The following is a 60,948-nucleotide window of genomic DNA, read 5'->3' on the forward strand; positions in this document are numbered from 1 at the left end:
AAGGTGTGATCTACATGTTATTGTAGACACCCCATTTTTGACCGACCTTGAGACTCAGACGTCACCAGTTGAGCACTTGGTGATATTGCATAATGTGCTCGTTCAGAAGTTTCAGAGTCGCGGCTGCGAGCCCCGCCTCCGGACTTCCGGACCTTCTTCGGTGCCTTGCCTCGGTTTGCGAACCAGACTCGGTTTTCTCTGTTTCTTTTCCTGAGGGGAAGGAGAGGTCCCGTAGACCATCTCTCAGTGGCCGTGGGCTACATTTTGTGGCCGCAGGCCATTTTGCCCATTTCGGAGCCCGGTTCCTGGTTTTCGGAGCCGTCAGGCCGTGTGCCTCGGTTCGGGACCGCCTAACCATCTCCGTTTGCTCTGATTTTTGGCATACATCTTATTTAATCCCTTTTGAGGGACACTGGGGTCTGAGAAACCCACTTCGCGGCCGAACGCCACTTTCGGTGTTTAACAGCCCATTTTCGGGATCCCGAACTGCGTGTTTTGGCTCCCGAACATTCGTTTTGCATCGGTTTTCGTTCATTTTTGGCAGGTACCTCTGTTTTATCACTGGAGAGGTCACTGAAGGGTGGAAGGCCAGCAATTGTTGCAGCAGCCAGTTATACATCCTCCGGAGCCTCCCGGTGCCCGTTTTTCCAACTTCCCGGCTAATGTTGAACACCCTAGGGTTAGTGTTGCCAACTTTCAACCACATATCTGTGATCTACACACCTGGGAGGCCCCTAAAAGTTGGTGGCCGGCCATTAAGGTTACTTGACCCTTTTGACCCCTTTCTTCCGGGCTAATGTTGAACCCCTTGGACCCTTTTTTCTTGAACTTTGAACCACATATCTGTGATGTACACACATGAGAGGCCACTAAAAGTTCATGGCCGGCCAGTAATTCAAATTGACCCTTTTGAACCCCTCTTTCCGAGCTAATGTTGAACCCCTTAGACCCACTTTCTTGGAATTTTAACCACATGGTTGTGTTGTACACACATAGGAGTACCTCCTCAGTAGCTGGCCGGCCAGAAAATCTCATTGACCCTTTTGACCCCTAGCCGGCCGGCTAGGGGGTGTGGCCGGCCGGCCACCTCCAACAAAAGTGATAGGCCGGCCGTGTTCCTCGCACTGTGCACTTTACAGCTGTGGGGCAATATCCCCCAGATATTATCTGTATCCGGGGGATATTTTGTGGGGGAGTTTTGCTCTCCTTTTCCCCCACCTTTACACCCCCTTTTGGACCTTTATAACCAGCTAGTGGCCTCCTTTTTTGGGGTTAGAAAAACTCTCCTTCAAGCTTCCATAGCCAACTCCATCTTCATCCTTCTCAATTCTTCAAAAAACCCTAACTCCCTAACCATCATTCCTTCTACACCACCAAGCTCTACCACCACCATCTCATTTCCAGCAGCAAGGAAGGTTTGCCAAAGGCCAAAGAAGCTGCAAATCCATCCAAGAAGCAACAAAAGTTTGAGTCTTCAAGGGTAAGTAACACTTTTACCCTTTTGACCCTTTTTCTTGATCTATTTCTAAGCCCCACTTTCTTTTTGTTTCAAGCTCCGGCCCTAACTGAAAAGGGCCATATTTTGAGCTCATCTTCACTTTTCATTAAGGGCTCAACCCTGTTTGAGCCCTCCATAATATACTTGCTTCATTGATCCTCTTGTATGTCATAGTTTTGCATGCTATTTTTGACCCATGAGCAATCTGTTTTTGAGCATATTGTAAACTGATATAAGGCTTATTTTGAGCCCCTCTTAAACATTGGAGAAGGGCTCAACATTGTTTGGTGTCTCCATGTGTCACTTGTAGTTATATCCCTTATTTGGCCCCATTTTTGCATAAATTGGCAGCCCCCTTTGTTTCTGTTTTTGGACCTTGGTCCGAACTGAAAGTGGCCTTATTTTGGCCTATACTTCATGTTTCATTAACACTTTTTTTCTGTTTGGTGATTATTCTATATACTTCATGTTATAGCACCTTTTGAGCTTCATTTTGCATCACATTTTTAGCATATTTGTATACTGATTTTGAGGCTGCCATATACTGTAAATATTCATATTTTTGGTCCCTCTTCAGTTTTGTAGAAGGAAATTTTTCATTTTGGGTTTTTCTTATACCACTTGCTTCATTACCCCTCTTTTGGCCCCTATTCTTGCATGCTATTTTTCCCCTACCTATGCTTGCTGTTTGGCCATGTTTATAACTGTGAAAGTGCATCTTTTGGGACTGTCTAGCTTCTGTCTTTGCATTGCATGTCCATATTGTGCATGTTTGGCATAGCTATAGGCCATTTCGGGTGCCTAATGTTGCATTTCGGGTCATTTCCATGCATTTCATGTCATTTCGCTTCATTTCGGGAATGTTTTCCCCCATATTTTAGTGCTGGAATTCCATTAGTATGCTTGCATATCATTTCCATGTCATTTCATCACATTTCTGCCATTGCCTCGGTTTGCGTGCCCGTGTGCACGCATTTCGAGGCACTCCATTTTTTATCCGCCGGCATCCTATGTGAGTGTGGCTGAGGCTCACTCATGTTGGTATAAGCCCATTTGTCATTTCCATGTCATTTCATCACGTTTCGTCATTGCCTCGGTTTGCGTGCCCGTGTGCACGCATTTCGAGGCACTCCATTTTTTATCCGCCGGCATCCTATGTGAGTGTGGCTGAGGCTCACTCATGTTGGTATAAGCCCATTTGTCATTTCCATGTCATTTCATCACGTTTCGTCATTGCCTCGGTTTGCGTGCCCGTGTGCACGCATTTCGAGGCGCTCCATTTTTATCCGCCGGCATCCTATGTGAGTGTGGCTGAGGTTCACTCATGTTGGAATAAGTCCATGTTGCATTTTCCATGTCATTTGCATCACATATCATCGCCTCGGTTTACGTGCCCGCGTGCACGTACTTCGAGACACATATCATCGACTCGGTTTGCGTGCCCGCGTGCACGTACTTCGAGACATATATCATCGCCTCGGTTTGCGTGCCCGCGTGCACGTACTTCGAGACACATATCATCGCCTCGTTTGCGTGCCCGCGTACACGTACTTCGAGACACATATCATCGCCTCGGTTTGCGTGCCCGCGTGCACGTACGTATTTCGAGACACATATCCTCGCCTCGGTTTGCGTGCCCACGTGTACGTATTTTGAGACACATATCATCGCCTCGATTTGTGTGCCTGCGTGCACATATTTCGAGACACCTCATTTTCATAGCATTCTGTCATTTTCTCGGTTTGCGTGCCTGCGTGCACGTATTTCGAGGCATTTCATTCCATAGCATTGAGTATGTTAGGATTATATCTTAGTTGCATTTCATGCATATCACGCATATTACATCGTGTTCGGAATAGGAGTTAGCCCGGGCACGGGAAACGAGGTACATTTCGTACTCCGAGTGACGGAATGTGTCTCAATTTCCCAGTCACCGACACTCCGGATCATCCATGATGGAGTTAGGTTCTTGTTGTGTTTTCATGTGCATTCATCCTACATTGAATTGTGCATTTCGACTCCTCGGCCATCATGCCTCGGTATGCGTGATTGGTGGCACGAGGATCGAGACATGCATATATCTGTGCAAATACATTGCAATGCCCCTTTCCTGCTCTCTGTTGCAGCAAAAGCAGAATCCGTAACTTTTGGGGCTTGGCACGCATTTCAAGAACAGGTGTAAACAGAGGCTAATTGGGGCATTCCGGTGGATTTCCGCGCAAGACAATCCGGACATGCATCATCCATCAGAAGCAAGGCAGTCCCTGGCTTGCATGCCAGTTTTATTTGCTTTATTAGTTAATTCATTAATTAATTAGGATTTTGTAATATTTTGGACTGTAATATTCTTTTATTCGGGACTGTAATATTTGGACTGTATATTTATTCAGACCCTCTGCGCGAGGGCACAACTGTAATAAGTGTGCGTGAGTGTGATGTATGTCTTCCAACCCCACGTCTTTCTTCCCTTTTATTTATCCGCTTTTGATGGTTAGATTAGGGCATATTTCAATTAGCATACAGTATGATAGCATGTTTGCATCATTCATCTGTTTTTGCATGCACCGGGCTCGGCGCATCATACTAACTGCATTGTACTTTCAATTCTAAATTGAATACATGATAGTTGTAGCATTTCATATACCATCTTAGAATAGCCGAGCCTGCTATAGTTGCATTTTGCATGTGTTGCATTAGGCATTTCTGTATATTTAGGATCATGCATGATTTCTAATAAATTCCTATTTTGGCTTAGAGTACTCGGTAAGTTTTATGCTTTAGCATCCTTGCATGTGTGTGAGTGTTGCCATGAATAGCATGCTTACCATGAGGCTATGTGCTTATCTGATATAACTGCCTGAATGCCTGTGGGTGAAGGTTGGGTTACTTAAATTGGAATAAATCATCAAATGTTTTAAAGTCTACCTGCGGGTAGCAAAACCTCTTTCAAAAAAGGCAAACATGAAATGTTTTGTTCCAATTCAGGCGACCAGGTCTATACTTGTATGCTGTGAGCATCACATAGTAACCTAGGCTAATAACCAGAATAAGAACTCACAATGTTTTCAAAAATTGATATCATGGTTAGTAGAGGCCGGTCTATGACCGGGCGAGCGGGGGTGCTCACGAAGTGACCTTCCCCAATCGTACCCGAGTTCCCGAGCCGAGGCAGCTTTGGTGATGACGGACACGTGGCCTTTTGGCACCGAGTCAGGGTTTCCTAAATTTCCCAAAATAAAATATTTAGGTGGCGACTCTGTATCTGGCAAAGCAGTCCATGTTTGGCACTACTTTTTCAAAATCTGTTTTCTCAAAACGATTTGCCAGATTTGGACTCTTTGGTTCAGACTTAGAACCGTGACTACAAAGTCGAGTCCGAGCTGTAGCGAGGTCCCCCCGCGGGCTTGTCTACAGTTATTAATCACACTTAAAAGGTGTGATCTAAATGTTATTAATCACACTTAAAAGGTGTGATGGAATCATTTTTTAATGACACTTAAAAGGTGTGATTAAAAATGACAATTTTTAATCACACTCCCAAAGATCACACTTTAATAAAATTTAAAAAGTGTGATTAAATAACATCCATCACACAAAAAATGTGTGATCTATTCATGGTTTTGTAGTAGCGCGTCTTGATCTGGTAATCAATATCTTGCTCTTTATTTCATTCTTGATTTTCCACATGTTTGGTTGCTGAGAAATAATCATTCGGAGTCTCTCTCGGATCTTCAATCAATGGCGTCTTTATTTCTTTCTATATCATGTTTGATTTGTCACGATTTGAGATAATCTGAGTGTGCACTTATGAGTTTTTATCATCGCTTTGAATCGGAGGGATGCTAAGGAAATTTGAAATCGATCTCTCATTCCCCAAATTCACCCATGACTTTAAAGGAGAGAACTTGTGGGTTTTGTGTTTCAGTTTATCATATATATGATAATTGTTTTTAGGATATAGAACTTGATTGAATTTTATAGTTTGTGCATTCAATTTACAAAGATATCTAGATAGATTTTATACTGTTCCATTACTGACATTGTTTGGTCATTTTTAGGTCTGTGGATAATTTTTTAGTCAGAATTTAATAGGATTTACAGACTACAGGTCTTCATACTTTTTATGTTTTGGGAAATTTAAAAAATTTTAGAAGTAGGTTGTTTGACAGTTTAGAAAGGTGTTGTTGGATTCTTTGGTTGTCATTATTTTGTGTGAACAATGTCTGGTGGAACACTAGTTGGGGGTGTCATATATTTTCATTCATGCATTTGAGTTGAGATTTTTTATTTTAAAGGAGAGAACAATTGGGTTATCAACGAATTAAAAACTTGGAGTCCTATTGGTTTAAGTCATATTTGGTGAATCTGCATTTATAAGTATGAGACCTGATGTTTTGTTGATAAGCAGGTAGATCATCTATATAGCAATTAGCAATTAGTCTATATAGCAATTGTTGATAAGCAGGCATATGCCTCGGGAAAGGTAGCCAGGGTAATAAGGCTCCCATAACTCTGTTCACCTTGCTTACTCAAATGTAAGTAAAAAAAGCTTTGGATTTCTAAGATCACCCAGTTCCATAAAGAAAAGAACATGAGAAAAAGAGCACTTCACACATCAAATGTCATACAGTTGCTCAATAATTGTTCTAGTTTCATTAATAAATGCATTCTAATGTAGAAGCAACAAGTTGTTGATTCGTGTGGAATGACTTATCATCGTGATAAAATCTAAATTTATTTGCTTGGTAATTATATTTGATTTCATTAATTGTTTGGCCATGATGCGTTACGCTTGGGTGGTACAGGTGCTTCAGTGTCTAGAAGGAAATTTTACTGACATTTATGTTAGGCATTTTGACAGGGGAATGATATGCATAGGACAGAAGCGTTTCCGCAAAGCATTGGAGCTTCTGCACAATGTGGGTCAATGTTTTGTAGTTCAGCCATATTATATATATATATATATATATATATATATATTTTGTAAAGTTTGTAACAATTGACTTTTTATATCATCCTTATGGCTTATTGCTATCAGGTTGTAACTGCACCAATGTCTACTATAAATGCTATTGCTGTTGAAGCATATAAGAAATACATACTTGTCTCTCTTATTCACCTTGGGCAGGTTGGCTTTATTTTTCTTCTTAATCATTCTATTTGATATTTATGTCTTGTAGAATAAGGAGAAGGTTTACAAAGAAGTGGCTGAATGAGTTGGGAAGATGTTGTTGTTATAAGTGAATCTTGTCCAGTGTAGTGCTTTTGTTTCCAAGAAGAAAAAATCATCCAATTGTTAATTAAGTTGCTAATTCTCTTGGACTTATTAACATGTTACTTCATTGAGTGGTTATCCCACATAATTTTGTTCCACTTTGTCATTGTTTCAGAATATTTTATATTTTTTGTGAAGATTATGCCAACATAAATTAATAGGTGAAGATTATGCCAACATAAATAAATATGTGAACATCAATTAAATCTGGTGAAGGAAGATGATAAACCAGGGAAGATATTCAGTTTAGACTTCAATAATGCCAGATTCATGTTTGTTAAAAATATACAACAACTATATTCAATGCCAAACATAATCTTTGACTAGTTTGCTTTGAAGATCAAGAACATCATCAATCTCTTCATTGCTCAATCCTTTTTCACTCACCTTTCCTTGAACCAGCACTGAGTCTTGAAGAGATTGAAAGGAGAATAGGTTCTCTTATAAATGCTGATAGTGTTTCACAATTGAAGAGTGAAAGAGCATCAAAGTTTATGGAAAGAACGGCTGGAAGGTTATTCTCTCTACATGTCCAATGTTTATACTTAGTTTTTCTGATTTCTCTTGAACATGTACCATGAGTATTGGTGATCATGAATGAAAGAATGAAAGAGCGTCAAAGTTTATAACGTTGGGTTTACCACTGTATGGAACGTCACTTGTGCCATTCCTCGAATTTATGTGCTATGTTATTGCCTATTGGGAAATTGGAAAGTAAGAAAATATTTATTGTGCTAAAGGGCCCACTTTAGGTGAATTGCAAATTTTAGGTCATTTAAAGGGAATGGAGCTTTGATAGTTAACTATGCCTGAATAAGTTCCTGTTAGGTCTTCAATAACTCATGCTACCTAGAGAAGTAATTAGTGTCTGATATAACTGCTCAACCTCTAATTAGCAATCATTGAATTGTATTTGTGTTGGAGTAGGATTTGACAATGACACATGTATTTAACTTTTTTGCTTATCTTACTGGCAGGGTTGTTATGGCTGTTACCTTATTAATCATTGTATACTGAAATTTGCAAGTACAGTAACAGGTACAGTTTTATTATGCCAGTTAGTTGTCTCAATACGATGTACATGTTTATAGGATTTAATTGATTTTTGCAAAGATACGGGTTTGCAATCTAGTGTTGCTGCCACTATCATGCTTCTCTGATAAATTTTCCAATTCTATTTCTTTATTAGGTGCCTTACATCACTACTGCTTTGATGGATGCGAAGCTTGGCACGGAAGGGCGCAAGGATCTTTTTGATTGGCTATCAAGGCAACTTAGTGGATTAAGCAATTTTCCTAATGCTGTAAATCTGCTAAAACCAACTGCTTCTGCTATGACGGTATTTACTGCTGCAAAATTTGAAATTTTCAAAAAAATAATTTAAGGGCAAATAACTCATCATTTTTTTTATCACTTTATTTAATTGCTTGGTTTTGCATTTATATATAGGATAAATTAGCAGATGTTCGTAAAGCAGCTGAAGTATGCATTGGTGAAATTTTCAGAGTCTGTGGTCCTGATGCAGTATGTAGACAAAAAATTTTGGTGCCTCCTTTGGTTTTTGTCAAAAATTTAGCAGAACTCCTGAGTTTATTGTCTTGTTACATGACTAGGTGACCAAGAATTTGAAAGATATTCAAGGACCTGCCTTAGCTATTGTTTTTGAACGACTGAAGCACTCTGGGGCTTTTCAAGGTATGTTGTAGTGAAGTTTGTTGAGGTTTTATTATCTTTGTTCGGTAGTGCTGTTTCATAGTGATATGATTTTTCTTTGTTCCCAGAAACATTTGAAGTGGCTAAAACAATATCGATGGGGCCATCATTGAAAAGCGGATCAAAAGTTAGGAAAAGTGGATCAAAAGTTCACGAACCAGACGAGCACCCTCCCCAATATATTTCTTAACAAGTTCACGAAGCTAAATTGTACAAGACTACTTGGCAGTATATATGAGCATTTTTGGGAGGATTAAATATTTTTGGATGGATGTGTATGGATAACAAATATTAGTAGTTTTATTTGTTGATAGCTGCGCATGGATAACAAATAGTTATGTTTCAAGTTGTTATGCTAGATGGATGTGACTTGTGAATGAAAACTTAGAATAGTTGTATTGTGTCGAATGTTAATGATTCAATTAATTTGAATGATGCTTTAAAATTATAGGTTTATTATGGATTAAATGAATTATTAGGAATTACAAATGTATTGTTTTCCTGCTTTGGCGACCAATTTATTAGTTGCGACATCCAAAATAATTTTTTTTCGGAAAAAATGACAATTGCTGACTAAGAGTTTTAGTCGCAAAAAATACATCTATTGCCGACCAAAACAGCTCTTGGTCGTGGAAACTCACTTTTGCCGACTAAAAGTTTTGGTCGCGAAAAGTAACAAATGGCGACCAAATTTTTTGGTCATGGAATGTCACAATTGGCGACCAAATTTTTTGGTCGTTGAATGTGATACTTGGCGACCAAACTTTTTGGTCGCGAAATGTGTCAATTGGCGACTAAGATATTTGGTCGGGAAAATATCACTTTTCGCAACCAAAGTGTTTTAGCGACAAAATGAATTAGTCGTGGTAATTAAATATTTAGCGACCAAAAATTTAGTCTGCAAATCTAACTTTTGCCGACCAACTAAAATTTTGGTCGCGAATTACTTTTGCCGACCCTCAATTAGCGACCAAAATAGCGACTAAAAAAATTAATCGCGGATAATTTTTGCCAACTAAAAATAGACTTTTAACGATTAATTTTTTTGTTGCCAAAAATATTAATTCTTGTAGTGCGTTACGCTGTCGGTTCAAAAAATATTGAATGAAACGTTGATCTGTGTCAGCCACGTGCTAGAGAAAAAAAAATTATTTCCATGTTTTATAAAGTAAGTGTTGTATAGTTAGTCAAAACATTAATAACCTTTAGGGTTTCTAATTTTATGATTTTTCATGGCAATTTTGCCTTTTGTATTTGATTTTCAGAATAAAGAGTTTTAGCATCCAATATGTCCAAAAAAAAAAAAAAGTTTCTTGTGGTTTGTCATATCATAGAATTTCTTGTTTCTAATAAGAGAAAGTGCCATACAAAACTAACAAAATCAATACATCAATTTTACTTGTTTGACTCTGCCGGACAATTATTTAAAAGATGGCAGTGGTTTTGGTCCAGTCTAATATCGGATTGGATCGTGTTGTTGAGCTTGTGAAGGCCTATCACGGGTCTCGTTTTGATAATTCGAACCGTTGAATGTATAGAACTCGTCGAGTACTATATGCTTGTAAAAAATCACGTTGATCGGATATCGATAGCTATGTGAACAAAACAGTTTTTTATCAACCGTTAATTGTTTCACCGTCCATTTTTTTTATACAAAAATGATTTGATCACATAGCTATTGATATCCGATCAACGTGATTTTTTACAGACATGTAGTACTCGACGAGTTCTACACATTAAGCGGTTCAAATTATCAAAACGGATCCAAAATGGGGCCCATGGACCGAACTGGACGGGTCCAATTTTGATCTCAACTTAAGACAAGCTGGACTCAAGTAATTTAAGTGTCAAGGTGAATATAATTTCAATCTCGAGTATATGAAGAGATATTGACCTGTGTTGTAATCTGATTATTAATCTACGAACCGCTATCTTCTGAAAAAGAAAAAAAAAATACTAGTTTGTGCATCTAAATTATATATTGCTCGAAAAATAAATAAAATTTATGACATTATTTGCCGCCATGTAAAGTTGAGTTTCAAGTTGTTGCGACTGGTTGAACATATTGAACCAAAACAATAGTAATAAATGAAATGATAAGTAATTTTTGGTATGCAAATATAGTTATTATAAATTATTATTAAAATAGACTTAGGCCTGATTATACCACCCAAAAAAATAAATAAATAAATAAAATGGTAGAATGAAATGGCAATACTTGCATGCCGAAGGTGTAAGCAACTGGTGGAGGACCGGCCCATAGGCATCAGGCTTGGTCCATATAAAGCTTACAAAAAATGGAAGCCCAGTTCTAAACCATTCCCAGCCCACGAATCTTTCTGCCATTTTAGGGGGTGTTTGGGAGTAATTAAAATAGTTAAAAAGTCAAAAAATACTATAAAAAGTCAATTTATTCTCACTACTTTTTTATGCGTATTTTCAGAAAATTTTTTTAAAAAATCATTAAAAAATCAATTTATTTATTTATTTTTTTTTTTTTTTTCGTATGGATTTTCTTACCCATAGGAGAATTTTGCAGTTGGTGAGAAATTCAGATCACCAATTCATTCTCGCGTGCGTGTGTTTTTGTTTTTTTGCGTCTATTTTTTGTGAGTTTTGTTAATTTATGAAATCAATTAGTAGAAACTTGAACTTAAAGTGGTATACTCCTCAGTTTTCACATTAGAATTTGAACCTATATCAAAATCCATTAATAGTAATATCACTAACTAATCCACAAACATCATACCTTTAACTGAAAAAATAAAATAAAAATCATGAATGAAATAAAATAAAAATCATGAACGAAATAAAATTTTAAGACGAGTGATCTTTGTCGGTGAGGCACAAATAAAGCATCACTGGTCCACAACAAAAATTTATTTATGATTGGTGCAATACCACTGCAAATGAACATAGCTAAGAAGGGTAACATGGATTAATTTATGAGAAGGACTTGACCATGATACGCCATACTATATGTCTACCTATATTTGGATTGGATTAAATGAGGGGTGTCAACTTTACTGATGATGTTATAAGTACAAAAAAAAATTTAAAAAAAAATCACTGATGAGATTTAATTATGGAGAAATTATAAATCAGGTTTGCTTTTCAAAAATAATTTCATATTTATAAAAAAATTCATAACTTTCATAATTAAATTTTATCATGAATTTGAAGAAAAAAAAATTCAACCATCCACTAATGGGTTATTTCCCCTTTAATTGTAGGAGTTGGTTCTCCTTGGTGATTTTTGGATTCATTGAATAACTTGTGGGCTTATTACTGACAAGTCTTTCATTTTATAGGACCAGTTCAAAAAACAATTCACATAAAAAATTAAGTTGACATCGTTACTTTTATAATGGAATCATATTTGTTTTATATAAATTAAATGATAAATATGATTTTAAAAATAAGTTATTCATTTATTTTAAAGATAAATATAATTTGATCATTTGACTATCAATATTCGATCAACTCGATGAATCTTACAAAATGAACAATTTCAATCATTCAAAATGGACCACAAAGTGAATCCATCAAGCTCAACAATACGAATTCAGTTAATCCAATGACAGAAAAGCTGAAATATTAACTAACCAACAATGTTAGGGATACAAAGAAAAATATCAAAAATTTTACCAAATATCATGCAGGACATTTGGCTTTCTCTTGATAAAAATATTCAATGAGTTTGGTTTCAATTTTTTGGGTTCAATTTTTTGGAAATTGTGTTTTTTATATTTCATATATATATATATATATATATATATATTTTTTTTTAGTAAATATTTTTAAAATTTTAAGCAATTTTTTACTTTTTTAGATGCACCTTACTTAAATGTATTTAAAAAATAAAATATTTATAAAAAAATATTTTAAAAAATCAATAAATACACAAGAATAAGAAAATGTACTAAATTCTCTTTTTTATTTATTTATATTTTTGGTATTTAATAAATTTTCTAAAGATTTTTTTCATAAATATTATACGTTTTAAGTGTATTTATATTAGGTGTATCTTAAAATTTTAAAAAATGCTTAGAACATTAAAAAATTCAAAAAAAACAAAAAAAAATATGTGAAAAATAAAAAAAAAATTATTTTCTAAAAAGTGAATTCTAAAAATCTAAACCAAATAATCTGATTGGATTCTAATATTTTGCTTAACCACATGTGATATAATGAATACTACACGAGTACTCAATACTCATCTATTGTAGTTCAATAAACTCTCAAATCCGTGTCATGTTTGTCTTTGCCTCACTCGTCTTAATCATTCGACCTTATATATGCACTTGAGGCCAATGCAATACAATTTCATCGCATTTCACATATTTAGGTCCAGTTTGGTAACTTAAAAATAATTTATCTTTTCATTTTTTTATTTTTTTTATTATATTACTTCTTTACTTTTCTGTACATCTTTTTATAAAAAAATAAAAAATATATTTATTTAAATCATGTAAAACAATTTCTTAGTTACAGAAGAAAGTGATAGCATGAACAAGAAAAATGCTTGGGAGCACTAATTAGTGCTCCCACTAATTAGGTGGCAGTGGGTCCCGCCATGAATGATGTGATGTTTTGGTCTTGGAGTTGTAATTTTTTTTTATTTTTTTTATTTTTTTTATTTTTTTAATGCATTAGTGCTATTAGTGGTGATATTTTTAGTGGGATGAATCATTGTTGCATAAACAATTCGTGATATTTGTAGAATCCTCACAAAGATTTTTTTTTTATTATTTTATTTTAAAATTCATAGAATACCCATAACGATTTTATAGAAAAAGTTTTCGAGTCATGGGCCTGAGACCGAATTAATGCAATGCATATGGGACCTATAATTAGGGTTCAACTTCTGTTCAGTTTGAGATCGGATTGAACAGTATTGTTAAATTTATGGAGATTCATTATGAGTCTCGTTTTAATAATCTGAATTGTTTAATGTGTAAAACTTATTAAATACTATATGTTTGAAAAAAATCACATTGATCGGACATTGATAGTTATGTGATGAAATTAATTTTGTATAAAAAAAAATGGACGGTGAATAAATTAACAATTGACAAAAAACTATTTAGATCACATAGCTATCTATATTTGATCAACGTAATTTTTTTACAGACATATAGTACTTGACGAATTTTACATATTAACAGTTCAAATTATCAAAATAAAACCTGTAATGGACTCTTATAAACCCAATAACACTTCCAATCCAATCTCGGACTGCACACAAGCTGAAGCCCATAATTAATAGTGAAACAGAAACCTAATGTAGTAAACCTGACACCCAGACCATGCCCAATTTAATGGTGCAAATTATTTTTTTATTCATAGTACATAATGGGTTTGTTTAGTTTGTATTTGTAGAGTAGTTTATAAAATAAAAAGTATAAAAATTTGTTTGATTTATCTTTTTTTAAGAAATGATTTTAGAAAATTATTTTGGGAAAAGAATTTTAAAAAAAGTAATTGATTTGATATGTAGAAGAAAGAGAGTGATTTTGAAAAGTAGATAACCAAACAAAATTTTGAAATTTTTTTTGAAAAAATATATTTGGTTTGATTACTCTTAAAAATTTGTTTGTAGAGAATTTTTTTCAAAATTTTTTCTGAAAAACAAACCAAACAAGCCCAATATGTTTCTCTTTGAAAATTTTGAATACTCATCAAGATTCAGTCCATTGATTCCACATTAAGGCCTCGTTTGAAAAACATCTTATTTTAGTAATTTTTTGACTTTTTTACTAAAATATGAGGTAAAAAAAACTAGTATGTTTTGGGTGACTTTTTGACTTTTTACCAAAAGATATGCAAAAAGTAGAGAGAAAATGAAATCTTTGATTTTTTTGGTATAAATTATAGGCTTTTTGACTTTTTTAGTGGTTTTTTGACTTTTTTAGTAATTTTTTGACTTTTTGACTAAAATATTAACTTGTCAAACGATGCCTAAATAAAGTATACAAAATAAAAGACAAATATTTATGTAAGATAAGTAGCATGGAACCAATAAAAGTATTTTTGATATTAACATCTTTTAATCATATTTATTTAACATCTTTTAATCATATTTATTTCAATATCTTCTATTTTCTGACAGTACCAGCCCTGAGTATTATGGGCAAATTATTTTATAGAAGTATTTAACTTGCCAAAGATTAATGTGCTTTCTCTTGTTTACAATAATTTTGTTTCAATTTGGGACAGTTTATTTTATTCCAATATACAATTATACTTACAAAATTTGCTGCTTGTCAAAAGATTTATCCTTAACTCACTGGTTGCTATAGATATTACACAATATGTCCCTAATTAATATTATTAAAGTATTCCAGGTTTTGGACTAGTCCAATTCCTAAACGCTATTACTAAAATAGTTCATGTTCTAAACCAGTCCAGTTCAAGGTTTGTAGACTTGTCATAAGTTATATTTTGATGGCCTAAATAATTGATCTTTTAAAAATTAGTGTGTAGATCATTAATTGAAAAAAACAATAGACCATTTATAAACTTATTTTGCATATTTGATGTTGCTTTTTTATCATGTTAATTTATGGGAGTAGTTTGTCTCTAGTCTTTAATCGGATTGGATAGTGTTGTTCGGCTCGTGAGGGTCTATCACGAGTCTTGTTTTGGTAATTCGAATTGTTCAATGTATAAAATTTGTCAAGTACTATATGGTTATAAAAAAATCACGTTGATCAGATATCGATAGTTATTTGATCAAATCAATTTTATATTAAAAAAATAGACGGTAAACAAATTAACGATTGATAAAAAACTAATAAAATGAGATAATTATCGATATTCAATTAATATAATTTTTTATAATTATATAATACTGGATGAATTCTAGATATTAAACGATTCAAATTATTAAAACGAAACTCATAATACACCCCCACAAGCCAAACAATATTATTCAATTTAATTAAAGACCGAAACAAGCTGCTCCTTTAACTTTTTCGATCACATTTTAATAAAGTTTTAAGAAAAATAAATTGAAATTTTAAGTGAACGTGAGGGACACTTTGATTGGCCCGTGGGACCGGCAACTTTATATATCATTTCACAATCAGTTGTCAGAATAGTCATGGATAAGGAGAACAGCTATTACTTACCGCCTTAATAAAATAAATAAATAAATAAATAAAGTGATATACAATTTAAGAAAATTAAGGCATAGTTTTGGTTGTTGGTTTTGGTAGGTCAGGGATTAAAATAATCACAAAAAATAAAATAAGTTATTTTAGTCATAAAAAGTAAAATATCAAATCCAATCTATAATCATTACACTTATCTCTTACAAAAAAAGTCAAAAAAGTTAAAAAGTCAAAAAATCATTTCCAAACCAAGCTTTTTAGCCCCAAGTAAAAAAGCCAAAAAATTAAAAAACCAACTCACTTCCCAAACGGAGGCTAAAAAAAAACTTTGGATTTTAAGTGTTTTTTAAATTAAATCTCATAGTTTTAATTTTGACAAATTAAACTCTGAAATTTTTTTCGTGTTTCAATGTGAACTCTCCGTCTATATCCATTTGATTGAACTAACGGAATTTGAACAAATTCTCAGATTCAAACACACATATTCAAATACTTGTATCTCCCTCGTCGTAACTCTGTTTCGTCTCATTTTTACATCGTTGGATTCACCTCATTGCCTAGTTTTCATTTCATCCCTCATACGCCTTATTCCACTTCTTTTTGTGTGTCGTTAGAACTTTGAAAGTTGGAAAAAAATAAGATTTTTCTCTCTTAAAAAATTTTCAGATTTAAATACTGTTGGCTTTTTGGCTTTCGAAGGGTATTTTTGTAATTGCTAGCGTACCAGCAAGGATCAATCAGTCTTTACAGAAAATTAATTAACAACCAATTATCAGACGATTGTGTTTTAGTTCTTTCAGCCTCAATGAAGAGGACTTTTACTGGTGGCTTGATTTAGGAGAATTAAAGAAAATAACAATTAAATGAAAAACAACTAAAATATTTCATTAAAATGAAAAACTTACAATGATTCAAACTTAGCCTCGTAGAGATTTACAGCGACAATCTACTTGAAATTACTCCTATGAACGAAGTGCAATGCAGGAATTTAAAGTACAGGAAATGTAAGACTGGAAATGTAAAGCTAGAAAGGAAAAATAAGTATAATAAGACTGCTTTTTTGGATCTGAGTCTGGGAGGCTTTTCTGGGGCCTTCTCTGTTATTTATACTGCTCAAGGATAACCATCGAACTGCATTTCTAGTTGTGGAACTGCTCCTCCATGATCGCTGATCATGTTGTCTCAGGATTAGCTCAATTACGCCATTACTTGCAGTTAGGCTTCCCTCCTAAATTTGAATTTGAAATGTGAGTAACCGTTGAAGCCACATCACCTTGCATCTCCTTGTTGATCCACTGCTACTCAGATCTCGTAATAACCAATACTAACTGCCACGTGTACGATCAGGATCGAAGACTTGAATAGTCTTCCTATATTATCCTTATTTTGCCACGCGTCGAATTGTAAATGGCTTATACAAAATATGTAGCCAACATTATCTCCCGCACTAATATACCCAATACTTGGTGATATTAGTGGATCAAGGTCTTTTTCCTGCGTCTTAGAACGTGCATGGGTTTTGCATTCTCCCAGAAATGCAACTGTCATTCATCATATGCATTAAACTCTCCTTCAATCTTTTGAACACCCACACCACCTTAGTATTCGAACAGACTGATACATTTTTATGGCCGAATCAATTTTCCCTTCCATTGATCGAGCATACAAAGAGTCATATGATGATGTTGTTCTTCTTCAAAAGAACCTCCATGCATTAATTAGCCACCTTTACCCACTTTTCTATATTCAGGTCATGGATGCCTTTGCAAATTATCAACCCTTGGATTTCGAACATATTGCCCTTAATCCCTCGATTCAGAAACTCACAAATATGGACATGGGAAGTTCTTCTTTTGACTCACCCTTGGACTACGAACAAACTGCTCTCAATCCTTTGATTCAAAAAGTTGCAAATATGGGCATGGGAAGTTCTTTTTCACAACCCTCTGCATGGGATAAGGCTGTAATTTCTTCCTCTTCTGGGGCTTCTGACTGGACAAGCTGGTCAAAACCTGAGGCCTATGATTTGAGGGAACAAATCAACCATCACTTTGTCGAATTCACTGACCCTTTAGAGTTCCCTTCTTATGCGCGAAGCTCGGTGGTCTATCCCTACGTGCCCATTGACCATCGACGCAGTTTAGAGGAGAATCTGCTTGTGGCATAGTATACATCCTCCATACCTACAAAGATAGTGCACGCCGCCTGACGTCTAGAAGAGGCACAAAGGTACAATCCATCATTCTTAGCCCAGAAGGCGAAGATTTGTTCTTCTGACTAGCTCGATTATATTAATGCCCTTGTTCCTTTTGCCCTTGCTCCATCTCCTAAAATAGAAGCATCCACACCTTCCCTTCCGCCAAATCCTTGCTAGACAGAGAGATTGAGGCTTGCCCTCTCCGCAAATAAGATCTTTCCACCTTACAAGCCTCCACTTTCCCCTAATCCAGCTGAGCGGAAACAAGCTCAACTTTTGCTCGCGACTTTCTCTCACTTGCCCTTCAATGTTCTTGAGGACGAAGTCCCTCTCAAGAACCTTCGATGGGCTTGTGATATTCTGACTCGGGGCCATGTCCTCAATCCCCTCGCCCAAGCAGAGCTTCACATGTTTTTGGACTAACTTCCATTGCTTCTCTACTGGCATCGGACCTCCATGGCCACTACACAATCTTTAGACCAACTCTCGTCTCTTCAAGTTCATGTCCAATACGAAGCAGAGAACTTCATTGAAGAATTTAATGATTTCAAGAATAAAGATTCTGCGTACTGGGATGACTTGGATATAGACGAATTGGAACAAGGATTGAGAGAAACAGCATTCGAAATAAAGGCTGAAGAGCTCTTTTACGAAGTGAAAGCACATCAACTCATGCAGCCAATTTTAGAAGAACTAGAGGATAGAATAAAGAAAGAACAGAAATTCATTGATCATAGTTGGACTAAATTTCATGATCTTGTTATTTATTCCATTCCCTATTTTTAGGAGCTTGAGTTTATACCCAAATAGGGTCATTCGATGTAATTGCTTTTGCTTTAATACCACCAAGACTTTTTTTTTGTTTGGTATGGTTTGATCTTGTCCCTATTTGTCTTTAACGCAAATTCTAGGCTTCGAACTATCCTTCGAATTTGGACTCGATCGTTTTAAATGAAACACTAAAAGAACCAACAATGAATCTTTCCAATTTATGGAATATAGTTAACAATTTTTGCTGATTTTCATTTAGAATTAGTGCTTCGAATTTAACAATCTTACCCCTTAAAGCTTATTTTAATTATAACCAACATATGGTTATAGTTAGTATGATCAACCATTTTAAATTTACCATTTTTGCTTCGAAGAACAGTCCATGCTGTTTTTAGTTCAAAAGACAATCTCTGTCTGTCTGTATGTATACAAACCAACTATTGGTTTTGATATTTCGAATACCAATTCCCATCCTTAAGGGGTCTTCAAGTTTTACTTCGAAAGACATTACTTTTATTGAGAAACCTAAAACATGTCTTCAATCCTTTTGAAGCAAACAAATACTTGAATATTCTAACATCTTTAGGTATGGAATGTGCTTCGAAGCCGGCTTGGTAATTTCGAAGCCGTTGTTATTTGACTTTTGGCGCCCAAAATCTGGTTTCGAAGTCAAATATTTTACTTCGAAACTAGCATCAACATCTAGGCTATGTTTTTCCTTCCAAAAGTATCAATATTGAAGGAGACTCTTCGTATTCATACTTTTAGTACTTAACGAATTTATGCGATATATTTTCCAGATACAAAGGCTTTTAAAATCCTTTTATTTGGTGCTCTGAAATTACTTGCTTGCTCAACACACAAACCCTTTATCTCTACCGATCTTCCACTTCTCTCTACCTTCTTTCCTAGCTTCGTCTTTTGAGAAAGCGTTCGATCAATGGCTTCTTTTTCATTGAAAGTACCAGTCGTAGAACGTGCGAGCCCGTCTGTAGTCCTAAAAATGATCATTGATGCAGAATGTGAAAAGTACAAGGCTAGGGAGAAAAGCGCCATCGACAGACGTATCTTCATCCCTCGTCGTCATGAGCAACAAGACTATGTGCTTGGGCCTATATTCAAGGAGATTCTTGCTGAGCTTCCAGCTCTATATCCTCGTCTAAAAGACCATTGTCTCCTTTACGAAGGTGGCCTTAACTGGAGGAACTGGAGGACGAATCACCCCCACCGATATTGGCCCACAATGAGACCGGAGTAGCAAGAATGGTATGATCGGGTTGTCCCTGATAGGACTCTGGACCTTCAAGAACTCTGCCTTCTCGATGCCCTCCGATTATCCAGGTCAACTATCTCAGAGGACCCCTTCTTAATTCCTGCTACCCTGTGCTTTTGGAATCTTGTTTTTAATTTTTTCCAATTTAGATGTGGGATGATGGCCCCTACTGTTCTTGACATTTTCCATCTATTAGGATTATCTCCCATTGGAACTCCCATTGGACCAGATTATCCTGACCTAGCAGTCCCTTTTTCCCCCCCTCTCTTAACTCATCCTATAGTGACTTTGTCAATGCTGAGAATAGAAGGGAGGGTCCTGTGACCGATAAGGAATTCTTTTCTTTCTTATTATATTGGCTTTGCAAATTCTTTTTCTGCACCTCCTCTCAAAGAATCATGCCTGAATTTGCCCCTCTTGCCAAAGCCCTTGTTTTACAGAAGAGGGTGGCTTTAGACCCATACGTTCTGGGTCACGTATATAGAGTTTGTTCTCTTTTCTGAGAGAAACCCTTAGATGCCAATCAAGGGGGGCCATTTTGGATTCTTCAGCTTTGGCTTTTTACTTATTTCACTGAGTTACAATCCAAATGCCTTAAATTTTTTGAGTCAAACCCTCCTACTCATGGCATGAGGCTAGCCAATGCTTCACTTTATCCTTCTACTTTTGCTTTTTACTTCTCTTTCTTTCACCAACTTCCAGTTTCTCCTCCTTCCTACTGCTTTCGTCCCTTCGAACCCATGACCGTTGGCCCATCTTGGTTGAAGAATTTCCTGAGTGACAGGCTCTGTGCTTCACCTGCTCACAAAGACGTATGGGCCTCTATTTTAATGCCTAGAGAATTATTCATTGGGACCATGAACCCCAGAGCTTACAAATGCATTGCTGAGCCCTGCTGTCCTGCTCAATTTGCTAGATAATTTGGCTTCTCACAAGGGGTCCCAATACCTCTCTATAGTAACAGCAATCTAAGTCTTACCACCAGGGATTTGAAAGTTCGACGGTTCAGACTAGAAAAGGCAACTTCTAAGTTTATACAGGACTTGATCGATTTTGAGTATACCCATTTTCTTCTTCAAGGTAACATGTTGAAGAGGTACCACAACTGGTGGGTGTCCAGTATGGAAGTATACCTAGCCATTTCTCCTCAAGACTTACTGATGGTGTTGGATATGCCCAAGCCCAAAGGAGGTGGAGTTGTTACTTCTTCTACTGTCCTTATCACTTCAGTTCCTGTGCCTGCTACCACACAGTCTGCTCCTGCTGCCTCGACTCCTCTTAGAGTTACTCGAGCCGCCTTGAAGAAAGGTATATACCCTTGTCTCTTCTCCTTTTGCCTTCTTTATAATGCTTTTAGCCTTATCTTTAGTTCTTCTTTTGTGAAGGAGGTGCGGGTGCCTCACAGGGAGATTCTCCTCAGAAGACCCAAGCTCTAAATCTTCTCAAAAGCAAACAGCAACAAAAGAAAATGAGACTTTTACTTGAGCCTGAAAAGGAAGTACCTGAGGTTCAAGCAAAAGAAGAAGAAGAGGTAACTCAAGAGCAAGAGTCACCCTTGAAAAAAAGGAAAAGAGTGACCGTCCCTTCTTCTGGCTTGGTTCAAGATCCCACTCATGAGACAACTGTCAGGGTAGTGGAAGAGGAACTCACTTCTGAAGAATCCGAATCCCAAATTGGAGAGAAAGAAATTGAGAAGGAATAGGAAATACCAGTACAAAGAAAAAAGAAAAGGAAGACGACTGTCTTTCATTCTGATTTGGTTGAAGACCCTATTCATGAAGCAGCTGCTAAGGCAGTTGAACAAGAGCATTCTAAGGCCATAATTGTCTTTGAGAGAGCTGAGAAAAGACGGCAGCAGCAATTCTTAAGAGATGAAGCAGCTGCTGCTGATGCAATCCAAAAGGAAACTGCAAGAAGGCAACATATTGCTGAGCATTATTCCCTTCGAAGCTCTCCTATTGCTGCTATCACTTCTGAAACAAGTAATTTCTTTCATGCTTCTACTGTTTCTCCATTATCAAATTTTTGGTATTGAAACTTGACACTACTTTACATCTCTTCGTTTACAGCAACAACTACTGAGCCTATTCTTCCAATAAGGACTCCCTCAGTTTCAGTTGAAGTTGATCAGATGCAAAATGTGAGGACTATTCAGATAATACTCCCACTTCCTAGGCCTACATTCAATATACCCTCATTTAGACCAAGCATTCCTACATCTCTTTCCTTTGGATTAAATCCGTATCTTCCTTACTTATCTTTGGATCTACCTCAATTTAGCAGTTCTCTTTCGAGCCTTGCTCTTTCCCTTCCTCCTAAAGAAATTCCAACTGCTGCTGCTCCATCTCTGATGGTAGCTGATTCCCCTACAAAGGGTGCTGGCAGCTCTTCAAACCATGGTTTATTACCTTTACCTACTTCCAGCCCTTCTTCCCTTGACCTATTGGTGGCTAGGACCATAGAGACTACTGAAGATGCTCCACCCATTTCTCCTATCCCTATGCAGTCTTCTATGTCTTCCACCACTGCTCTTTCTGCACCCCTTATGTCTTCGGATGAGGTAGATATCTTCGAAGCAAGACTAGCCAGTCTCTTCGGCATGCCCTCTACCTCTCCAATAGCTAATGTTGAGGCTGAGCCATTAGTTCTAACTGATTCCTTGTTAGCAATTCTTGAGAGCTCCTCTTTCTCCAGTAGTAAGCCTTCTGCACCCCTGATGGACTTAGACAGCTGTCTGGAGTTATTGACATCCTTTTCAAGGATTCCTTTCGAGGCTTTACAAAGGCCTATAATAAGAAATGGCTTCCTTCAGTGCTGCAAAGTTGTTGAGCAATCCAGTATAACTGTCTCAAGTCATCTATCTCAGGTAGCAACTGCTATTGACTTTTACATCAACATTTGTCATGCTGCCAAGGCTGCTGAGGAGAAATTAGTGAAAGACCAGACCTTTGTTTCCACAGTACATGCTGAAGTCTCCGGGCTAAAGGAACAACATTCCTCTGTCTCTCATTTTTGAACTCAACTACTGGAAAGGAAGACTCAACTTGAGGAGGAGCTATCTGCAGTGAACCAAGCCTTAATTCGAACCGACACTAAACTGCAGATCACCAACCAAGGACTGGCCGATCGAAAGCAAGAAATGACCATAGCCATCCAGTTGTTTTCTTCATTTAGGAATAGGAAGTCTGTTGTAAAAGAACAATTAAGGCATTGTAATAATTTCTTGGCCAATTTATGGCAAAATGTATTTAACTCTTTATGAAAAAATAAATTCTGATTTATCATTTGAGTACTCTTGTGTTCTTTTGCGTGACATTTATTCTATTCCTTGTGTTTCCCAAATAGTTAGAAAATAAGGCTTCAAATATCTACCATTAATCTTTTTGGGATGTATGTACCCATTCAAATTTCTCAAATGATATGCTCCAAAAGGCAGGACTCTATGAATTTGATATAGTCATTCCCAGTTAGGTGACCATTTACCAAACTTATGGCTTTTAATTCCTATTGGGAGTATTGTCTTCCATACCAAATCACCTTCATCGAAGCCAATGCATTTGACTTTCTTATTGTAATTTTTGGCTGTTTTCTTCTTTTGAAAGAGAATGCTATTTAATGCCAGAATTCTTACTTCATTTATGCCTTCTAATTCCAAGCACATACTCTGATGGTATTGCTCAGGATCTAGCTGGTCTTGGCATCTTACCCTCAAAGACTTAACATTAATTTTCACAGGCAACACTGCATCATGCCCATACACCAAGGCATAAGGAGTAACTCCTGTACTTGACCTTGGGGAAGTTCTATAAGCCCACAATACATCCAACAATAAGTTATGCCAATCCCTAGGATTGTCTTCCACAACTTTTTGTATTCCTTTTTTCAAGGACTTGTTGGATGATTCAGCTTGACCATTGGCTTGTGCATAATAGGGGGTGGAATTCACAAGGCTAATTCCAAACTCTGTCACAAAAGACTTTACCATTTTTCTATCAAACACAGTCCCATTATCAACAGTTATAGCCTGTGGGATACCAAATCTGTGGATTAAATCTTTAATAAATCCAATAACCTCAGTTTGGTCTACAACCTTGTATGGCTTAGCTTTCGACCCATTTAGTGAAGTAATCAGTAGCCACTAAAATGAAACAATGATGCTTCGAAGAGGGTGGGTGTATTTTCCCCATCATATCCATGGCTCATCCTCTGAATGGCCAAGGCTTTACTACTACATGCAGGTCAGTTATGGGCACATGCCTTATTGTGCCATGCTTGTGGCATGCCTGGCAACCCTTTACATATTCTATGCAGTCTTTAAGGACAGTTGGCCAATAGTAGGAATGCCTTCGAAGCAACCATCTCATTTTCACACCAGGCTGATGAGCACCACAGATGCCTTCATGAACTTCAACCATAGCTATTAATGCTTGTTTTAGGCCTAAACATTCCAGCAATAAACCATCTACCCCCCTTTTGTAGAGAGCATTTCTATATATGATGTATTGCATAGATTGTAATTTAATTTTTCGGCTGGCCTTCGAGGATGGGCCAATCAAGTACTGCATTATTGGATGCCTCCAATCGTGTTCCTATAAGTCATTATGATTGACTTCCAGGACCACATTCCTTTTATTTAAGGGTGGTATAGATTTTTGGTATGTTGTTTGGCTTATGTCCCTTTGAGTATTATCCCTTCGCTTGAAATTCGAAGCTTTCTGAGCCACATCATTAGCTCTATTATTCAAGAATCTTGGGACATGAGTTGCATTTGCTATTTGAAATTGAGAAAGCAGATGTAATGCAACAACATAGTATGGCAACATGCTTATACTTTGACATTTGAAAATCCCTTTCACTTGGTTAACCACCAATTGAGAATCTCCAAATATGTCAACTGTATGAACTTGTAGTCCAATGAGAATTTTCAATCCCACTATTAAGGCTTCATATTCAGCTTGATTATTAGAGCAAGTAATTTCATCCACTCTGAAACCATGTGTGGTTTCTATTCCTTGTGGTGACTTAATTACTAAACCAATTCCAGTTAGGTCATTGGCTTTCAATCCATCGAATCACATTTGCCATAACTCAACACTAGGGATACCAAGTTCCATTATCTCTTGGCTTTCTATTTGAGATGGATGGTCTGCCAAAAAATTGGCTAAAACTTGTCCTTTTACTGCCTTTTGGGGAACATATTCTAAATGAAATTCTGATAAGGCTAAAATCCATTTGCCAATTCTTTCCCTCAACATAGGTCTAGATAACATATACTTAACCAAATCTGTGGTTGCAATTACCAAGACAGTTGTAGGCAAAAGATAGTATCTTAATTTCATTGCAGCAAAATACAATGCAAGGCACAATTTTTCTATAGCTGTGTATTTACATTCACAAGAATTTAAAAACCTACTAAGGTAATAAACAGCTTGCTCCTTGCCTTCTTCATTGTCTTGGGCTAAGAAAGTTCCCAATGAATCCTCTGCTGCAGCTATGTACAACTTCAAGGACTTATCACCCTTTGGTGGCATCAGCACTGGAGGGTTGGCCAAGTAGGCTTTGATTCCTTCGAAAGAAATTTAATGCTCTGCTGTCCACACAAATTCCTCTTCATCTCTTAACCTTAACAAGGAAGAAAATACTTTAGTTTTCCCTGCAGTGTTAGAAATGAATGTTCGAAGGAAATTAACCTGTCCAAGGAACTTTTATAACCTTCTTACTTGATGGAGGTCTAGCTTCAATGATAGCTTTGGCTTTATTCTGGTCAATCTGTATTCCTTTCTTGTGTACTACATAGCCCAAGAAATTTCCAGATGATACGCTAAAAGCACACTTAAGAGGATTGAGTTTCAACTTGAATTTTCTCATTCTTTCGAAAGCTATTTCTAAGTGAAACAGATGCTCCTCCATGGATTAGGATTTAACTACAATATCATCAATATAACACTCTAAATACCCTCCAATGAGGTCGTAAAAGATAGTGTTCATAGCTCTCTGATATGTAGCCCAAGCATTCTTCAGACCAAATGGCATTTTAACCCATTCGAAGGTGCCAATATTCGCAGGACATCTGAATGCTATTTTGTGAACATCCTCCTCTGCAATGCAGATTTGGTTATAACCAGAGTGCCCATCCATCATTGATAAAATTTGATGCCCTGCTGAACTGTCTACCAACAAGTCTACTATAGGCATATGATACTCATCTTTTGGAGTTGCTAGATTTAAGTTTCTAAAATTAATGCATACTCTCATTTTACCATTCTTCTTAACTACAGGCACAATATTAGATAGCCATTCAACATACCAGGCTGTCCTAATAAAGCCAGCCTTGAGTAGTTTAAGAATTTCCTCCTTAACTTTCTTAATCACTTCTGGACTCATTCTTCTTGGTTTTTGCTTGTATGGCTTGAAATTAGGCTTCATAGGGAGCCTATGTTCCACTAATGACCTATCAAATATTGGTAATTCATTATAAGACCATGCAAAACAATCATTATATCTCTTCAGAAGAGCCAACAACTGGTTGCTGTCAAGAGCATTCAACCAAGCACTTATATAAATGGGCTGTTGTACAAAACCTTCCCCTAAATTTATTTCTTCCAAGGGGTCTTGTATTTGAGAACTTACTGAAGCTCCTTCTTTGATTCCTTCTGGCTTCGAAGCAATCCCCTTGTTGTGTTCTGCTCCCAGGTTTTTTGATTCAACATCTTTACCCTCCTCCTCATAGACAAAGTCTGTCCACAAGGCTTCTTCTTCCTGTATTTCCTGGACTTTTGTTTTAATGTCCAATGCACAGTTTTTATCAAGGGCCAAAACTCTGGCCTGTTGCTGCTTCTGCTTGCAGCTAATTATCATGGCCTCTCTCTCTTGCTCTTGCATTTTCTGGGCTATTGATTTTACATCCAATATTGAGAACTTAATTAGAGCCAAAGACTTGGCTCCTTGTGCTTCACCTCTTTGCCTACAACAAGCATCATTGTCATCTTTAACGACAACCTCTTCATCAGCACTCTTCTGGACTAAGTGCTTCAGGTGTGTCACTTCCTCATCAATCGTCACTTCAGCTGAGCCATTAGATTTCCTCAGTATACTGAGTGGTGTCACTCCCTCAATATACAACTTGGCCTCTGCGAAGTTTGCGCAGGCTATGAAAGGTTGAAGATCTGCATCAATTTCCTCTGTCTCTCTATTGCCTAAGGCCATAATTATTTTCTAATGCAAAGAGGAAGGCACACATTTGTTAGTGTGGATCCAATCTCTACCAAGTAAAGCATTGTATTTAGCATTACTGTCGATTACGAAGAATGCTGTCATGCAGTCCCTAGTTCCCACACTTAGGTTGATGGGCAGAATTCCCTGAGCCATCTGTTTGTCTCCAGCGAAACCAGCAATGGTTGTACTGGTTGGGATTAACCTAGGATTCCTTTTCCCTAGTGTCTTCAAAGAAGATTTCGGCAGTAAGTTCACCGCTGCCCTATTATCCACCAAGACTCGATTCAATTGTATCCCATCAAAAAAGGCCTTGATATACAAAGGCTTGACATGCTGTGTCGTAGAATCCGAGGGATACTCAAAAGGGTATGAGAGGTTAATGCTTACCTCTTCTTCACTCTCATATTCAGTTTCCATTGGGGTAGCCATTACGGATTCATCCTGCACCATATTTACTTGTGAGTCTTCACTAAAGATTGGAATTGGATCAATTTCTTGCCCCTCTTGGTTCTCATCTCCAGCTTGGAATTCATGCGGTAGTATGTGTACCATATTCACTGACACTGAGCCAAATTGGATAGCTGGCTGTATCTGTTTCTCCTTTTGGCCACCTTGTTCAGTTACTCCAGAAGCATCCTCCATGCTGCATTCTGGCACTTCATCCTTCGAATGGTCTGTCACGACTGGCTTTTCAACCACAAATGTTTGTTTAGCCATGAAGGCTTCGAACATTTCTTCCTCAACCATTTCTTTCTTTTGGCCTGAGCCAACTTCTTTCTCTGTCTCGCTGTCACTCTCCATCAATGCCTTCTCCAATCCTGCTAAACTGGATTTCTCTCTAGTTTTTAGTTCAGAGTGAACTTCGGCCAACTGTTCTCTGCTGCAAACCGTTTTTCCTTGTAGAGTTGGTTTTGGAGTATGGTCTGACTTTGGATTCTTCTTTCTTTCTGTCTGAACCAATGAAGAACTCTCTCCACTTTCTTTCAAGTCCTTCTGGTACTGAGTGTACTTTCGCTGAATCTTCCTCCTTTGTGATCTAGAAATCACGGGGACCATATCTGGTTCCTTTGTTTTTGGGTGTTTAAGCAATACCCAATTGTTTGGAGCCACCAAAGGAGGTTTGACCATCCTACCTTGGTTTCCAACAACCTCTCTCTGGGTAAACACTTCCCTAGGTTTGTTCTGCATCACAAACCAGTCTGGAACTCCAAGTACCCACGAACCTACTGACCCAGCTGTTGAATTGCTTCTTTCCTCCTCCGAAGCCATCTTTGAAGCTGGCTACGAAGGCCACTACTTGGCCCTGACTTCATGTTTTGGGCCTAACTCAGGCCTTTGATGAAGGTAGACACTTTTTGTCCTACGCGATACTGGCCTAGGGGGCCAATCTATGGCTCTAATCCCACAAACTGAGCCCTTTTCTGACCTCCTTTCAGAATGACTGTTCTCCACTCTATAATAGTTAGGTGGCCTGGACTCATATAAAGGCTTCTTGCCCTTAGAATGCACTCTATCAACTGTTGGCTCAACCATCAACGACTGTTGCCTAGTACTAGTTGGGTATGGCCTTTTGTTGTGAGCACTGGTTGGTTTAGGACGTCTCTACACATCCTTGTAGTACTACTTTCCATAAATTGGAAGCCCTTTCAACCATTTGTAACTCAGTCTGCACCTGGGATACATCCTTTGCATTACAACTGCCTCTAAAGAATCGTCATCTAGTGCTTCTTCATCAGAGTCTTCTTTCTGGTGTGAGAAACCTTGTCCAATAGCTGTTAGATTTCCAGTGTCCTACTTGATAGTTGTCTGGTTGGCAACATGCATCTGCACATTGACTTCTCCCAATTCTTTTAAGGATAAGCTTCGAAAGTCTGGCATTATGACATTGGCTGCCACCTCTCCAATTTCTGAAAATGGATTACTGTCGATCCCCATGGCCTTTTCTGCTTTGGCTGGAAATTTCAAACTTCCTTTTCGAATTTGTTCTTGGATCCTATCTCGAAAATAAATACAGTTTTTAGTCGAGTGAGATCAAGAATTATGCCATTTACAATATAATTTTCCTTTAAGTTCATCAAGAGATGGAATTTTAACTCATTTTGATAACTTAAGGAAGTTGGCCGCAAGCAAATGGTCAAAAATGTCATCTGCCTTAGTTAAATCGAAAGAGTATTTCCTGTGAAGGTCTTTCTTTTTAAATTGCTGGTCAATTGTTGTATCCTTATGAATCAATGCTTCACAGATCACAGGTTCTTTCCCCACAATCTCTGCTGCATCGATCTTATAATTAGGATCTCTATAATATGTCTTGTACGATGCATTATTTCGATCTTGTTCCTCCTCTAGTAATGTTTCGTATCTAGACACCTTATAAGTGAGTTCTACTAAGTCTCTGAACTCAGTTGAGTCAAACTTCTTTCAAAGCCTAAACTCTAAGCCATTTTGAGCCAATCTCACGAATTCTAGCTCTGGCAGGATGACTCTACATTTATTCCGAGCCCTTATAAATCTGGCAATAAACTGAGTAGCTTTCTTGTCAGGCCTTTGACTCAATCTTGCCAAGTCTGCCATGGAAACCTCTAGCTCCGATTGAAAAAATTGGGCATGAAATGCCTCTTCCATTTGCTGCCATGTTTGGATAGAGCCAGGTGTAAGGTTAATATACCATACAAATGCTCCCCCAGTCAAGGAATTTGAAAATAACCTTAACTTCATATAGTCATTATTAGTAAATTCTCCCCATTGAGCAACAAACTTAGCAATATGCTCCACTGTTGATTGGTTCCCATTTCCATAAAAAAAGGGCAAAATCTGGTATCCTGAAACCTCTTGGGTATTCATGTACCCTATCTACCCATTCTGGGTATGGTTTCCTATATACAGGAGTCTGGACCCCCCGAGCCATCGGTCCACACATCTCTGTAACAATGTCAGCAATTTGGTCCCTAGGGACCATATTTTGTGCCTGCTGAACCACTATTGGGGGAACAAACACAGGATTTGGTGGACAACCTTGTGTTTGTGGTCCTCTTGGTTCATAAGGTGGTATATTTGGGACTGGTTGTCCCTGTGGTACAGGTTGCTGTTGGGGGTGTGCGTAACCCCTTTGAGTCTGTCCTGCGAAAGGACCTGCGAAAGGTGTGGGACAGGTGTTGTGTCTCTTCCATTTGTAAGAAAACCTTCCAACCCCCCGGGTACAAATTCGAATAAGGGATTAGTGAACCCCCTTGTGCCAAGTATGGCTTTGAACATGGGATTTGGAATCATTCTTATACCATTTTCTTGTACTAGGCCAGATCCACCACTGTTAAGTACTGAGGCATTTTGACTTGTCATAGGCCTCGAAATAGGTTCGTACCAAGACTGAGGTGATGGTCTTTCACAGTTTTGATTATTAGTTTGACCATTAGAATGTCCATTAACTTACATAAGCTGTTTATCTCTAGCCAACCTTTGCTGATGGACATTTAAAACTTCTTCCATGTGTCTTACGTTTGTTAGTTGGTGGTTATTCATTCGATCCAAAAAGGATGTTGCCCACCTTTCCATTGTGTTTATTAATTGCTATCCCACAGCATCTACTAAGCCACCCCATGGATTTATTGGCTGAGTAGATGGAATAGTGGATGGTCCAATTCCGTGGTCTCGTCCAATATTATGAACATGTGGTACTTGTGCTGAAGTGCTGGTCTGTTCGACCAAAGGTTCTGATAAAATGGGAGTTTCCACAGGATGTGCTATCACATTATCCTTCGAATTAGGTATCTCTACCTCTCCTTCCACGCCTTCTTCCAAGCGTTCATTTTCTCTTTGTCTCCTATGTCTAGCCATTTCAATTAGTCCCACTGGGCATGCTAAAAATATATCTTGGCTTTTTGGCTTTCGAAGGTTATTTTTGTAATTGCGAGCGTGCCAGCAAGGATCAATCAGTCCTTACAGAAAATTAATTGCCAAACAATTATCAAACGATTGTGTTTTAGTTCTTTCAGCCTCAATGAAGAGGACTTTTACTAGTGGCTTGATTTAGGAGAATTAAAGAAAATAACAATTAAATGAAGAACAACTGAAGTATTTCATTAAAATGAAAAACTTATAATGATTCAAACCTAGCCTTGTAGAGGTTTACAGCGACAATCTACTTAAAACTACTCCTATAAACGAAGTGCAATGCAGGAATTTAAAGTACAGGAAATGTAAGACTGGAAATGTAAAGATGGAAAGGAAAAATAAGTATGATAAGATTGATTTTTTTTATCTGAGTCTGGGGGGCTTTTCTGGGACCTTCTCTGTTATTTATACTGCTCAAGGATGACCATCGAACTGCATTTCTAACTGTCGAACTGCTCCTCCATGATCGCTGATCATGTTGCCTCAGGATTAGCTCCATTACGACATTACTTGTAGTTAGGCTTCCCTCCTAAATTTGAATTTGAAATGTGAGTAACCGTTGAAGCCACATCACCTTGCATCTCTTTGTTGATCTACTGCTACTCAGATCTCATAATAACCAATACTAACTGCCACGTGTACGATCAGGATCGAAGACTTGAATAGTGGCTTATACAAAATATGTAGCCAACAAATACACATGTTCAAACACTTGTATCTCCTTCGTCGTAACTTTGTTTTGCCTCATTTTTGCATCTTTGGATTCACCTCATGGCTTAGTTTTCGTTCCACCTCTCATAAGCCTCGTTCCACTCCTTTTTGCATACTATTGGAGCTCCGAAAGTTGGCCAAAAATTTTAAAAAAAAATTCTTTGGGCAAAATTTTCATATTCAAACCCACATATTCAAGCACTTGTATCTCCCTCATCGTAACTCCGTTTTGTCTTATTTTTGCTTTGTAGATTCACCTCATGGCCTAGTTTTCATTTCACCCCTCATGCGCCTTATTCCACCTCTTTTTGTATGTCGTCAAAGCTCCAAAAGTTGGCAAAAAATAAAAATTTTCTTCTTTTTTTTTCTTCCTCTATTTTCTATCTCCATGCTTCTTCCTTCATACTTTCTTTCCACAATTATTCTCTTTTTTCCTTTTCCTTCATGGCCCTTCCACCGAGCTCGTGGTGGCCACCGAACCTCCAACGGTGGCGATGTTGTCAAGTATGAATGTATATGACTTACAAGAATGGAAAGAAACATAAGAGTAGGGGAATGGCCATGAAGGAAGAAGAAAAGAGAGAATAATTGTGGAAATGAAGACGTATGGAGATATAAAATAGACGAAGAAAGAAAGAAAAAAAAAATCTTATTTTTGGCGAACTTTTGGAGCTCCGACAGTATGCAAAAAGAGATGGAACAAGGTTTATGAGGGGTGGAATGAAAATTAGGTCATGAGATGAATCCAAAGACGCAAAAATGAGGCAAAACAGAGTTACGACGAAGGAGATACAAGTGCTTGAACATGTGTGTTTAAATCTGAAAATTTTTCTAAGAGAGAAAAATCTTATTTTTTTTCAACTTTCAGAATTCCAACGGCACACAAAAAGATTTGGAACAAGACGTATGAGGAATGGAATGGAATGAAAACAAGGCAATAAGGTGAATCCAACGACGCAAAAATGAAGCGAAACGGAGTTACGACGAAGAAGATACAAGTGTTTGAATATGTGTGCTTGAATCTGAGAATTTTGCTTAGATTCCGTTAATTCAATCAAACGGATATAGACAGAGGGTTCACATTGAAACACAAAAGAAACTCCAGGGTTTAATTTGTCAAAATTGAAACTATGAGGTTTACTTTAAAAAACACGCAAATTCCTGGAGTTTTTTTGTAATTTCCCCTACAAGTTATAATAATTTTTTAATTTATAATTAATATATTTAATCTTCAAATTAGATTTAAATAATTTGAGAGATGGTTAAAAATAAAATGCATAGTTCAAAATTAATCTGAAATAGCTTATAGTCAAAATAATTTAAGCTCATATATTTTATTTTTGTTCATTATCAAATTATTATTTTCTAATTTTTTGGTGTGTAGTATAGCCTCCGTCTGCCAAGTTGCTTTTGAGGTTTTTTGGGTTAAAATAGTCACAAAAAATAAAATAAATTTTTTTATTTAATAAAACAAAATATCACATCAAACTCATAATTATTACATTATTTATCTCACAAAAAATTTAAAAAGTTAAAAGCCTTTTCCAAACTAAATTTTTTAGCCCAACCTAAAATAATTAAAAAATTTAAGGCTCCGTTTGGTAAGCCTCTCAAATTATAGTTACACCCATTGATTTGAGTGTGTTGTTTGTTTTCAACTTTCAAATTATAATTGTACACCCATTTCTCAAAACTCAATTTAAATCAATATTTTAATATTTTAAATATTTAAATATTTTAAAAATATTTTAATTTTGTTAAGATTTTAAATATTTTAATTTCAAAATATTACGATTTTAATTTTTTAAATTTTAAAATATTTTATGAAAATAAATTTAAACTCTATTTTAGAAAAATATTTTTAAATATTTTAATTTTTTCATTATGTATTTGGTTATGATTTAAGTGTAGAGTTGTGAAAGTAGTATGGAGTTTCGAGTTATGTGTTTGGTTATGAGTTTTAAAAATAATTTCTTAATTGAGTTTTGTTTTATGCGTTTGGTTACGATTTGAGTGTAAAGTTGTTTTTAAATTTAAAATATTAATATTTAAAATTATTTAAAATTTTTGAATATTTAAATTATTTAAATTTTTACGATTTAAATTTTTTGACTATTTATTTTAATTTTTTACTTATTAAATTTTTTAGATTATTTAAATTATTTAAATATTTATGATTTAAATTTTTTGAATATTTATTTTGAAAAAAATTATTCCTTTGTAGTATTTTCAATTAAAAAATTGATTAATATTATTTTCTGTTAATAATAATTTTTTTAATTGAATTTTAAAAAGAGTTTGGTTATGAGTGTTGATCAAAATTTTCAATAGTGTAAAAGTAGTGTGCTTTGTTATGAGTTATAACAATTTGAATTAAGTTTTGAAAACTCTTTCCAAAACTCATAACCACACAAATTTTCTTACTTTACATGTTAAATTAAACTTTTAAAACTCAATTTCACACTCAATTCAAAACTCAATTCAACACTCTATTCAAAAATCATAACCAAATAAATTTTCTACACTGAAATCATAATTTCACAACTCACACTCTCAAATCATATTTACAAAACTCTATCAAACACAACTTAAAAAATTAAAAAGTCAACTTACTTTCCAAACTGGTTCATAGGATAGATAGACTACTCTAAATTCTTTAAATTTAAAAAAATATATATTGAATCCTATGATGTGTAATGATTACCATATTGACCATGTTTGGTAGAGTTTGGCCCCGTTTGGTGTAGCTGTTAAAACAATTTATACATTTTAGCTTAACAGATTATAGATTATGACTTTAATCAGAAGTTGTTAATCTGTTTGGTGTAGCTGTTAGATTATAGATTTAAGTTGCTGAGTAGTGTTTGTTAAATAAGCTGTGAAATAGCTTTTTCAATTAATTTTTATTTTTTGTTTGTCTACATTTCTCATAAAAAAAATAATAATAATCTATAGTCTATTTGAGTCTTTTTCTATTTTTAAAAAAATAAAAAATAAAAAAATTTAAGAGTATAATCATAAATTAACATGTCCACAGCAGAAGTTGATAATCAGAAGCAAGGGGTGAGCAGCTTCTCAGAATCAGCTTTTTTGAATTAAAATAAGCTGTTAGAATCAGAAGCTGTTTGAAATAAGTTTAACCAAACAGTCCAAAATAACTTTTTCAAAGCTAAAAGCCATAAGTTGGCTCTGAAAAGCTGAAACAAACACCCCATTTATTTTCAGCTTATTTCAGCTTTTAACTTAATATAAGCTATTTTGATGTGTTTGGTTTAGCTTAACAATACAGCTTATAACTTTTTGTAAGTCAAAAATCAACTTATTCTTTGAGTGGGGGAGGAGAAGCTTAATTTATAAGTCTAAAATCCGCTTATGTTCACAGTTATAAGATATAATCTGTTAGGCTATAAGTTATAATCACTTTCCCACAGGTCTACCAAATAGGCCCATTGAATCCCACGGACCTCGGGTGTTGGTGTACCTAGCCTATTGTGCCTCTTTGTAGAAGTTCGTTTAGAGTTTTTTTTTTTTTTTTTAACTGTTTATATTGTACGATTCATTAAGATTTTTTGTTTATATAAAAAATTAAATTAATTGAATATTTGTAATCTTATGATTATGTTCTAATTGTTTTTAAAATATTATGAAAGTTATGTTAGTCGTTTGTTTTTATAAAAGTAAATGTGCTTTTATTATAAGCTTGCAGATATCCAATTAATATGATTTTTTTGCATGAATGATCTACTTGACGATCCATACAATATGAACGGTTCAAATTATTAAAAGAGGTTTGGAATGACACTCCACTAAAAAGCACAACCTACTATGCCTCCGAATCCTCAAATCCTGAATCCCACAAGTTTGATATAATGATATGATGTGGCGTTTTGAGAAGTTGATAAAAAGTTAATTTTTTGACTTTTTTAGTCTATTTTATCTTTTTATAAGTAAAAAATGTCAGAAGTGATGTGACCCAAAATAGATAAAAAGTTAAAAACTGACTTTTTTTTTTACTTCTCAGAAGACCCTAGTAATTATATTAGTAAAAATAATATTAATCACCTTGCTTGTTTCCACTTTTCAAAAAATACTTTTCAGAAAATTCTAGGTAGTGTTTGGTAGAGTTTTGTAAATGTGATTTGAGAGTATGAGTTGTATTTTGAGTTTGTGTGTTGTGGAATTATGATTTGAGTGTAGAAAATTTGTTTGGTAAAGAGTTTTGAAAATAGTTTTGGAAAAGAGGTTTGATTTGAGTGGGAAATTATTGATGTGACATTTGATATGTGATACAAAAATTTACAACTCATAACTAAACATACAATTCAAAATTATTTTAAAGCACATAAAAAATTTAAAAATTTTCAGAAAATATTTGTCCCGATTATGTAAATCAATTGCCAAAAAAAAAAAAAAAAAAAAAAAAAAAAAAAAATCTGGAAATTAACCGGACATCCGGGTGGACATCCGGGTGGTCGACCGGGGGGTCATCCAGGTGGTCTACCGGGTGGTCTTCCTTTGGACAGAAAACACGCCTGTGCGCACAAAGTTCTCTGCAGAGAGTGTAGAAAATTGATTTGAAAACGGAACCAAACATCATGCGCCAAAACACACGTAGAAAATTGATTTGAGAATACAAACAAACAGAGCCCTACTTTCTTATTTTCCGTATTTTTTTGTTTTTACTGAATTTTTTTAATATTTTAAGCAATTTTTTTACTTTTTAGACACACCTAACATAAATACACCTAAAAAGTAAAAAAAATCTTTTAAAAATTCACTAAACATCAAAAGTATAAAAAAATACAAGAATTCAGTACATTTTTTGTATTTTTATGTATTTATCAATTTTTTAAAATATTTTTTCATAAATTTTTTACTTTTTAGATACATCTAACTAAAATGCATCTAAAAAAGTAAAAAAAATGTTAAAATTTAAAAAATATTCACTAAAAACAAAAAAAAATGTGAAAACTAAAAAAATCAATTTTAAAAAAATTTAATACAGAAAATTGAAACAAAACACACTGAATATAATTATATCAAATTTATAAAGTTATCATTTAAAAAAAAAATTGAAGTGGTAAGTGTAATTTAACGCCTCTCCCCTCTCCCCTTTATATTTTTTATTTTTACAACCAACCTAAATGGTCATGGTCTATATACTAATCTAAATGGGTCCAAAATCTTCTAAAATGAATTTTTTTTTTTTTGGAGTATTCGAATCTCTAAAGTGATGTTTTTCAAAGTGATTTTTTTTTTTAAATTTATTCTAGAGTGATTTTAAAATAATTTTTTTATATGACTGTAGTTCTCTTTTTAATTATTGTGATTATAGTTTTTATAAAATTAAAGTTTTAACTATCCAAAAAAATCATTACTGATCTAAATGATGGGACAAGAAAATTAATGCATATACGTGTAGTACGGACCATGCATTATGCATAATAACAGCGACATCACCACCACCATTCACCACAACTCTTTCAAGCAGATGAAGCCAAGGCACACCTAACAGCCATCTTGCCGACAGCTTCCTTTGTACGTTGCTTCCATTCCCTCTTTCCTTTGAATCAATCCAATGTTGTGTATCGTAAAAACAACAAATTCAATCCAATCCATTACTACATTCTGATCAACCCTTCTTTTCCTGCATTTCTCATCCGTGCTGTCATGACAGTTCATTATATATATAGCAATAACATCTATCATTTTCGCAAATTGAAATAAGTATTTTATAAGTGTGATATTGCAGTGATCACTGGTAATTATAACCGAATACTGTGTGATATTATTTGTTCTTAATGGCATTAGGAAAAAAAAAAAAAAATTATAGATAAAATAATATTGACCCTTATTGTTAGCTCGTTAGAAGATGAGAAATAATTCATTTAATATGTGTTATGATTTTTCTTTGAATGAAACATCCCATAATAAGTAATAGCCATTTGATTTTATACAAAAATATCCAATGATCAAATTATCTCGGATTGTGTTTGGATCATAATTTTTTTTTTCTTTTGTTTTTTTAAAAAAATTGTGGAAGAAAAGAAAAATGATAGAAAAAAGTGAAAAATCACCTTTTCCCTTCTAGGTTTTTATTTTTAGAGTTTTTATTTTCTGTGATCAAATCTTTTAAAGTAATGAATGTAGTCACTACCGAAATTGAAAAATCTCTAATCAAACCGATAAGACCAAATCATTTAAAAATAATGAATATAATTACCACCGAAATTGAACCAGTATTATAATGTGTACATTCATATATCATATTTTATTTATTTATCATTCCATTAATTAAATAGATTTCATGGCTTACCTCTTCTATCAATACAATTATTCAACAATAACATATCACATAATACAACAATATAATCATAACATTATTGAAACTCAACCAATTATATTCAACACCAACCAACAATAGATTAGAATGCTTAAATCACCATTGTCAAATTATTACAAAAACAAAAACAAAAAACAGCAATGATTCATCCCATTAAAAATATCACCACTAATAGCACTAATGCATTAAAAAAGTTAAAAAAAAAAAAAATACAATTCCAAGACCAAAACATCACATCATTAATGACGAGACCCACTGCCACCTAATTAGTGGAAGCCCTAATTAGTATTGCTGCAACAAAAAAAAACATAGTAAAGAGAATCCAAATTCACCTATCATCAACAGTTAACACACACTATCTATTTCAAGAGTGTAATTTGGGCGGGTTCAATCTGAGCAACTTGAACTCAGTTCGAATTTTTTTAAGACTTAGATAAAATATTTTCAAATTCGGTACGGGTTTGAGTAAAAATTCAAAAGCCCGAATTAAATTTAGACGGGCTTGGACAAAGGCATCAAACAACCCGAGCAACTCGAAACTCAAATTATACATATATAGATATATTAAAATATTAAATATATATATATATATAAATATAAATCATTAGCCATTACATCATATTAAAGTAATTTAGATTATTAAATCCAATTAAATATATATTATATATACAAATAATATAAAATCTTATTTTTTTATTTTATTTTCACTCATAAATTGTGAAGACTACTATAACGCCATCTCTCTTACATTATATAAATTATTTGTTTTGATGGTATTAATAATTTTCTACATATAAAAAAAATATAAATATAGTCAAATTTTAATAATTGAATAATGTGACTGCAAAAATATATATATAAATACAATTTGAGCAAGTCGGACAATTTAAATTTAACTCAGGTCGAACTTAAACAAACAATATCAAATTATAATTCGAACTTGAATCTCAACACAACTTAAATTGAGCTTGGACAGCCTCCACCCGAACTCGCCCAAGTTCCAGCCTAATCTATCTATATATATTCCCTATCCACTCGCTCTAACTCGTCAAATTTAAACACAGACTCTCTTCTTCCTCTCTCTCTCTCTCTCTCTCTCTCTATCTATATCTGTCTCAACCCCTTTCAACCATGTATCATCATCATCTCAAAAAAAGAACTAAAATCTTTCTTGCTTTATTACCCATTTCTGCACTAGCCTTACTCACACTCACCACACTGATTACTGTCACAAAAAACCCAAAAAACAGAGAAGAATCCCATCACATTCACATCCACAAAAACATTCAAATCGCTCACTCAGCATGCGATGGAACACTCTACCGAGACCTCTGCGTCTCCACCCTCTCCACATTCCCAGATCTCGCCTCAAAATCACTCCCTCAAATCATCGCCGCGGCAGTGAATCACACAATGTCGGAGGTCCGAGTTTCCGAATCCAACTGCACTCGTCTCCGCTATAAGCTCCCGAAGCTAACCCAACTCGACAAACGAGCCCTCGATGATTGTCTCGAGCTCTTAGACGATTCAATTTCAGAACTCAAATCCACAATCTCCGATCTCTCCTCATCCAATAAATCAGTAAAACACTTCCACGATTTACAAACCTTGCTGAGCGGTGCAATGACGAATCAATTCACTTGTCTAGACGGGTTCGCGTACAGTAAATCAAACACTCGTCCATTCATCGAGGCCCGATTGGAGAACATCTCTCATCACGTTAGTAACGCTCTCGCGATGGTCGGGAAGATTAAAACGGCGTCGTCGAGAGCGGAGGTATTCCCGGAGTATGGGACCGTGAAGGGTGGGTTTCCGACGTGGTTGTCGAAGAAAGATAGGAGGTTGTTGCAGACGGCGGTGAATGAGACAAAGTACGATGTGGTGGTGGCGAAGGATGGGAGTGGGAATTTTACGACGATTGGAGAGGCGGTGGCGGTGGCGCCGAACTCGAGTGCGACGAGGTTTGTGATATACATAAAGGCTGGAGCGTATTTTGAGTATGTGGAGGTGCCGAAGAAGACGACGATGCTCATGTTTTTAGGAGATGGGATTGGGAAGACATGGGTGAAGGGCAATCGGAGTGTCGGTGATGGCTGGACCACTTTCCGCTCTTCCACCGTCGGTAAGTATATCCGTTCAGTTTTTCTCAAATTCCCATATCAAATTTAGAAAATTGGAGAGCCATCAGTCCTGTTCCGATAATCAGAATCACTTGTTTTATATAAGTCTTTTATATATATATATATATATATATATTTTAATAATCAAATGTTAGAATGTTAGACTAACTTATGGCTTCGTTTAGAAAGTCAAAAGTTAGGTTTTATTTTTTTTTTATTTTAATTATAAAAAATAAAATAATTTTTTTAATTCAATAAGATAAAATATCACATCTAATCCATAATCATCATTTTTTTTTTATAAAAAGTCAAAGAGACAAAAAAATCAAAAATTGTTTCCAAATTAAATTTTTTAACCCCAAACTAAAAAAAATAAAAAGTTAAAAAATCAAAAATAAAACCCACTTCGTGTATCCCTTGACAATTTCGAGAGCCTGAAGTAGAGTAATGATTCATCCCTTTTTCCCCACCCCCTTTGACCCCCTCTCTCTCATTGGTTATCTTTTCTTTTTCTTTTTCTTTTTTTTCCTGCTCCTCCAATCACCCCTGCCACGTGGCAAAGGGGTGAGGGGTGACCCCCAAAAGGGGGTCCCAAGCATTATTCATATATATATATATATATATATATCAACAATGATTCATCCCCCTTTTCCTCCCACCCCTTTGACCCCTCTCTCTCTCATTGGTTACATTTTGTTTTTCTTTTTCTTTTTTTTTCTGCTCCTCCAATCACCACCCGCCACGTGGCAAGGGGGTGAGGGGTGACTCTCAAAAGGGGGGTCCCAAGCATTATTCTATATATATTTTATAAAAACAAATTAGATGGATATGATAATCTTAACTTTTTTTTTTTTGTATTTTATAATATGTATCTTAAAAAATATATATATTTATCATTTATTTTTTTAAAGACAAACACAATAAAATAAAATAGTTACAATTTTTGAATCAATTTTTTTTTTTTTTTGGGTAAAATGAACAATTTGTGAATCGATAGAAAACTAATCCTACACTAATTAAATTTCTTACTTCATTTTTTTATTCACAAAGTAATAAAATGTTCATTAATAAATACAAGTATTTACGGGTAAAAAAATATAAAAAATGTGATTGCATGGAATATTTTATTTTAAAAAAAATTCAGACATTCAGAAAAAAAAATTAAGAAATTATCCATATATATAGATTTGATAATTAATAATAATAGTAATAATTAAATAATAAAGTTCCTTCATCCTATATAATGTAGTATTATGAAAACACAACATCAAATAATAACCTTACTCTAATTTTTCTTCAATTTTTAGTATTGCTTTCAAGAATTTTCCTATCTATAAAAATAAATAAAAAAATAAAGAAAATCAATCAAGATGATAACACGGTTAAAAGTTACTTTTTTTATTTTTTAACTTTTTAAAGTCATATTATCTGTTTAATTTTTTACAAATTTTTTTTAAAAAAATTAAAAATATTGGCAAATGTCACTCACAAAATTATTGAAAAAAAGTACAGAACTGTAGTGGTATATTTTGATATAATTTGTCTCTATCTTGAAGGGGTTGGGGACCAATGGACCAAGCACTAACCTACGCCAGCTTAAATTATGCTTAAGAAAAGAATAGACGCCCCCTTTTGTCTCCCAAATCGCAACTCCAGTCAAAATTCCGAATCTTTGTTTAAATAAAAAAAATAAAGAATTAGGAAAAGGTCTTAATAATCATTATAATATCTCTTTCAAATTCTATTCAACACCCTATCTCACTCACTTTTTACCTTTCATGCTCAAGTGATAATAATTTAAATTATAATTTTGTCTTATTGCGATCTCTCTCCTCTTCTTATTGGTTAGTATGAGAAAATAAATCGTAATGTAAAAATAAATTTATGTGAATTAAATGAATTAATGACATAAATTATTTAATATTTATTAAAAAATAAAAGGTCTAAAATTATATTATATAATTATAAAAAATTTCTTCCATTAGTGATGAGATTAGTGGACCCAACTCCACGTCCAAACAAATTTGGTAAACCCCCCCAATTTTGGCAATATTATTGCAGCATGTATTTTCATTTAGATATTATTTTGTTCTTCACCCTTACCTACTTATTTATTTAGATTTTAATTTGAATAACTATATAAAAGATACAAATAATTCAAAGCGGCTCCGTTTGGGAAGCTAAATGCCAGGTTTTTTTGGTTATTTTAGTCTCAAAAAATAAAATAGATTTTTTAATCGAATAAGACAAAATATCACATTCAACCCATAATTAATCATTACATTTTTTCTCTCACAAAAAAATCAAAAAAATTAAAAGTCCTTCTCAAACAAAACTTTTTAACTCCAAGTTAAAATAGTCAAAAAAAAAATTAAAAAACTAACACACTTTCAAAACAAACTCAACCTAAGTTCAAATGACAAATAGGTCCACACTCATCAATTAATTTTATTTTCTCTATAATTTAGGTTACTTTGCATGAATAGATTCTAAATCAATCGGATTGAACTTAATTAGTTATGATTTTTTAGACAAATGGGGTGTTTGTTTCAGTTTTTCAGAGCCAATTTATGGCTTTTAGCTTTGAAAAAGTTATTTTAGACTGTTTGGTTAAACTTATTTCAAACAGCTTCTGATTCTAACAACTTATTTTAACTCAAAAAAGCTGATTCTGAGGAGCTGCTCACCCCTTACTTCTGATTATCAGCTTCTGCTGTGAACATGTTAATTTATGGTTATATTCGTAAATTTTTTTATTTTTTATTTTTTTAAAAATAACAAAAAAGACTCAAATGGATTATAAATTATTATTATTATTTTTTATGAAAAATATAAACAAACAAAAAATAAAAATTAATTGAAAAAGTTATTTCACAGCTTATTTAAACAAACACTACACAACAACTTAAATCTATAATCTAACAACTATACCAAACAGATTAACAACTTCTGATTAAAGTCATAATTTATAATATGTTAAGTTATAATTTATAAACTGTTTTAACAGCTACACCAACGGGTCCAAAATCAAACACAAGTCAAATTAGGTGACTCACAATTGTAATCATATTTGTTTGACACCTAAAGTTAATTATTGGAGCTAAAAAGTTGTGATTTGAAATTCCACTTTATTTGAAATAATTGATTACGATGCTTATTTTTTAGATTAAAAAACACCTAGTGGTGGTGAGGTTATTGGACCCGGCTTCTTACTGAATCATGAGTCATCACCATGTTATGTCTGATAAAGATGATTTTGTCGAAAATAAATTTGTCTTTTTTTCAGTTCTGACCCCCTGTGGACCCACCATCTTAATGAGTCAGGACACAATGCCACGTTTTAATAAAGCTTGATAAGTGCCATTGAATAAGGATGATTTTGTCAAATTTGGTTTCATTTTTTTAAATTCTTATTTTTCATTTTCTGTATTTTTTATTTTCACTAATTTTTTAATATTTTAAGTAATTTTTTTAATTTTTAAACAAATTTAACATAAATATACTTAAAAAATATAATATTTGTAAAAAAAAATTAAAAAAAATTCATTAAATACCAAAAATATAAATAAAAAATATAAAATTCAATATATTTTTGTGCATTTATTAATTTTTTTAATTTTTTTACAAATATTTTACTATTTAAATGCATCTAAGTACAGTGCATTTAAAAAATTAAAAAAATTACTTAAAATTTTAAAAATATTCACTAAAAATTTAAAAAAAAAACACGAATAATAAAAATGTCCAATTTTAAGAAAATTGAACTTAGAAAACTAAAACTAAATGCACACACTATTTTTCCCTATTTTCAAATTTTAATTTGTGTATTTCACTTGGATCATGTTTTGTTTTTGACACCTATTTTACTTCTTCTATGTTTTCATTCAAATGCCCATATAAAATATACAAATAATTTAGCCTCCGTTTGGAAAGTGGGTTGGCTTTTTGGTTTTTTGGCTTTTTTGGCTATTTTAGTCTGGGCTAAAAAGCTTGGTTTGGGAAGGGCTTTTTGGCTTTTTGGCTTTTTTGACTTTTTTTGTGAGAGAAGAATGTAATGATTATAGGTTGGATGTGATGTTTTGTTTGTTATGGCTAAAATAGCCTATTTTGTTTTTTGTGGCTAAAATAGCCAAAAAAGCCTGAAAAAGCCCTTGCCAAACACAGGCTTAGAATCCAATTTCAATTGGTAGATAGGTCGGTTTTACTTTTGTACAATCTAAGCTGCTTGTGAAAATATATTCTATACGAGTCTGATAGGACCTAATTAATTATGATATTTTCGACAAAATCAAATGCAATGAGACAACTTGAGTGCCTCACAATTACTTTTATTTGGATCTGATTAACACCACTTTTAAAATCATTTATTAAGCTAAAAAAAAATCCCATAAAAAAGCTAAAAAATAAAATGACTTTTTAAATTATTTGGATATATTTTTAAAAAATATATATTTTTATTAAAATAGAATAATTATAAAAATGCCAATACCACAACATTTTGATAAAAAAAATTACATAAAATTTTTATAAAACTATTGTGTTTGGTTTTAGTTTTTTGAAAATTGAAATTTTTATTTTTCTTATTTTTTTTTTTGTTTTTAGTGAATATTTTTAAAATTTTAATTTTTTTTAATTTTTTTAGATGCACTTTACTTAGATGTATCTAAATAGTAAAATATTTGTGAAAAAATATTTTTAAAAATTAATAAATATACAAAATATGAAAAATATACTGAATTTTCATATTTTTCTTATATTTTTGGTATTTAGTAAATTTTTTAAAGATTTTTTCACAAATATTATACTTTTTAAGTGTATTTATGTTAAATTTGTCTAAAGATTTAAAAAAAAATACTTAAAATATTAAAAAAATGGGTAAATTACAAATACACCTCATGAAGTTTGCTTAAAATATGAATTGCCCCTGTGGTTTGGAAAATTACAAATACATCCCTGTCAGAATTTTTTTATTTAATAGAATTAATTGAAAAAATGAAATTTCTAACTGTTCACCTATACAATAATAAAATTATTTGAATTATTAATTGAAATAAAATTTTAACATTATTAAAAATTATTAATTAACTTGATGATTTATTAATAAAATGATCTATTTATTATAAAATTAGAAACCTTAGGAGGTATAATATAATTTCTAGAATCATAAGAGGTAATTTATAATTTAAGTAAATCTCATGGAATATGTTTGTAATTTATCCTAAAAAAATTCATTGAAAATAAAAAAAAATACAAAAAAATATAAAAAATAAAATTTTCTAAAAAAGTATTTTCTAAAATCCAAAACCTAAAATGTATTAATTAACTAAAATTATTTTTGTAAGTCAGTAGTGTCATATGTTAAATTATTTTTATAGGTAGGTAGGTAGTTAGTTAGTGTCTTCTCTTATTTTAAATTATTTCTTTAATTTTGGTTTTAAAAATAATACCACCCTAAAAGCATCTCCAACGGTGAATTAAATATTTCATTAAATTTGATTAAAAATTTAAAAAATTTCTTTATTTGATATCCAACATTCCAACGGTATTTCAACAAAATGCCGGTCTACCGGAGGACGACCTTCCGAACGTCTAGCCGATCGACCGACAAGACAATCTAAAAAAAAAATGCTGTTTTTTGAAATTGTGATTGAACCTAAACAAACCCCTACCCCCAACTCTCTCTCTCTCTCTCTCTCTCTCTCCATATTCTTTTCTTGAGTGGCAGGGAGATTAGGTTCTGGATTTGCTTTGTAATATTTGTATTAATGGGTAAAATGGGTCTTGGTTGAGCAAGTTATAAACATCAACACTTGGAAGAAGAATCACAAGAAAGCCACTTTGGTGATTGATTGTAGAGAGCTTTTGAGGGGTGTAGCAATGGTGATGGAAGGTCTCCAAGAAGACATGGATCATGGATCAGTGCTTTTTGCCTCCAAGAAAAGCTTGGAAAACTAGTCTCCTCCTCTTTCCCCATAGCCGTCTTCCTTTGTTCTTCCTTATCTTCATCTCCTTCCTTCAGATTTGGTATGTGAGAATCATTGAAGTAATCGGATGACCGGGGGGACAATTGGTCGGACATCCGGCCGGTCGTCCGATATGTCCAACGGTCTTACACAATAAATTGGTGAAAGGTATCCAGATCTTCAATTTGGTGAAAGATTTGCTATTTTCTCAATTTAATATCGTTTTGGTGAAACTATTAGAGCATAAAAAGTTTCTATTTTTCACCAAATTTGAATTTAGTGATACATCTGATGAACCATTGGAAATGGTCTAATCAAATCTTATATACTTGTGTATATATATTTGTGTGCAATACGTGTTTAATTTAGATAAATAAAAATAAATAATATTATAATATGTAAATAACTTAAACGATAAGTTTATTATATTTCATAAAAAGTTAAAAAGTACACTTATTTAATAAAATTTAAGATGACTTCTTCAAATCTTGTGCTATGATATAGTGGCCTCGTTTGGGAAGTGGCTATTTTAGTAGGTTATTTTAGTTTTTGACTATTTTAGTAGGCTAAAATTTTTATGTTTAGGAAGATGATTGGATTTTTTTGTGGTTGGATATAATGTTTGTGAGAGAAAAAGTGAAATGATTATGGGTTTGATGTGATATTTTGTCATATTAGCTATTTTAGCCTATTTTATCTTTTTTGTAATTTTTAGCCTAAATTAGGCTATTTTTTTTCTTCCCAAACACCCCAGTATATTTTCTTTTATTTTAGCGTATAAAAATTTATCATGTGACATGTACACAAGATTTGGACAGCAACTTCAATGTTCACATATATAATATAAATAGATATACAAAAATACTTAGGCCTTGTTTGATTTGTGTTTTGAAAAAAAATTTGAAAAAAATTATCTATAAATAAATTTTCAAAAGTAATCAAACCAAACAAATTTTTTCAAAACTTGTTTAGTTTTTAAATTTTTCAAACAAATCTCTCTCTCATACACATCAAATCAATCACTTTTTCTAAAACTCTCTCTCAAAATAATTTTTCAAAACATCTTTTGAAAAAAAATCAAACCAAACAAATTTTCGTATTTTTTATTTCAAAACATGTTTCTCAAATACAAACCAAACAAGGCCTAAATATTTTAAAAATTTTAAAAATTTTACAAAATCTTTTACCAATTATGTGTTTGGTTTGCATTTGGGAGATGAGTTTTAGAAAAAAATTTCTAAAAAATTGTTTGGTTGGAGTTTTTCTCAAAAAATTTTCAAAATCATTTTCTCTCTCTTACACATCAATCAATCACTTTTTCTTTCTCCTTTCTCCTTATCAATCGCTTTTTCTCACACACATCTACTCAAATTCTTCCAAAATATCAAATCATCCCAAACTCTCAAAAAAAAATAACTCTCCCAAAATATATAACCAAACAAAAAAAAAAAAAAAAAAATTTAAACTCACTCTCCAAAAAATTTTTCAAAAATAACTCTGCCAAAAACAAATCAAACAAGCCCCTCATATTTTAATATGATTTTTAGAATCTCCAGCATCAGTCAGTGATATATTGAACTAGTTAATAACATACATTTGTGCTTTTCATGTGGTTCTTCAACGCCCAATGTAAGCTTAAATTCTGCTTTGATATCTTCCATAAAATGGCAGCTGTAGTAGGAGACGGTTTCATAGCCAAAGGCATATCATTCGAAAACTACGCCGGCCCAAGCAAACACCAAGCAGTGGCTCTACGTAGCGGAGCAGACCTCTCCGCCTTCTACCTCTGCAGCTTCGTCGGCTACCAAGACACCCTCTACGTCCACTCCCTCCGCCAATTCTACCGCGAATGCGACATCTACGGAACCATCGACTTCATATTTGGCAACGCAGCTGTAGTTTTCCAAAACTGCAACTTATACGCGCGCAAACCAATGGACAACCAAAGAAACATCTTCACCGCTCAGGGAAGAGAGGACCCGAACCAAAACACCGGCATTTCAATCCTAAACTCTAAAGTTGCCGCTGCATCGGACTTAATTCCTGTCCAGTCCTCCTTCCGAACCTACCTTGGCAGGCCATGGAAAGAGTATTCGAGGACGGTGTATCTTCTTTCGAATATCGGCGATTTGGTAGACCCTGCTGGCTGGTTGGAATGGAATGGTACTTTTGCGTTGTCGACCCTTTATTATGGGGAGTATAAGAACAGGGGTCCGGGTTCGAACACAAGTGCCAGAGTGACCTGGCCTGGTTACAGAGTCATTACGAATGTCACCGAAGCGACTCAGTTTACCGTTGGGAATTTTATTCAAGGGGGTGAGTGGTTACCTTCTAATAATATTTCATACTATCTCGGTTTGACTGGTTGAGTAGAACCCAAAATGTTGGTTGTGTTTGTATTTTGAATAAATTATGTTAGTAGTTTTTATATTTTGATTTTTGTGTTATTTTGATTCTAACGATTTTAATTTAGAGAGATTTATTAGAAATTTTTTTTTAAGGGTTTGTATTTTAATTAGTTCATAAGATATTCTTGTATTCCAATAAGTTCTATTATTTGAACATTTGATCTATTAAATCCTAATTCTTATATTTAAAGTATTTTATGGATATTTTCACTCTTACAAATATTTTGAACGGTCAGTAATTTGGTGATGTGAACAATCATATTTTACAATGTAAATATTCACATTGGCGTGTAAATGTTCACATTGACAGTGTGAACATTCATATTGACGGTGCGACTATTCACATCACGGAACATTCACACGGTAAATGTGAATATTATTGGAGATATTTTGATAAATATGTCACTCATAGAACTTATTAGAATATAAAAAAATAATGTAAACTAAATGGAACATAAGTAGGTGAAAAATGATTTATGAAAAAGCATCCCTTCAATTTACTCAATTTTAATCTTAAATTTATGATTTTTTTCTCAATTTGATCCAATTGTTATAATTGTTAGTGTTTTTTAATTGAAAATACGCACATGAGTAGTATATATTATATTTTTTTAAACAAAATTATAAACTTGTTCAACTCAATAAGTTAATCTCAACCAACGTAGTAATCATTTTCTTTCAAAAACTTTAATCAGCATTATCAATTAGACTAAATTGATACAAAATTTAAAATTAATGATTAAAATTAAACTAATTAAAATTACAGAGACTAAATTTACACAAAAGGCAAAATGCAGGTACTATTAATATAATTTGTCCTTGTATTTTTGATGAGTGATTTCAGTGTATCTTCTTTTCCTCATTGTATGTTCTTCTACCTATAGCCCTCCTGGCCTCTGAGATTTCTTTTTTCCTTTTTTTCGTCGTGGTAAACAAGGTTTTGTGTGGTTTGTCAATGGAGGCTTGTGACCTTTGGGATTGTGTTTTGAGCCTTGTTGTTATACCACCTTCTTTTTTTTTTTTTTCTTTTTTTTTTTCTTGTAATAATAATATTCACTTATCAAAAAATATATTTCACTACTTGTTTAGAATAATGTATTACAACATTGTCAGTCATTTTAGACCCATCTTAACAATTCGAATGGTTTATTTTGCATGACTTAAGCATTTTATTTATAACGAAAATTATGTTGATCAAATTTCAATAGATACTTGATCGAATCACATTTGTCTGAAAAAAATTTGACGGATTATATGATTTTAAAGATATTTGGTTCATTGTTCTTTTAGACAAATGTGGTCTGATCAAGTGATTATTAATATTCAATCAATCTGATTTTTTATATAAAGAATGTGCTCGAGTGGCTCCATAAGTTGAACAGTTTGGGTCGTTAAAATGGGCCTGAAGTTAGCTCACAATGGGCTGGAATGAACCTTTTCAATCCGATCATGGACTGTGGAAGAGTTGCTCTCATAAATACAAGAAAAATGCTTGGGAGCACTAATTAAGTGGCAGTGGGTCCCGCCATTAATGATGTGATGTTTTGGTCTTGAAGTTGTATTTTTTTATTATTTTTTTATTTTTTTAATGTATTAATGCTATTAGTGGTGATATTTTTAGTGGGATGAATCATTGTTGTAAATACAACTCATTGTTATGAGTGTTTTCTTTGAAAGTAAAAGGATTTGTAATAATTGTTTCTCAATTTAAAATAATGATAAATTTTCATGACAATTTCACAACTCTTCATGTAATAGAGATTTTCTATGACAATCATGTAATAGAAAAGATCTCAATCATTTTTTCAAATATATGAACAAATAATTTGTTGGTTTGTTAAGCTTAGAATTTAGGCTAATGATTGATATGAGTAGAAATAAGAAATAAAATAAATAAATTCTGAATGAATTATAAATTAGACCCAAACATGGTTAACGTTTTATTCTGCTTCTGCTACCTTCCGGCAAGAATTTGAATCAGATTTTATTTTCATTTGTATTTGTTTCCTGTTTGTTTGTTTGTTTGTTTGTTTTTTTGGTCTTCCTTTCATAAAACTGAACCCAATTTTGTATTTCACGTATAAAAAATGCTTTAGAGCTCTATTATAAGAGCTCTAATAGCTCTAATTTGAAGGTGGGTCCCACCCTGATGTAATGTTTATGCTTTGTTTTTTGTTTTTTTTTTTTACTTTGACACATCATTAGAGTTCAAATTAAAGCTCTATATTTAGAGCTCTCTGGCATGTTTGATTGGAAGGATTAAAGCATAGGATTGGGATTATTAATCCGTGGGCCCAATCATCCTATGTTTGTTTTGACATTTTAGTTTAGGATTATTAATCCAATGGATAATTAATCCAACAAATTTGTAGGATTATTAGTAATGGGGTAGGGGTGGGATAACTAATACCACACTAATTTAATAGGATTATTAATACCTCACTATTAGTGTTGTGAATCAAACATGGCCTTTATGTCTCCAAAGTTGAAAAGGCCGGACATGGTAATTAATTCAGCAGTATCACCTCGCTTATACTAGGTCTTGAAACCGGATTAGTCTTTATGCACTGAGCAGCAACACACATCACCATATATATTCCATACATGTCCAGGTACTCCATGCCTTCGTCCAGCAACTCATGGTATGCTCCTTTTACCAACAATGGTCGGACCTACAAAAACAAAATATAGTGTTTTTAGGTGTAGAAGTAATAGTAATATGTGTATGTGTGCTTGTAAAAGGGAACTTGAAGAAGAAAAAAAAAACTGCCCACTAACCCAATCAAAAAAATTTTTGTCATCCTTCGGGGCAGATCTTCTACAAAACAACCTTAAGAGCAGAATTCCAAAGTGAAAGATGTCGGATTTTACCAGAGCCAAGGATTCAGGATCTGAAGGATCCTTGTGCCATAACCTTTTTAACATACAAAAAAATGTCCTCTTTGAGTTAAATAAAATTTCAAACACTGCCGATTAAATGGCCGCTGAAAACTTGATAAAATTGACATTTGAGTGACTTGGTAAATCATGTAAATGCAAACCTGTTACTAGAAATTGGTAAGGCTTGTTTTAGCTGCAGCCATGTAGATTTCCCAAATCCAAAGATCTATACAACCAGGGAAGGAAAAAAAAAAGAAAAAAAAGGAAAGGTGGTTGAGAAGAAAGAAAAGAAATCAGAGGCTATGAATTTAGAACCAAAACATTTATCTCACAAGATTTCTCTGATTTTGGGATATTTACCAGTGGCTCTAAGTCAAAATTCAGGAAAATATTGCATGGCCGCAAGTCACCATGAACAATAGGGCCCCGAGGACATCCTTCGTGCATGTATCGAATACCTTGACCAATTCCTATTGCTATCTTTATTTTTTCTTGAAATGTCAATTTGACCTGCTTTCCCTTTGATCCTGCTCCAGCAAAGACACAAATCAATACACATTGCACCTTTCTCTCATGTTGGAAGGCTTTATTTATTAGGATACGATATGATCTAGGTGAAAAAGATGAAAACAACTTACCATGGATAAATCTGTCCAGTATCCATCTTCTGGTAAAAGGATAGACAACTACTGTAGCACTTTCGCTCTTGTGGTAACCAATCAACCCCTGTATATTTTTGTGATGCAGAGTCAAGGCTGCTTTCTTTTCAGCTTCGACATTGTAGTCAAATTGTCTGGTGAATCTTTTAACCAGAACTCTGCAGTGATGATCACTTAAATACCCACAATATGACTTGCAACTGTCATTCTCATCCACGCAAGTCATTCTTGTGAACCCACCTGTTATTTCTTCAACCTCAGCCCAGCTTAGGCCAAGTTTGGGAAGACTAAATAAGTGCACTTTTTGTCTTTTTGGACTAAAAAATTGAGATTGAAAATATGGATGTTTGGGTTAACTTTTTGACTTTTTATAGAAAAATGTGTAATAAAAAATTGTAAAAATTGGTTTGTAGAGGAAAATTTGAATTGGGAGTTGTGCAGCCGTAATTGTTGACTTTTGGTGAATAGTGTTAACTTTTTAACTTTTTGAGTAACTTTTTGACTTTTTGGCTTATTTGGGACTTCCCAAACTTAGCCTTAGTTGCAATGGCATTCTCACCACGAGATTGACTTTAGAAAATCCACTGGAGGAGATATTAGCATCATCCGAAACAGAGCCTTTCCCGGGCAACTCCACCTTTCTTGGACTAATGCTTTTGTTTGATGACGATTCAACTTCTGTGATCATACTAGCAAGAGAAGGAAAATAGTGTCTATATTCGATTTGAGAAACAGGCAAGGGATAATTTGTGTTTGACTTCTCTTGTAAGACTAATCCCTGTTGGGATCTGGGATCCCGCCCAAGACCTTATAGAAATCATTGCAAGCAGAAAAACACACCCACACACAAGGAGACACAATATTTTACGTGGTTCGGCCCAATGCCTACGTCCACGGGAGAGTAACCGGTTATCACTATACCAATGAGGAGATTACAGAAAGATTACAATAGAGGAGGAGCTCACACTCTCCTCACTCAGCCACTCACCCGTCTCCCTCGCTCACACCGAGGGAGACGGTCTCTCCGCCTCACATCTCTCACTCTCTTTGTTGTCTCACGGTTTGCTCACATTTTGCTCTCTCCTCTCAACCTCCATTTATAGGTGAGGGAGTAGGTGGGAGAGCCTTTGGGCAGCCTCCATCCTTGACTCTTCAAGATGGTTGGTGGCCGCCAAGGTGGACTTTGGTTGGTTGCCTTCCCATTGTTGCCAACCAAACTTGACTTGGATGATCACCACACATGGGTGAATTCAACAAATCACCCCCTCAACCCATGTGAGGTGATCCACTGCACACACTGCTGCTAATCTTGTCACGCCCAAATTCAACATAGTCTGCATCTCTTCACTGAGACGCTGCATCCCCTGAAGCTAGAGATAAAACACCAGAGATACAAGAGGAGGAGGGAATCCGACATCCTCAACTCAACTCACACCACTCTCTGATTTGGAGAGAGCCACTGCTCCTATCTCCCACAGATCTCTTCCATGCTTCCTGTCTCGGATGTCTATACCTGCTATGCTTGAACTTGCGCAACCAAGATATCCGACACCCCCTGATTGGATGTCCTGCACCCCCTGCTGGGATGCCCTTGACTATCATGCATTACCTCGCAGGACCAGTCATTGGAGCAATAGAAAACTCGTTGTTTATCTCATCAACGTCCTCTGTCTTCTTTGCTCGGAGCTTTTCCTCTGAACTTTCAGCCTTTGCCCTCTGCACTTCTGAACAACCTCCTGGCGTTTCCACATACGCTTGTTGTCTGTGCCTTTGCAATCCCTGATTTGCTGTCCAGTAGATTGATGGTTGACAGTAGCTCCATCTGTCAAAGCATCGTCAGCTATGCAATTCCTTGCATAGTGCCCGTACCCATGGCTTCTGGTCTCCTTGCGTCGAGCTCGCCTGAGAGATCCGCATCAACTCTATCCTCCGCTGCCATGGAACTAAAGAAACCACCATAGAGAAATAAGACTTGTCACTCCTTGGCACGCACTCTTGCATTTTACCTGTCTCAATTTCTCTGTCTGGAAGTTCCTGTGAACTGTCAACAACCCGCTGCTGCACACTCTTCTCGCGCCTCTGTACGACACTCTAGCGTACCCTTGCACTGTTGCACGTCTGCAATTGTACTTCTGCGCTTAGTATGCTCCTCTGCAACTATTGTTCTACATGTCCACATACCATTAGTACCTTCTCGTTTACAGTAGCTCCAACAGCCACAGTATTTCCCTGAGCCTGTACTGGTTGCCAAATCATCTATCCGTCGATGAATGGTCTTCTCTTTTGATTGAACCAGATCCTCCGATCACCTCAACAACCAGGAAAGTTCCCAGGAAAGACTGGTGGGGTCACAACCGGTCCCACTTAAGAACCAGTCTCCTTAGACAGTGTCTTTTTGACAGAACTTTCCTAGACCTTTGATCTTGAGATAATCATGTCTGCAATCCTCTGATCGCCCCTGACCAATCCTGATCTCCCTCGATCTGCCATTTGATCAAGCCTGATCTCCTCTGGTCTTCAATGATCTATCTCAATCTGTATCTGGTTGTCCAATCGGGTCAGAATCTGCCCATTCTAACCTCTTCAGTGAATTCGCAGCGTTCCACAATATCCGGCAACCTTCCTTCGAGTATTGAAGATGGCAAACACCCATGTTTTGACAATCTTTCCAAACCGTTCAGAATTTCACTATTCTGACCTCGCGGTTGCGTCCGGAGCGGTCCGTTTAGCTAGGACCAACCTTCGCTGCACTTCCAGGGACCTCACTGAAAACTTTCCCCGAAAACTGGGCCACACCACAATTTTCTGAAAATTCTGGGCCAAATTGTAATTTTCAGAAGTTCAAGGAAATATTCCGTGTACCAACAGAATATTCCGTCCACTGCCCCTAACGCCGTCTGCCACTCTAATCTGCCTTCTTTTTACAGAAACTCCATCTCCAAAATCTGACCGTACGGATGTGTCCGGAATACTCCAAATAGTCGGAAACCACTATTGGATCACCAAAAACGGACTCCAAATGGCTTCGATCTAGCCAAAACATTTTGTACGCCTCAGATCTGCGGCTGTACCTTCGCCGCGAAACACAGGATTCTTCCTCCTGCGGATGACGTGGCAGCTGACGTGGCTGCTGACGTGGCACGCGCGTGCCATACACGCGCCTCCCCCCACTCGTCTTCTTCCTTCATCAGCGCGTGGGGCGCGTGCCTGCGACTGGGCCGACGCGCCGGCTGCCTTCACGGCGCGTGGCGGCGCGTTCCGAGACTGGGACGCACGCGCCTTCTTCAGGCGGCGCGTGAGGGCGCGTGGAAGCTCCTCTGGGTGTCTGCTTTATATGGTTGGACTCCTCTTCTCGAGCCCTTGCTCCTGGTATGCTCAAAATCGGATTTCGAGCAACTTGATTTCTGGGCAGTTTCAAACAACACGCTGTTTTTGTTCCGAAACGCCACCGACGAGGCTCTGATACCACTTGTTGGGATCTGGGATCCCGCCCAAGACCTTATAGAAATCATTGCAAGCAGAAAAACACACCCACACACAAGGAGACACAATATTTTACGTGGTTCGGCCCAATGCCTACGTCCACGGGAGAGTAACCGGTTATCACTATACCAATGAGGAGATTACAGAAAGATTACAATAGAGGAGGAGCTCACACACTTTGAAGCTTTTGGATTGGGGTTTAGCTCTTGAACTACTGAAGTTTCAGCTCCATGGAGAGGCAAATTCTTGTGTGTAATAATGTCGTCATCACCACTCACCAAAGCCACATTGCAATGGGTTCCATTCAATGGGAAAGTTTGGTCCCTAGAAAAGAACCTGTAAATAAAGGAAACTATCTTCATATGAATTCAGTCATCTAATGCTATATACTGGATTTAAGTCATCCAATTCCCAAATCGCTGTCCCTCTATCAATACACTCTCATCTATTGGATTAAGTGGGAAACTCAAGCACATGAATCTAAAGCCATAATTCAATGGTTAGAAGTGCATTGGGGTAGGGGACAAAAAAATTGAAAATAAAGAATTACGGGCCAAATTTTTTTTCTATGGTAAGAATGGAGAAAGAGGGGCTAACAATCCTGTGTCTACAAAATTCTTATTCCTCTATTCTCAATGCATTCTAAGTCACAGGATGTGTTGAGACTCTCAAAATACAAAAATTTTATTGGGTAGTCTTGCAGCTGAGAAAGCATTGGAACAGAGAAATAAGACTTTGGGAAACAAATGATCCCGTGCCAAGAGAGAGGACCTGTCCATGACAATCCAAGTGGCATCGATGTTGTTTGCCTCTTCCACTACCAAGGCCTGTGGTTCGGAGCCGGTGGCTATCTTCACCTGAAACTTAACCTGTCAAAAAAAGCAACTGTCTGTGATCTAATCTATTTACATATTTTTATGAGTATATTCTATTTATGACCCCATAACAGAGTTTGGATTAAGTTAGGGCTGCAGATCAATTGAGTTGTTCGTCAGCTCGGTTCAACTCAATTCTTTAAGTAAATTAACAAGTTTGAACTAGATTTTTAGGATCATTCATAAAACTTGACTCGTTGGCTGATTTTTCAAGCACGATAAACAAACTAGTTGAGCTCAACCCCTACAAAGTTGGGCTAATTGTGGGTAAGTTATATTAATGGGAAAAGGACTTACTCCAATGCTTTTGCATCTATCATAATAAGGTCTAAAGATCTGCCTGTAAAATTCCTTTCTCTGATTGATCTCTTCATGTACAAAATTGATATACGAATCGCTTTCCTCACATATAGATTGATCAGACCATTCATCTCCCATACAACAACAACCACCTGCGGCATTCAACGGCGTCGATGCATCCCCCTCCGAATCCATCATAATCAGAACCAAAACTTCATCGTTCGTCCGTACAACGTCACGCAGAGCGCACCTGAGCGCCGCCACTCCACTCTTCTCCGTGGAAACCCTAGTTCCAACCAACACAACAATCACGCTCTCTCTACCCTCTCTCTCTGTAACATTCATTGACATTGTTGTGAGCTCTAGCTTTCGATGATTGATTTGATTTTTTCTCTGATTTGTGCTTGATTTTAAAGGATATTCGTTGTGTTTGTTGTTTCAACTCCATAGTATATAACGTTGCTTTGGAAAGATCGTCGTAACTCTGTTTTTTACTACTACTAAGAATCTCAAATTTATCGGTTTCGTCTTCGTCAGTGACGATCAGTTCATAGAAGAATCGTAGAGAGCAGTCGAGGACAAGAAGAGCATTTAACAATTGACATTCTTTGTCGCAAAGGTAAAAACAAAAACAAATCGTAACCTAGAACGATGAATATGATGGAGCATGCTTCAGAGGACTCGCCGCTACATCCAAAACTGTCTGGTCAATTAGGAAACATTTTAGATTGATATAACATTGACCCATATTGACTTTAAATTTAAATTTGATGAAATTGGACCCAATTTATTCATTAAATCTATATAAAGTAAAAAAAAAAAAAAAACAATTAAAAAATTAAGTAAATTACACTATTAAGAGAGTGTTTGAAATAATCTATGTAAGTGTACTATTTAGATTATATTATCTTTTTATTTTTTTACATATCTTTTCATAAAAAATAAAATACGTAAACTTATTTAAATCATTTTAAATACCTCCATAATACCTATAGGTTGTAGTTTAGGTGAACTATCATTTAATCTGTGTAGTTTTCATTTCTATAATTTAATTTGTATATTTTTAATTTTGTGAGAATATGATTTCACTCTTACATAGCATTAGAGTTTGAAAAGGAAAAAAAAAATACTTTCAAAATTAAAGAATCAAAGTGGAGGTGAATTTTATATATAGTTTTTACACATCCACATTTCTCTTCAACAAGACAAAAATTGATGCATAATATTGATTATTAGATAAATAATTCCATAATTCAATTTTTTATAAACAAATTAAAATGCCACATACTAATTACAATTCTTCCCATTCTAGAAATTGTCTGGATGATGAAAAATCTTGAAAAAATTGTGTTATAAGAAATAGTTATTGTCGATTGGTACATTGTAGCTCCTTTCAAAGACATAAATAAAAGAATAGTACATATTCCATTAAAGGAAAATATCAAACTTACAGAACATTTACCAAAACAAAAAACAAAAAACTATGATAACAATAATTGTCATAATTACGTGCCAATGACATTATCAATAAACGAAAAGGCTTATTCACAAGCCGGAGGGTTTTGTTTACCCTTGAAGACTGGCTTAGCAAAGCTGCATGAAGATGAAAGAGGCAACAACTTCTTTAAACAGTTGGAGCTAAGGGTGATATCAATGTCGGCTAATTCGATGCCTTCACAAGGGACTGAACTACTGCAACTAAGAGTGATTGCAACATTTGAAATTGAGCTACCCCTTATATTCTTGTAGTGAACATCACTAATCTTCACAAGGGATACCTAAATCACATAAGTTAATTAATAACATAGTTAGTAACATTGTCTAATGAAAATTGGCTAAAACACATACATATATTACTATATGTATTTTCTTATTTTTCTTTGTCATGACGTATAGAGCTAAGATATATTTATTACCCCGCCAGTTGAGTGCTTCTTAGACCGGTAATGTTGATCAATAATTATGGGATTTTGAACTTCATTCATAGTTATATCTTCAAAAGTGATGTTGGAAGCTTCGATTTTAGGTGAATTGTGGAAGGTTTTGATCCTCACACCGTTCGTTGTATTTGTTAAGGAAGAGTTAGACACAAAAATTCCGCTAACACTATTTTCCTCTGGCCTTTTTCCAAGGCTACCAATGCTGGAAAAAGACGATAATTCAAGCACTTATTTAGAAAAATATAATTGGTATTTACTAGAAAAGGACTATGAATTCATGAAAGATTATTTTGTTTAGGATTTTACCTGATGCCATGTCCTGGACCACAAGTAATACCAGAGATATTTACATTGGTTGAGCCTTCACCGATAGAAATGCAGTCATCACCGGTTCCAATGACAGAGTTGGATACACGAACTTGATTAGAACGACTAATATGGATGCCATCAGTATTTGGGCTGTTTCCAGGTGCAGTAATATTGAGACGTTCAACTACAAAATTGTTGCAGCTAGTGATTGTCATGTGGAAACCTTTACTATTCACCAAATTGATATCTTGTACAACGCCATTCGTTACCTTTTGAAATTTAATAGACTGCACCAAAATATATGAGGTGAGATGATAATAAAATCATTTTTAGTATCTCAAGTTTTCGCATTCCCCAATAGAAATGAGGATCTTTTTAGTGCATTTTTTTATAGGACTATAGAATTAACCTAAAAGGTCTTTGAACTTACAATTGGTAAAGGGCTATTGCAATTATCAGATGAACGACAATTGCTATACTGCCATGCAGACTGACCTTGCCCATCAAAAATTCCTCCACCTAAGATTGTCAAACCATCAACGTCTTGAAATAAGAGACATTCTTTACCAGTAAATTCAGACATATCAGAGTTTGCTAATATGGTTCCCTGAATTTCAACAGTCACAGGTTTTGATGAGCAAGGCCCTTGGAAAATTGTCTCCCCTACCATAAATCGCCCTGGTGGGATAATAAGCTTTGATGGCCCTGTTGATGATTTGCATGCCGCATTCCATGCCTGTATAAATGCCTGTCATGCAATGAACATTATAATGTGAGTTATAATTTAGACGAATAAATAGAAGGCTAATAACTGCAGCAAAAATAACATATTTTGATTGTGTTCAAACTTACCATAGCACTATTAGACTCGCCATCTGGCTTAGCACCAAATTTTGTAACATCTACAGTCGCATCGGTGTCAGTAGGACGGGCACCTTCAGCGCCGCATGAAACCAAAGCCAAAGCCACAACCAAAGCCAAAGCCACAGCCGTAGCCGAGAAAGAATGGGCCATTGTGGAGATGGAAACCTGAAATGTAATTTTTTAATAAAAAATTGAAACTTAAAAGACTTGTGAATTGAGCTGTTTTATTCATCCCTTTTATAGGTTGGTAAAATCAAACTTGTCATCTATTTATGGTTATGTCAGCTGTAAAATAAAAATTCAAACTTGATTGCTTTTATTTTCTTTGATATGCTTATGTCAGTCTCTATCTATAATAGATCCAGAAAAAAGAAAATTAAAAAAGAGAATGAAATAGTATGCATATCTGACCGTGTTTGTCTATATTTGATAAATATTTTCTAGATTGAAAAGTTAAAAATAGCCTTTCTTGAATTTCATTTGAGATATTTTTGACTCAAAGTATAAATAGAAACTTCTTCAAATACATTGACAAAGAATTATAAAATAAATATAAACAACTCCATAAATGTTGAAGTCATCTTAACTTGCATTGTATCGCTCACTTAATAGATAAAACATTTTTTTTTCTTTTTCATATTGGCTTTAGGAAAAAGCTAGAATTTACAAAATTGAGAGAACTAGTCCAAAAAATTAGGGCAAATTACACAAATAGTCCCCATAGTTTGGGGTTTGTGTCACTTTGGTCCCTAACTTTTCAATTGTGACACATTTGACCCTGAATTTTGAATCTTGTTTCAAATAAGGATAATTGAAGATATCATTAGATTTTTCAAGGGTAAAATCGTCAATTTGATAAAATATAAATTAATTTGACAAAAATAAATATCAAACAAATATTTTTGAATTTTTAAAAATTATTTCTACCCACTAAAAATAAAATTATGTAAAATTGATAAATCTTTTAGACATTTATTTATTTTTTTTACCAAATTAATTTTTATTATGTGTTTGGATGATGATCATGTAAAATTAGTTTTAAAAAATTAATCATGTAATTTTTATTAGTTTTATCATTGGTGGATAAAAATAATTTTTAAAAAATTAAAAATATTTTTTTGACATTTATTTTTGTCAAATTAGTTTAT

At 34.8% G+C, this 60,948-nt stretch overlaps 4 protein-coding genes across 6 annotated transcripts; 2 read left to right on the forward strand and 2 right to left on the reverse strand.

Moving 5' to 3' along the window:
• The first annotated feature begins 6,035 nt into the window (after window positions 1-6,035).
• Window positions 6,036-8,940, forward strand: LOC145807632 (protein MOR1-like). Of its 3 annotated transcripts, XM_082906156.1 has the most exons (6): window positions 6,036-6,417; window positions 6,537-6,626; window positions 7,963-8,112; window positions 8,223-8,297; window positions 8,387-8,468; window positions 8,555-8,940. In XM_082906156.1, exons 1-6 carry the CDS (start codon window positions 6,277-6,279, stop codon window positions 8,674-8,676), a joined length of 660 nt encoding a protein of 219 aa, XP_082762282.1. In that variant the 5' UTR covers window positions 6,036-6,276; the 3' UTR covers window positions 8,677-8,940. The 3 variants fall into 3 exon arrangements, with proteins under 3 accessions (XP_082762282.1, XP_082762284.1, XP_082762283.1); XM_082906158.1 differs by lacking the exon at window positions 8,223-8,297 and having other exon boundaries at window positions 6,040-6,417; window positions 7,963-8,076; XM_082906157.1 differs by lacking the exon at window positions 8,223-8,297 and having other exon boundaries at window positions 6,160-6,417.
• Window positions 8,941-38,912: 29,972 nt separating this feature from the next.
• Window positions 38,913-48,655, forward strand: LOC114319031 (pectinesterase). The gene is made up of 2 exons (XM_082906154.1): window positions 38,913-40,121; window positions 47,754-48,655. Exons 1-2 carry the CDS (start codon window positions 39,131-39,133, stop codon window positions 48,449-48,451), a joined length of 1,689 nt encoding a protein of 562 aa, XP_082762280.1. The 5' UTR covers window positions 38,913-39,130; the 3' UTR covers window positions 48,452-48,655.
• Window positions 48,656-50,997: 2,342 nt separating this feature from the next.
• LOC145807311 (calcium/calmodulin-regulated receptor-like kinase 2) lies at window positions 50,998-52,289 on the reverse strand. Its single transcript, XM_082905285.1, has 5 exons — window positions 52,009-52,289; window positions 51,731-51,897; window positions 51,532-51,596; window positions 51,269-51,404; window positions 50,998-51,162 (listed from the first exon to the last, which is right to left on the reverse strand). The coding sequence occupies exons 1-5, from the start codon at window positions 52,253-52,255 to the stop codon at window positions 50,998-51,000; spliced, it is 780 nt and encodes a 259-aa protein (XP_082761411.1). The 5' UTR covers window positions 52,256-52,289.
• Window positions 52,290-58,228: 5,939 nt separating this feature from the next.
• LOC114271891 (exopolygalacturonase-like) lies at window positions 58,229-59,950 on the reverse strand. The gene is made up of 5 exons (XM_028213557.2): window positions 59,789-59,950; window positions 59,367-59,684; window positions 58,934-59,223; window positions 58,604-58,829; window positions 58,229-58,465 (listed from the first exon to the last, which is right to left on the reverse strand). Exons 1-5 carry the CDS (start codon window positions 59,948-59,950, stop codon window positions 58,229-58,231), a joined length of 1,233 nt encoding a protein of 410 aa, XP_028069358.1.
• Window positions 59,951-60,948: the final 998 nt, after the last annotated feature.

This window comes from Camellia sinensis, chromosome 14, assembly GCF_055761805.1.
Source record: "Camellia sinensis isolate YWXY chromosome 14, ASM5576180v1, whole genome shotgun sequence".
NCBI classification, from domain to species: Eukaryota; Viridiplantae; Streptophyta; class Magnoliopsida; order Ericales; family Theaceae; genus Camellia; species Camellia sinensis.

Coding starts and splice junctions, on each gene's coding strand:
- LOC145807311 (XM_082905285.1), bottom strand. CDS start 52,255: ATGACTTGCGTGGATGAGAATGACAGTTGCAAGTCATATTGTGGGTAT. Junction 51,597..51,730: donor ATTTTGACTTAGAGCCACTG/GTAAATATCCCA, acceptor CTGGTTGTATAG/ATCTTTGGATTTGGGAAATC. Junction 51,163..51,268: donor ACAAAAATTTTTTTGATTGG/GTTAGTGGGCAG, acceptor TTGTTTTTGTAG/GTCCGACCATTGTTGGTAAA.
- LOC145807632 (XM_082906156.1), top strand. CDS start 6,277: ATGATGCGTTACGCTTGGGTGGTACAGGTGCTTCAGTGTCTAGAAGGA. Junction 6,627..7,962: donor CTCTTATTCACCTTGGGCAG/GTTGGCTTTATT, acceptor TTTCTTTATTAG/GTGCCTTACATCACTACTGC. Junction 8,469..8,554: donor GCACTCTGGGGCTTTTCAAG/GTATGTTGTAGT, acceptor CTTTGTTCCCAG/AAACATTTGAAGTGGCTAAA.
- LOC114271891 (XM_028213557.2), bottom strand. CDS start 59,950: ATGGCCCATTCTTTCTCGGCTACGGCTGTGGCTTTGGCTTTGGTTGTG. Junction 59,685..59,788: donor GCGAGTCTAATAGTGCTATG/GTAAGTTTGAAC, acceptor ATTGCATGACAG/GCATTTATACAGGCATGGAA. Junction 58,830..58,933: donor GGTCCAGGACATGGCATCAG/GTAAAATCCTAA, acceptor GTCTTTTTCCAG/CATTGGTAGCCTTGGAAAAA.
- LOC114319031 (XM_082906154.1), top strand. CDS start 39,131: ATGTATCATCATCATCTCAAAAAAAGAACTAAAATCTTTCTTGCTTTA. Junction 40,122..47,753: donor TTTCCGCTCTTCCACCGTCG/GTAAGTATATCC, acceptor ATAAAATGGCAG/CTGTAGTAGGAGACGGTTTC.